The following is a 72,089-nucleotide window of genomic DNA, read 5'->3' on the forward strand; positions in this document are numbered from 1 at the left end:
ATTAGGGCTAGCTAAGCGCAAAATAGCAGATGCTTTGGGGAGATGGGTTATTATAGAATTGATATCGGGAGTTACCATCTACTCAGTCTATGGATCGAATCAAGATGATCCCCAAATATTTGAGGATCTTGAGATGGAGCTCACTTCCATTGCCAAAATCCATTATTTTTTGTGGCGACCTAAATATCTCCTTATACTCTGAACCCTGGAAACGAATGCAGGGTAAATACGCAGGTCGAAAACCAAGAGTTTATAGAGCACTAAGTCAACTTAGAAATAGTGATGATCTGTTAGATATTTGGAATTTAAAACATCAATTAAATCCTGGATATACTTATTTTTCATATTACATAATAAATATGTCAGAATTGACTATTTCTATGGGACAAGAGCTTTGGTGCGTCAGGTTGAAATAATGAAGCTCTCTAAATTAATCTCAGACCATAACCCACTAATTTTAGTAATAGATCTAGCCAATTTTACCAGACACCACACTAAATGGTCATTCGGCAAAAAGCTCCTTGTCAACGAAGATGATATAAAATGTACTATTGAGTGGACACAAAGATACTTTGATATGAATCGGTTTAGTGCGGCCAGGGGGGGTTTCTGGGATTGTTTTAAAGCCACTCTTAGAGAGGAAACTATCAGCTTTATGGCTAGAGCAAAAAAGCAGCAGGAAATTAAGAATCAGCAACTGCTATGCGAATTGGCCAGAGCTGAGGAAGAACATGTTTCAACGATAGTGCAGGGAAAAGATGGGGCCCATTTCTGCACCAAATACTGATTTTAAAAACAGAACTAAATAGCTGGCTTACCAAGAGATTGGCTGAGATATTTCAATCAATCAATCAATCAATCAAGGCATTTATATAGCGCACTACTCACCCGGAGGGTCTCAAGGCGCTGGGTGGGAGGGGGTCCGCTACTGCTCGAACAGCCAGGTCTTGAGCTGCTTCCTGAAGGCAAGGTGGTCCTGGGTCAGGCGGAGGTGGGTCGGGAGGGAGTTCCAAGTCTTGGCGGCCAGGTAGGAGAAGGACCTTCCTCCTGTGGTGGCTCTTCGGATGCGGGGGACGGTGGCGAGGGTGTGGCTGGTCGATCGAAGCTGGCGTTTGGGAGCGTAGAAGTTGAGGCAGCTGTTGAGGTATCCTGGGCCTTGGTTGTGTAGGGCTTTGTGTGCGTGGGTGAGGAGCCGGAAGGTGATTCTCTTGTTGACCGGGAGCCAGTGCAGGTCTCTCAGGTGTCCGGAGATGTGGCTGCGGCGGGGGATGTTCAGGATGAGTCGTGCTGAGGTGTTCTGGATCCGCTGGAGTCTCTTCTGGAGTTTGGCGGTGGTTCCGGCATAGAGGGAGTTGCCGTAGTCCAGACGGCTGGTGACGAGGGCCTGGGTGACCGTCTTCCTGGTCTCGGTGGGGATCCATCGGAAGATCTTACGTAGCATGCGCAGGATGTTGAAGCATGACGAGGAGACGGCGTTGACTTGTCTGGTCATGGAAAGGGAGGAGTCCAGGATGAAGCCCAGGTTGCGTGCGTGGTCTGTTGGTTTGGGTGCGCTGCCCAGGGCGGGGGGCCACCAGGAGTTGTCCCAGGCGGAGGGTGAGGATCCCAGGATGAGGACTTCCGTCTTGTCCGAGTTCAGTTTCAGGCGGCTGTTCGACATCCATTTGGCTACGTCTGTCATCCCTTAGTGCAGGTTGGCTCTGGCGGTGGCGGGGTCGTTGGTGAGGGAGAGGATCAGCTGGGTGTCGTCGGCGTAGGAGATGATGTTGAGGTTGTGCTGTCGTGCGATGGCTGCGAGGGGGCTCATGTAGACGTTGAAGAGTGTTGGGCTGAGCGAGGAGCCTTGAGGAACGCCGCAGATGACTTGGGTGGCCTCCGATCTGAACGGGGGAGGCGGACTCTCTGTGTCCTTCCGGCGAGGAAGGAGATGACCCACTCCAGTGCCTTCTCCTGGATTCCGACGTTGCTGAGGCGCTGTACAAGGGTACGGTGGCAGACCATGTCGAAGGCCGCGGAGAGGTCCAGGAGGATGAGGGCCGCTGTTTCTCCGTTGTCGAGCAGGGCTCGGATGTCATCGGTGGCTGCGATCAGGGCGGTCTCGGTGCTGTGGTTGGCCCGGAAGCCAGACTGTGAGAGGACGAGGGAACCGTTCGTCTCGAGGAAGGCGGCCAGTTGCTTGTTGACGGTCTTCTCGATGACTTTTGCTGGAAACGGGAGGAGCGAGATGGGGCGGTAGTTCTTGAGGTCGGTGGGGTCGGCTGATGGTTTCTTGAGTAGAGCGCTGAGTTCGGCGTGCTTCCAGCTTTCCGGGAAGGTGGCGATGTCGAAGGAGGTGTTGATGATGTCCCGCAGGTGGGGTGCGATGACAGCGTCGGCTTTGTTGAAGAAGTGGTGAGGGCAGGGGTCTGTTGGAGATCCGGAGTGGATGGAGTTCATCGTGCGGATGGTGTCTTCGGTGCTGATCGGGGTCCAGGCGCGGAGGGTGGTGGTGGGGGGCGGTGGTTCCGTTGTGGCGTGCGTCGGTTGGGTGCTGAAGCTGTTGTGTATGTCCGCGATCTTGTTGTGGAAGTAGGAGGCGAGGGAGTTGCAGAGGTCTTGCGAAGGGGTGATGTCGTTGTTTCCGGCGTTGGGGTTGGAGAGCTCTTTCACGATGTTGAAGAGTTCCTTGCTGTTGTGTGCGTTGTTGTCCAGTCGTTCCTTGAATGCGGTTTTCTTGGTGGCGTGGATCAGTTGGTGGTGTTTTCGGGTGGCGCGCTTGAGGGCGGTCATGTTGTCCGGTGTTGGGTCTCTGCGCCAGGTTTTCTTGAGTGCTCTGCAGTTCTTCTTGGAGCTCTTGAGTTCGTCATTAAACCATGGGGCTTTCTTGCTGCCGGGTCTGCTCGGTGGGGTCTTCAGAGGGGCCAGGTCGTCTGCGCAGTCGCTGATCCATTTCGTGAGGTTGGTGGCCGCTTGGCTGGGGTTCGTTGTGCTGGTGGGAGGGTTCTTGCTGAGGGAAATAGCGAGCTGGTCTGCCGTGACCTTGTTCCAGCTATTTCAGTCACATAGGAGCAGTTCCTATGAAAATGGAGAAAGGGTAAGCAAGCAATTAGCTCTACGCACTCGGCAGAAGATCTCCTATAATGCAATAGTGTCTATTAACATAGATGGTCAAGATTATACCAATCCAGACGATATCATTGAGGAATTCCAACGATACTATCAACAGCTATATCAAGACAATATTCAGGACGATATTGCTAAAGTTAGGGAAGCAGTAAAAAACTTGTAGCAGGCAGAAGTCTAGGTGACCCAATTAGAGAGGAACTCAAAAACAAAATCAGCATTGCAGAAGTGCATCTAGCTCTGTCTGATTTGGCCTCGGGGAAAGCCGCCGGTCCTGATAAAATCCCCTTAGAGATGTATAAAAAATTAGGAACCTTAATACTACCATTCTTATTGGATCTTTTCAACGGAGTGCAATCAAGCGGTATCACCCCTGAGTCTTGGAAAGAGATGGATATAATCATATTTCCTAAAAAAGGTAAACCCGTCGAGAATCCGTCATCATATCGACCAATCTCCCTGATTAATTCAGACTCTAAATTGTATGCAAAAATCTTGGCTAACCTGCTTGGGAGGGTCATTGAACATTTGGTCTCCCCCTGGCAACATGGTTTCATATTGGGCAAGGGTACAATAGACCACACCCGCAGAGCTATTTCGCTTTTTGATATCATGTCCAGGACGGGGGGCCATATGTCAATGATCCTCCTCAAGGCTGAAAAAGATTTTGATCGGGTATCTTGAGAGTTTTTATGGGGGTTCTTGAAATAAATGGATTTGGGCCCAAATTTAATAAATCAATTAGAGCTATGTATCAACAACTACGAGCCAGATTGCAACTAATGGACAAGGAATCACACACCATTAATATATCCAGGGGGACGAAACAGGTTTGCCCCTGCTCCCCGATTTTATTTGCCCTTTACATCAACCCCTTAATTATGAAATTGCTGCAGAGTCAGGAAATCAAACCAATTCTTACCAGGATCGATGAGACCACGCCAATGACGTGGTAATAGCAACAGCTAATCCAGCCGAGGCAATTGTAGAAATAGATATAATTGCTCGACAGTTTGGTCGATATTCAGGGTATGGACTTAATAAAGGGAAAACTGCTATCTTATGTACTGACAACATTGATTATATTGATCCAAGGAAAGTAGATAAGGCTACTTATTTGAAAGTCTGTTTAAGCTCAAACATAGAAGACATTAGTAAGCTTAATTATGAACCCTTGATTAAAAACATAGGGAAAGATCTAAAAAGAGTTAATAGCTTACATCTATCTATTACTGGCAGGGGAAACTTTTTAGAAATGAATGTGCTTCCAAAAATATTTTATTTGTTTCGGGCTATACCCCTGGTCATAAAAAGATAACATTTTTAAAACATTTGAATCACTATTCTCAAATTTTATTTGGCAATATGGTAAAATCTGGAAATCTTTGAAATATTTAGCCCTACCTCAAAACAGGGGTGGATTAGCAATTCCTAACATCATGCTGAACTATTGGGCGGCCCTTCTAAATCAAATGATCCCTTTGTTTAATACTAGGATTGTAAATGGAACCAGACCTGATTTAGAAATACCCAATATATACAAACTCTCTATTGGAAAGAAAGCCCAAGGGCTCCTACTGAAACAAACAGAGCTAAGTTATTATAAAAAGGTCAAATTCAAAGTAATCACCAGTGCATGGAAAATAAGGAAGAAGGTCGCTAGATTTATGTTAATTCCGAAATACAGTAGATACACACCTCTTTGGCATTCCTCACTATTGTCCCTTCAGGCTAATGACGCTATGGCTAAAATATGGGAAAGTATATGTCTGAGAACAATCGGGGATTTTTTCAGAGAAGATTCAGATCTCCAGTTTTCTGTGCTACAGGGACTTTTCGAAATCCCTATTAGTCAATATATTAAATTAATTCAGATTAAAAACATACTTAATGTAAAGACCCCCAAGATCCTTTTAGAAAGGATTCCACTTCTGGATATGTTAGCTAGGAATTCGACTAGAATTGGGAATTCGTATAGCCTGCTTCTCGATAACATACCCGATGATTTGGAACAAACAGAGTCATCTTGGGCTTCGAAGCTTGCTAATCCCAACATTAATATCGACATGAGTCTTTCTTTAACGTCAAAAAAACTTCTATCCCCAAGTATAAAAGCACAACTATATAAAACAATTTTTAACTTATATTTTACCCCCGCTAAATTGTTTACTTGGGGGAAACGATAGATGATTGTTGACCCAGATGTGGATTAGGGCCAGCTACCTTGACCCATATGTTTTATGATTGCAACAAATTGTTCACACTTAAAAGGGAGTCGTCAACGTTTTGGGAAGAAGTATTCGGGCACAATATAGCTGAAACATCTGCTCTGTTAATTCTTGGCTATGACAACACATTGGAGTTAAGTGCCGAGGAGGAATCTTGTCTATTGCTGGGGACAGCGGCTTATCGGATACTATTAGCAGCTCGATGGAAAGATGCTGATCCTCCATCTTTCCAGATGTGGCTTGCCAGATTTCTGGGTGTCTACAACCAGGAAAAAGCTATCTATTCCACTAGGGGTGGACATTTGAGAAGGCGCGGCCAGAAGATCTGGTCACCTATTGCCGCCTGGACCAGAAATGTGCCGGCCCATGAGAATATAAGTTCTATAAAATGTACTGATTGGTATTAAAGGGGATAACTTAACATTAATTGATTTGAATTGATGTGCTTGTAAATATGTTGTATGCGTACCGCCCCTTTTTTGTGATTAACTATGATCTTCTTGATTTTCCCATTTAGTGCAGAATATTTGTATTTTTGTATTTGGATTTGGATTTGTAGAGCGCCTTATCACCCCGTGGTCTCTAAGCGCTTATCAGAGGGTGCACACAGTTCCAAATGGAAGGCCGGTTAGACAGTACCCCATGCCTCCCGAAACAGCACAGTTTTCAGCTTTTTCCTAAAGGGTAGTAGGCGCGTTTCTTTGCGCAAGCTCTCTGGGAGACTGTTCCATGCATGTTTTGCTTCTTGTTAATAATCTTTAATGTATTTATTTAGTTACTGTTTTGCACTTTGTACTATATGAACTTCTGGTATTGCATAATAAAAAAATTAAAAATGTTACACATTTCCCAAAGTAATACAGAAGACAAAAATGCCCCCTGCTGAAATGAGACATTATTACAGGGATATAGCAGATACATACAACTACAGTTCTCATTTTAGTTTATTAGAAAAGACAATACCTACAGATCCTCTTTTAGCCTACAAAGTAAAAGTAAAAGAAAGAATACACCCCATTCTCTTCTTGTGAGCTCTCTCTTATGGGGCTAGTCACTTTTCTATATCATCCCCTTGGATATAACTAGGGACAACTCCTTTCCAGTAACCTTACATAGGAGCACCCCTTCCAACCCCTCCACTTACAATTCTGCTGCCACTATCTTCTTTGGGCGTCCAGGCCCAGTCTGGCCCTTCTCCTTTCCAGGGACAATCTTCTTTCAGCCAAGGATATTTCTCTTTCCTCTAGGTTCAGTGATGCTAGGCTTTCATGCAGGGACCTCTGGTTCGTGATAGAGCCTGCTCTAGAAGCCACCCTTGGTCTGATTAGGGAGCAGGCTTCTACCTGCTCCCAAAGACACTGTTGGCATCATCTTTCACATTATCCTCTTTCCCACTACTTTGGTGGAATTTAATCTCCAGGTATGGGGGTACTCTAAGGGCCTCTTCCCAAGCTTTGAGATCCTGATCAACTATGTTTCCTGGTCTTTTCCCCCATGTTGTTCTTCCTGTCCCTTTAAAAGTCTCTTAATACAACCCTCTTCTATGAGGACAGATCGGCCATATCGACCTACATGTTTCGTTACTGGTAGAAGTGGCTTCTAAACTTTGCTAAAGCGTTTTGAGAACTTTAAAAAAAAAATTCAACTCTTTAGAAACTTTTCCACAACATCCCAAACTTGTTCTACCTCCTTGTAGAAGTTTATGCAAGCCTTTACAACAGTCCTTTTTTAAGTCAAGTTTCACCCAACGCCTGCTTGAATGGCACAAGAACCTATCTGTGGGTGTCCTGTCTAGGTGGATTCTTACTGTCTCAACTTCAAAAACTGTACGGCACTATTAAACACAAGTTGTAGATTCCACCACTAGGCACCAATGTGAGTAAATGTAGTGTAATATATGGTGTGATTGTGTAATACACTTGCCAACCCCTTTAACACCCTTAGGGCCTGATTCCAATGTCATTAGGAAAGGCTCCTGATGGGATTCAGTTGTGCAGAATCCAATTCAGAACCCTTGCATCCACACTGGAGCGAGCAAACCCTTGCCGAGTTATCCAATCCGCTTCCGACAATATTATGGCTGGGCCTGGTGCAGGTGATGATGACAAGGATACTGTTGCTGCTGTCGGTAACAGCTTTGAGGGAAAGTGACTGCCTTCGGCCACAAAAGTGGACCTTGTCGCCGGATGGCCTGCTGCTTCAGTAGTACTTGTGGTGTTTCCTTCAATTTCCTGCCGCTCTTTTTCGAACCAAGTGGCTGACACAGCTAGCCAATGTTTGTACTTTGAAACATCTTCTCCATCAAAAGGAATGAATACTTTGCTGGTCAGTGCCTTTTTGTACCGTGGATCCAGAATAGTGGCACAAATGTAATGTGGTTCTGAATGTATTTTTTTAAGCCTTTCATTGACAAGTAGGCGGCTTAATAAGCTCTCCGCCAACCGATATGCGTCTTGTTTGTGAACATCAGCTCGGAACGTTGAAGACACCACCTTCAGTTGTTGCTCTACCATAAACAACAATGGGATAGCTTTGCCCAAACTACAGTCCTCCCTGCTGACTTCACGGGTGAAGACCTCAAAAGGACGAAGCATGTCTGTCAGGCTTTTAACTAGGTCCCATTCCTCCGGCACTAGCCTCAATTCTTTCACAGCAGCAGACCATATGTTAATGCTATTGACATACTCATTGATTACCAAGTACTGCTCAAACAGACATTCAAGCATGTAGAAGGTTGAGTTCCAACGTGTTGCACACCTCCTGGATGCGTCCTTTGACTGTAGTGTAGCTCCTATTTTCCCAATAGGCTCTGCGCATTGGAATAGTACCTACAGCAGTAAAGGCCTAGGCCAGACGTTAACTAGGTCTACTACTGTCGATACTAGACTTAATTTTTGGGTTTGCCAGCTAAGCTCAGAGTTCGCTAGAAACTTTCTCGAATGTTCAGGAAAGAATTACCTCCCCTGATTAGACAAGAAGGGATTTAGTTTCTGACAACCATAGAACATGACAACTTTGCTCTCCCCTAATCAAGAGTCAATCTCAAGAGTCGTGTGAGCACAAGGCAATTATTTTACTCAGTCAGTACGTGCATTCTTAGTCTCATCAGAATGTAGAGAAAAGGAAGAGACGGGCGTGTTCAATAAAAAGGTGTTATTTATTGATCAGTCTCTTTTCTCATACATGAGAAATGGATCGATATTATTGCAATACTTATAGTTAAGTAAAGTGCATACATTAAAAGCAATAGTATAAAATAATACTGTAAAAACATTGATATGGTTTCTGAGCCATATGATGTTTAAAATGATTAAAATATATTTACATACACATATACATTTGACTAAACGTACTCAACTGGTGTTTCTAAATACGCCTACCCCGTGTACCTGACCTAAGTCTAATGCGTGGGCGGGAATAGAAAGTTACAGTTTAAGTTAAGTTTGTTTTTGCCAAGTGAATAACTAAAGAATTCTCTGTGAGGGGTTATTCAGTTCTGTACCTGGAAGTTAGGATGAATGAGGAATGGTATCTCTTTCTCTGCTCTCGATATTCCAGGCTGCCTGCGAGGGCTGCCCAGAAGCGCCGGTGCTGGGTCTCTCGGCTTGAGATAGCAGCGCGTCTCTCAGCGCGTCAGGAAGGCGGGGCTGCTGCCAGCGGGGTCTGCTTCTGCTCTCGGCTTCGGCAAGTATGGCTGCTCCGTCTTGTCACCACGCGTGTGTTTGCATAGGGCAAGGTCGGCAATATTTATACCTTAAAGGTGCCGAGATTGACGTAAGGATGGACATAGATACGTCAATAAAGATGTCATACGACTTGCTCGTTAGCACATTCTTTACTAAAGTTCTCTGTGAAATCAAAACAATGGCCGCACGGATTGTCCAGGTTGTCATAGGTTTGATTTGTTATGAGAACGTCGTCTGCCTTATCAGGGGCTGGAGGAATGTCGCTTGTCTAATTAGATCTCAAGCGTTATGACCTAATCAGATAACACGTTCCTGTGCCGTAGTGTGACTGCGTCAGATAACGGTATCTGCATCATGGGGGTTTTCATGCCTCATGGGCTGACTGTTAGTTAACTTGATAGTTAGTTTAACCAGAATAGGGTCAGGAATAGGGGGACTGATTCAGAACCTATAGAAATACACGACACCCACTCCACGCTAACTATGGTCATAATTACTAATCTATGCATAGTATAACATAGTTCAACATACTATAGAGTATAGTGTATACCTTACCACCCCAAAATACATAAATGCATTTCGAAATTTTCAAATATACTGAAAAATTGCAGTCATATATATTGTATGCACTCAAGCTATGAATTAAATGCAAAAGTAAACACGCATTTTTATGCATTATTGCTTATTGGTATATGAGAAATACACATGAAATGGCTCTTAATATGGCTATACAGAAAGGAAGTTCGAGACCATTTCATCACATAATAAAATATATTTGTGAACATACCAGCGGGCAGCTAAAGTCTATAAAGTCTATAAAGTATCTAAAAATTGAAATTTTAGTTCTCTAGGAATAGTTTCTTACTTTAAGCAGAAGATCAGTGTCCCGGGAAAAAATATGTAGAAAAATATTTTAAGGGGCATGCTGAAAAAATTGCTGTCCGTGAACTGGATTGTAATTGTTCATGTGACTTTATTTTTAAAGTTGAAGGCCGAATTCAGGGAACGCCGTGTGCGAGTTTACTCAAAAGTCTCTATTTCTGTTCTGGAGAGAACATCATATCATTCAGGCTTTCGAAAAAACTGTCAACAGCTTCATGGGAAAGTTCCACTAAGTCGGAAATAGGTGTAACCATGCATTCGTGCGCATGATTGTCTCCATTGACATTCTGATTCGCATTGCTGACAGAAGGTCGTACCTGTTCGATGCTGCTTTCATCTTGAACTTCACTACCCTTCAATCGTAGTGGTGAAGATTCCAGGAATGCCGTCATCAGAATTGGCAGCCTTTGAGGGCAGCACAAAGCGTGAACCTTGGTAGGAACCAACAGTGTATCTGCATCCACTGGCGCATCCGATTGTAGCGTCAGACAGGTGTCTAACACGCATTCTTCTCCGCATAGCAGACACCTTAGTACAGGTAAAACACACCTTTGCCACATTGGTCGAAATGATAGAAACCAAGTCATGTTCAGATCTCTAAGCCGGGAGAGTCCCAGGATTTTTGATATCTGGTCCCGGTATCCAATGGCTAGGATCGTATCTTCCATTGTCGCGAGAGTTTGATCTGTGACATGGGTTGCCATAACGAAAAATAAGGACTAGGAATAGGATTCCTGCAATTAGTCCCAGGATCAAGGGAAGTCCGCCAAAAATCGAATGGACGAAATCTGGAAAAATACCCAGTATGGCTTTGAATGGTGTTAATGCCATCGAAAATACTGTCTTAAATACCCCTGAGATCCCATTGGTATCAGAAATATTTAAGATTTCGCTCAGGATTTCCGCGAAATGTACGGGGGAATTAGTTGATAATAATGTATGTATCTCTGCAGTCGTCCTTGCGACTTGTAGATCATACGTTTCTTTTGATGACGTGAGCCTTGTAGGCGTCTGAAGAAGCACTGTTTTCATTCTGCTTAAAGTGTCTATTCGAATAGAAGTAATTTTCAAACTGGGCCATGCCCTTGCCTCCCTGTCTGGAAAGGAGCTGGGGAACAAAGAACGTCCACAGCACTTGACCTTCGCTGTTGTAGTTACTAGATAAGGAGTCCCGGGCATAAGACTGCAACATCTGCGGTCTACAATAAGAATGTAACTCCCATTATAGAGTCTTTGAAAGAATGGTTCTATTTCAGTTGCAGGTGCGCCTTGCTGGTGACATGAAAGGTTGTATGAATTCCCTTCACAGGCTCCGTGCAAACTAATACCGTTACACAGAAGCGTGCCGCTTAGTGACATAGCACAATTGTTGCCACTAAGAAACACTTTCTGTCCTTTATTACTGACACATGCATGTGAATAGGGCAGGTTCCAAGTTGTTTTAAGGTACCCCTTTCCCAATTTCTCGTACATGCCAGCCTGTATATATTTTTGGCAGTATTGAAACCTGAAGGTTGAGATTGGAATATTTATGATTCCGTGGATTATCCATTCACTGACAGGTCGTTCTGACATTGTCAACGGTAATCTTTCTAGTTTTTCAATGCTCAAGATTGTATAATCAGCACCCTTTTGCGCCATACCGATTTGTCTATCAGTAAGGTTAAAGATTTGGAATAGTGACGTTGTGTTGATTAAACGCCAAGGCACATAGCCTGAACGCAGATTTTGTAACGTCCAGCCAAGCTGTACAATGGAACGCAATTGTGACTGACCATGTTGTAATAACAGTAAGTCTTGCGATAGTATATCGATTGCTGAAGACACAATGCTGTCCAATGAAAAAATTCTGGAGGACAGAGTCATTAACCCATTGTCCACTACAGAAAGTGATTTTTCCAAATTGATACGGTCAATTTCCCGTATTCTCTCTGCTGTTTCAATTTGAGTAACCTTCCAGGCCTCATTGTATGCTGCATATACAGAGGCTGCTATGAAACGCTTTTGACGCTGTTTGCGTGGTCCCATTATGAAATCACGCAAGTCAGCACCATCAGTAAGTAAAGTTAGGTGTTGCTTAATTTCAGGCAGTGTGGAAGTCTGTAGCCATTGAAGGCATAATTTGCCCACACTGTAGGTTGTTATTATCCCTGGGTGATGTCTTTGGGGATATCTAGGGTCTGGCCTGGTCATTTTGAAACCCTGTGTTTTATTCAGGAATCTATCTTGACAGTGATTTGTATCTGTGGGCCAGATCAACCATTGTTTCCAATCAGGATGTGTTCTGTTTTGGTTAAGTATATGGTTTGCGTCTATCTCTTCATCTGTATCAGGGCTATTGCTAAACATTGTTGGCTTTGGAATAGACGGGTTATTTAAATCTTTGATTTTGGCTAAGCCAAGACAGGTGGTTTGTTGAACAGTGTCATTTAAAAATATCATTTGTTCTGGGATCATGCAGGCTCTAAACAAAGCTTCTAAACCCTGTACTTGCCATTCTTTTGTACCCCAAACACTTTTCAAATCAACATTTTTGTCCTAATAATCAAATCCAAAAGTATTCATTTTTTCAAAGAATGAATCTGAATATATCAATTTTGTGTTGGTTATCATGGTTTTCATCCCTGTCTTGTTTGACAATTTAAAATAAAATGTTTCAGCATTACTTATGTTAAAACCTGAGAAATATGAATATTTGTCATAAACGGTTCTAGAGCTCCCTTTTGGAGGTGTAGCACAATGTTCCCATTGATTATAATTTAAAACATTTCTAGGTTGTGCAGATTTATGCAAGAAATGGTTACCATAATGGTTATAGCAATACATACTGTCATAATTTGTAGAACCTTGCAAATAATCATGTTTTGTAAATTTAGCAGACATTACTAAGTCAGACATCATGTTGTTAATACTTTCGAAGTCCCAATCATCAGCAAATGAGTTTGGTTTTGCAAAGTCACTCAAGGAGATCTTGATTTGGTGTGGATATTTCAGGATCTCGACCGGACCATAAATTTCATAGTCAGTGTTGTCCCAGGCTACCCCACCAGGTATCGGAATTGCTGTGAAGTTGGCTGAAGAAAGTTCTGAAGAAAGTTCTCTTTTCTCGACGTGTGAAGATGTGTGTGGTTTGAGGACCAAGTTGATGTTCTGACTTGCTGTGTCCATTTTAGCATATTTTCCCTCAATGAAGCGTCCCAAAGTAAATACCATGATGAGCCAAAGTATGAGGATAAATGCACCAAAACCCACCCAAAATTCAATCCATGGAGAAACCAGATATGTTTCTTTCATTTGTTTCAAAAGTTCCTTAGCTTTGTCTTTAAAGGATTTTGATGATGGCTGTGTCTTTGATTCACTGAAGCCTTCAGAGGAATCATCGAAGTTGATGAAGTACCCGGATGCAGTTCTGTCAATTGTTCCAATTGCTTCAGGATTTTTGTTTCTTGCATTGTCACTTGGTACTTCATTGTAGATTGGCGTGTCTCTGCTAAATGTTTTTATTTGGGTTTTCAGAGGTCTTAGTTCTATTGCATTGTTGCATAGTCCTTGTTGTTCTTCTGTAGGCGTTTCGAATGTGATGAGCCTCTTTGTTAGGACCTCTGTACTGGTAGCAAACCTTGGTGTTCTGCTACTTATTGGGAGTCCACTTGGCCTACTGTTTGTTATCGGCCACATGTTGTGGTTTTACCAGGTCGATGGATACAACTCGGTTCTCCTTTTTTCCAGCAAGTGGCGGTAGTACAACTGATCTTGTCCCGTTGACAGACAAGACAGGAACTGCTTTTCTGTAAGAAGGCCCAAATTCCTTCTTTACCGCGATCTTCTCCCTGACTAGATCCCCGACTTTTGGAATCCAGACAGGTCTTGCTGGGACAGGTGGTGATTCTTCAGTGGTTGTTGGCTGTTGTTTCAACTGTATGTTGCTCAGGTCTTTTCTTGTTTTGTTTAAGTCCTGCAAAATAGCCAAACGGTCTTTGACATCAAAGGTTTTTTCTATTACCACTGAAGTCTGACTATCAAGGTCAGAGATCAACATCCTAGTTCCGAATAATAATTCGTACGGACTGAATCCCTTCAGAGAATTTCTTGGCAAGTTATTTAGACTACGTTGGACACTTATTAGATGTTTGACCCACCCAGCTCCCGAACCTAATATCCTTTCTATTATAGATTGCCCTCTGCCTTGGTTTTTTCTTTACATCATCCCGTACCCTCAGGAAGGAAGTGAGAAGATTCCCGCTGGGCTGTGCTCATTTGGCCATGTTTCCCCCCCAGGCTGGTTTGCCTGAGTGAAAACAATGGTCGAACGTAGCATGCTCTTAGCGTATATGCCATTTAGACTCGCGAATCTTTGTATAACAGTCCGGACGTCAGCCGAGTGCTGTGGATCTACATTATAAGTGGAAACTAGCCTGTATATGTTAATCGCAAGCCATTTTTTTTACTGGTGATGTTATCTGCAGTCAGATTCCACCGTATTTTATTTTTTCTCTCCCCACTGCGATTTCTGTTGCAGTTTGGGCAGTTTTTTACAAACATGGTATGATGTAGGCTCATGCCTGGCCACCAGTACCGTGATTGTAAATCTTCCAGAGAATCTTTTAGTTTGAGGTGTCCAAGACCCTCACCCATATGTGCGTCTGCGATTAACAAGCTTCTCCTGTCCATGTTTGGAATCACTCTATCCCCCACTCCAGGGATTCGAGCAAAAGGGACGGAGTTTGCATCGATTATGTATGTGTAATTGAGTGGATAGTTGATCGGTAACGCTGAGCAGTCGCCTTTTGATGACGTTTTCACCGCCAGCAATGTTTCACCGTCAATGTATTTTAATGTACGCTTTTTTCGATCTACGGGAGCCGATTTAGTGGCTGCGGCTGTTTCAGCCAATGAATTCCCTACAACGTGAACGCCATCACGTTGATGACTCAGTGAGTGAGTCACGTGAGTCTTTGGTAGTTCTTTTTGTAAAAGAGCTATTTGTTCCCAGAGCAGTCTCTGCTTTATTGGTGCATCTGTGTCATCTTTGTAACCGTTCTGAATCCATGTCTGCAAATCGCTGTTATATGATTTGACGCAGTAATATGAATCTGACACTATAAGTGTCGGGAATTCGCGATCCGCATTATCTAGCGCCATTTTCAATGCGATTATTTCAGTTTGTTGTTCTGAATTAGTTTCTACTGAGTGTGATTTTGTTAATAGAGGTTTTAATATACCTCCGCGCCACACTTCTTTTGTAATCTCACATGTGGGGTTGTATGCTTGTTCTCCCCAAACGGAGGGTTGAGCATGTCCGTCTGTATAGATTACACAGGCGTAATGTCGTAGAGGCAGAATGTCGATTGGCAGAGGATACGTCTTTTCATATTTTAGATTTTTCAATTCTTCTAGTTCTGGATCAAAGTAGTAGTCTACTTTGTCCGTTGTGATTGAATTCACCCATTGTATCCATTCCGGATTCAATGTTGTTATTGGTAAATTACACGGTGTTGTTAGTGCCTCAAAGGCTGATTCTGCTGTTCTGACTGTGATATGTCTACCGTCAGCTATGTCTTTTTCTCTAGCTATTGCGGTTTGAACTGCACGAATGATTTTTTTCTGTATTACTGAATTTTTGTTCAGCTTCTGTATACAAGTGTGATTTGAATGCAATTGGTACCTTTTCTCCCTCATTAGAGGTTAGGTATGTGAATCCGCATCTCCCTGGGATGACTCGGATCACAAGGTTGCGTGTATTATCACGTGTTTCTAATTTTGTTTTAATTAGCATGTCTGTTTGTAAGGATCTCAAAATTTCTGTGTGTGTTTGAGTCCAACTGGATCTTTTAAAGTCTGGTTTAATTAGATCGTAAAGGGGTTTGACCCTTTCTGCGTAATTTGCAATGTATGTTCTTCCGAAATTTAGGAAGCCTAGAATTGACTGTAGGTTTTTTAGTGTTTTAGGAGCTTGGATTACGGCACATTTCTCTAGGAAATTGTCTGCCAGGCTTTTACCTTCACTTGATAACTCATATCCTAAGAATAGGACTGTCAGATGGGCAATTCTGGACTTTTTAAAGTTGAATTTGTAACCCTCTGCAGCGAACCCAAGTATTATGGTGTTCACTCTTTTCAAGTGAGTCTCCAAGTCATCATCTGTTAAGTAAATGTCATCAACATAAGATAATGCTTCATCATCATATAGTTGTAGTAATTCTGTTACTCTCGCTGAGAATACCCCCGGGCTGTTCTTGTACCCCTGGGCTAACCGACAGAATTGTTTTTGAGTGCCATTTACTGAGAATGCAGTTAAATATCTGCTTTCTGGTGCTATGTTTTGACAAAAGAATCCATTGGAGATGTCCAAGGTTGTTTTGTATTTTTTGCGCACTATGTTATTCATTAGTGCAGCACTGTGTGAGTTTTGCACTGCAAAAGTTTTATAACATGTGTTAAGGTGTCGGTAATCCAAAACTAGACGGTATGAATTGTCTGGTTTGGAGACCGGAAACAAAGGATTGTTCATTTGTGAGGTGCAAGTTTCAATCACCCCCTGGTATTCTAGCTGATCTAGTATTTCATTTACTTGTTTTTTAGCTTCTTGCTTAATTGGGTACTGCCTTTGTGCAGTTGGTTGTGTTTTTAATTGGATTTTGTGAGGAGGAGAATCCTCATCCCATCCTACGTGATTTTTATATAAAGCAGGTGCTAAGGCCACTGCCCACTTTCTAGCAAGTGTATATTTTTTATGAATCGGGATTTGATTCGAGAAGGCAGGCATAATTACTTCTTCGCCATGAGGGCACTCCCTGACAAACTCTGGTGGCCAGTCTTTTTCAGCTAGAAGGATGTCATAGCCTTTGGATAGATTATCCCAAAATAGTCCCCTTATTTTCCTAGTCTTATCTCCCTCTATACGTAATGTTATCTCGTATATCTTGTGGGGCTTGCTAACTCTGGTGTCTGCAGTTTCCACTTGAAGATATTCATTCGTGTCCACTGTCTCCAGATGATTCATAAGGACTTTGCGAGCTATGCTCACCTCTGCTGCGCTGTCTAGCATTGTCTGAGCCCACTCTCCGTTTTTCAGTTGTGTCCTCAGTATTCTCGGCATTGTTAACTACCTTGATACTGGCTACCTTCTTTTTTGGAAATTGTAATTTCTTTTTTAGTTGAGCAGGTTCCTTGTCTTTGGACTTGGCGTGCTCTTCTGATCGTCCTCTTCTTTCCGATTTCTGCGAGGAATTCTGAAAAGATTGAGAGGGACGTGTATCAATGTCTTGATATCTATCAGGTTTTTTAATATTATCCCTATTTCTAAGGTTATATCTATTCCCCGAGGGGTCACTCTGCGGTGACCTCTGTCTTTGGTTTGGAGATTTCTCTCTTCGCCTCGGAGACCTTCCTCGGGACTGGAATTTCTTTTCTTTAGGATTGGATTGTTTGTTTCCATCCCAGTTCTTTTTTGGTGAATTATTATTATTAAAAAATATTTTTTCCGGACTTGTAGTCAGTTGCGGTTTTACTGGTATTCCACCTAGACTATCTCTGCCTAGTTCTTCATAGGATTTTTCTATGATTCTGGCAATTTCAGCTGGTTGGTCTGCTATATCTGTCTCTTTTAACCTCTGGCGGATCGCCACGTTTGCTGCTTCACCTTTTATGTTGGCTAGTAATATAGCCGAGACCTGCTTGAAGTCTTTTAGTAATTTCATACCAAGAGTTAAAGCAGGTTCTGGACCGTATTCATCTTGAATTTGTTTTAGCACATCTGGTATCACCGAAATGGATGGGACACCGTGCGTTTTTGTATAGATGGAAGCAAAAACTGTACCCCAAGTGTCACAGTCCTCAATGTGTGGTGCGATTCCCATTGGGAGACATATAGTCAGAATCCTGTGTTTTTCCAGCGGGGTGGTGTCAGGAAACACCGCCTCTATTTGGGTGATTTTCTGTGCCAACCAGAATGGTATTTGTTCCCGTTTAGCTGGAACTTTACCTAGGCAGGATTGGATGTTCTGTGGTGTAATTTTATTTGTGTTCCCCTGGTGAGGGGTCAGCTGTGGAAGTTTAATCGCTGGCTGAATTGTTGAAGTCCGCATTACATACTGAACTAATTGTCTATGAATTTTTAGTAGTTGTTTTAGCTGTATTAACAGCTCTGCTGCAGGCATTCTATCGATGTCTGGATGTGGTGTGTATCCGGCTAAGACCGGCCACGTTGCTCCTGGTCTTCCTAAAGGACCGAGCCTGGTTATGTGATTATTATGTTTTAGGGCGCCATCAAATAAGAGCAAATGCTCTTGGAATTTGAGTGGTACTTCCACCTCCTCGAAAGGAGTGTATGTTTCAGGAGGTTCCTCTATTTTGTAATAGTGGAAGTACTTTGTTACAGCATTTGCTGCTGGAAAATGTATCCATGAATAGTATACCTCTGTCTGCCGATATTCGTGTGCCTCAATTACGAATATGACTGTGCCACCTCTAGGTGTCAGTCCATTTTCTATAAGTTTTAAGGTTATAGATCTCCTTTTAATGACCGGAATGAGTGTTATATTCGGGTCTGCATCTAGTGCAGCATTATCAGCTGCTGCTATTTCAGCTGCTAATCTAACTGCCTCTCTTTCATCCTCATTGTCTGACATTTTACAGACAGGATGGTATTATGTTTATTTGCAGATCAGGTTTCTTTATGGAACAAAGATTAGGTGCACAATATTTTGGAACTGTTTTTATCCTTCAACGTTGACTTGACCAAGAACCATACATAGGAGTTCCCTCCTGCGAGGTTTTGGAGGATATAACCTTTTACCCACTCCAGACGTCTTTGGAGTATTTGGGAAAAGGGGTCTGAGTGAGAAAGCACGACTGAGTTACTCTAAATGTCTTACGTTAGTTTTATCGCCCTTTCCAAACGCGTTGGGCGCCATGTAGTGTAGCTCCTATTTTCCCAATAGGCTCTGCGCATTGGAATAGTACCTACAGCAGTAAAGGCCTAGGCCAGACGTTAACTAGGTCTACTACTGTCGATACTAGACTTAATTTTTGGGTTTGCCAGCTAAGCTCAGAGTTCGCTAGAAACTTTCTCGAATGTTCAGGAAAGAATTACCTCCCCTGATTAGACAAGAAGGGATTTAGTTTCTGACAACCATAGAACATGACAACTTTGCTCTCCCCTAATCAAGAGTCAATCTCAAGAGTCGTGTGAGCACAAGGCAATTATTTTACTCAGTCAGTACGTGCATTCTTAGTCTCATCAGAATGTAGAGAAAAGGAAGAGACGGGCGTGTTCAATAAAAAGGTGTTATTTATTGATCAGTCTCTTTTCTCATACATGAGAAATGGATCGATATTATTGCAATACTTATAGTTAAGTAAAGTGCATACATTAAAAGCAATAGTATAAAATAATACTGTAAAAACATTGATATGGTTTCTGAGCCATATGATGTTTAAAATGATTAAAATATATTTACATACACATATACATTTGACTAAACGTACTCAACTGGTGTTTCTAAATACGCCTACCCCGTGTACCTGACCTAAGTCTAATGCGTGGGCGGGAATAGAAAGTTACAGTTTAAGTTAAGTTTGTTTTTGCCAAGTGAATAACTAAAGAATTCTCTGTGAGGGGTTATTCAGTTCTGTACCTGGAAGTTAGGATGAATGAGGAATGGTATCTCTTTCTCTGCTCTCGATATTCCAGGCTGCCTGCGAGGGCTGCCCAGAAGCGCCGGTGCTGGGTCTCTCGGCTTGAGATAGCAGCGCGTCTCTCAGCGCGTCAGGAAGGCGGGGCTGCTGCCAGCGGGGTCTGCTTCTGCTCTCGGCTTCGGCAAGTATGGCTGCTCCGTCTTGTCACCACGCGTGTGTTTGCATAGGGCAAGGTCGGCAATATTTATACCTTAAAGGTGCCGAGATTGACGTAAGGATGGACATAGATACGTCAATAAAGATGTCATACGACTTGCTCGTTAGCACATTCTTTACTAAAGTTCTCTGTGAAATCAAAACAATGGCCGCACGGATTGTCCAGGTTGTCATAGGTTTGATTTGTTATGAGAACGTCGTCTGCCTTATCAGGGGCTGGAGGAATGTCGCTTGTCTAATTAGATCTCAAGCGTTATGACCTAATCAGATAACACGTTCCTGTGCCGTAGTGTGACTGCGTCAGATAACGGTATCTGCATCATGGGGGTTTTCATGCCTCATGGGCTGACTGTTAGTTAACTTGATAGTTAGTTTAACCAGAATAGGGTCAGGAATAGGGGGACTGATTCAGAACCTATAGAAATACACGACATGACTGGCACTCCACGGCTACGTTGAATCATCCTCATCTCCTTCCAGGCCTTAAAAGAATGGCTGAAATGTGAGCAGATTCTTCGCCAGGTGGTCAGTAACTTGCTAACTGCGTTTTCTCTTTTCAAGAAACCTTGAACAATAATGTTAATGCAGTGCGCCAAACACGGCACTCTGAAATAGCCACCATCATGCATGGCCTTAACAAAATTACTGACATTATCTGTGGAAACATAACCAATCATGCGACTTCTTGGCACCAGCCATTTAGAGACCTTACTCTTAAACTCATCCAAAATGTTTAATGCAGTATGAGATCTCTCCATAGCAAACATGGCTACATGTTTCCGACTCGCTTAAAAAATGTTGGCATGGTCAACACCTGTAGACATCTTTTCTCTAACCCCTATAAAAGAGACCCAGTGTGCAGAGATGCACATGTAATCCACGGCTTGGCAACTGGTCCACATGTCTGTTGTCAGGTGGATAGTGTGAACAGCACTCTTCTGCAAAGCTGACCCAATCACTTCCAGCACATCTTCATGTAGTGCTGGAACCGCAACTCGGGCAAAATAGGACCGGCTAGGATCCTTCCATTTAGGGCAGACTGTTGCCACAAATTCTAGAAAACCCGCCCCTTCCACGAAAGAAAAAGGGAGAAGGTCCAGCGCTAGCATTTTAGCCAGCTTTGCGTTATACAGACGTGCCGTTGGGTGGTTGCGTTCAAATGGCACCTCCGACCAAAACACGCTTTTAATGGTGATCTGGACCATTTTCAGATGTGATGATGATGATCCAGACTTCTTCAACCCAGTTAGGCTCATTGATGTACTTTTTTGCATTGGTGTCTCTCCCAGGCTCTTAGTGTGCCTCATACATGTTGCTGGGGTAGAGGGTGTGGGCGCTACCTCTGCAGTGCTGCTGCCAGGGGTACTGGGTGTACCAGAAAAAATGTCTGTCGCATCTTCACTTCCCCCTGCACGATCAGCCCCTCGTCATCATCAGATGCAATATGAATGGATACATTTGGATTTGTTGTACTTGTGGATTCCCGGATCTTCCTCATGAGCGCCTCCCAATTGATAGTGTGGTGTTTTTGGAGATGACCTCTCTAGCCTCCGGTACCATAGTTGGTACCAAGCTTACCCTGACTAACTACAGCTTTACAAATCGAACAAACGACCATGTTTTCTGCCTTTTTGCTGACACTAAAAAAGTCCCAAACTGGGGACTGGAGATGTCTGCTGGTGGTGGAGGGGCTACTTTCAAAGCCAGATGAAGTGGAGGATGGATGTGGCTGAATTTGACTCTGTTGTGCACTTACAGCACCACTTCTTGAGGTTATGGAGGTCGAGCTGGATGGAGGTCCCTGCCGGCCCTTCTGACGAGAAAATATGGAAGCTGTAGGTCGTGTTGGTGTAGTAGTTAACTGCGTTGGTGGTGGTACCAGTGCCACGCCGCCCACATCGCGCTCAGCATCAATTCGTGATAGGGTCAAAATGTCTGTCTGCTGCATGCCTGCTGGGGCTGGAGTGCCGACTGTGATGACTGGGTCATCGTCAGACTTTTCATCAGCAGCAGAATACACCACTTCTTGTTCGTCGTCATCATCAGCCATAAGTGAAAGCCTCGCGGGAACCTTCCTTTTAGGCTTAGCTACCTTTGTCGGGTCATGGCGTGCCTCACTCTCAGACTGCATTGGTGGGTTCCAATCAACATCAAGATCATCAGAAGGAAGGGGGTTTGAAGAAGAACTTGTAGTAGTAGCCCTCCTTGACCTTTTTCTTGCTGGGGATCTGGAAGACAATGGATCATCATCAGGAGGAGTGGCTTCCTCAGATGATACCTCCGCTTGAATCTCGATTTCCTGATGTGCCCCTACATCTGGAGGAACAAGCATTGTGGGCAGTTGTGCCGCTCCATGCGCCTCTAATTGCGCCTCTCCATGCGCCTCTCCTTGCGCCTCTCCTTGTGCCTCTCGCGCCTCTCTTTGTGCCTCTCCTAGGGCCTCTCCTTGTGTATCTACTTGCGCTTGTACTAGTTGTACCTGTGGTTGTCGTTGCGGCTGTGGTTGTTGAACACTCGTCAGGTGAGTTACACCCTGCGTTGATTGGATGCTACTTTCTTGCGATGAGCCAACATCACTGGTTGATTGTGATTGAGCAATTAAAGTGGCTGCCTCTGCAGCACTCATGGTGGCCTTGGACATAACTTGGCGTGGTGGCACTGAGCCCAATGAAGCGGAGGTGCTGCTCCCAGCTTGGTCCCCGGCAGACACCGCTGCTGCTGCAGGCGTAGTTTTTTTCCCCAAAAAAAGTGTCTGTGGGCACACCAGTCTCCTTGGTAAGTGGCGCCACTTGCTGCTTCTGCTCCTTCTTACTGGCAGTGGCACTGGCAAATTTTTTGCTAAAGGAGCTACGGCCACCTTTCTTTGGGCCCATCTTCTTCAGATGTCAGAACAGCTGGCCGCAGTTGCACGAGTTGCAGAGTTGTCTGTGGCCACACGTGACGTCATGGGACGTTGTGCTCCACACACCGCTGCAGGACTTCTTCCTGGCACGGATGATGATGAACAATGACTGATGTGATTCTCTTGTGCACCTAAAAGGAAAGGAAGCCAGAGGAACATCAGTTAAATAAATGTTGCATATGTCGTGCTTCAATTAATATTTGCAACTAGGAATTGCATTTATTAAAATTAGAACAACACACCCAATAACAGAAAGACACAAGATAAAAATTGCAATTCTAATCCAAAATGGATGTTTAAATTAATAAAAGAGAAACGACACAGAAAGACTTGGTCCATGCACCACTCACTACCCCTGGGCATAATGGATGAAAGCAAGGCAAACTGGGTGCAGACCTGAGCACACTGCCTGGCTTCAAAATGGCCCCTTGAGCCTTGACCCCCACCACATGGCCAGGCCCTGCCTGTACCAGGCCTCAAAATGGCCCCCACCCGCATGGCCAGGCCCCAACAACACCCCAAAAAGTTGAAAAACACACAAAAATCACCCAATCCAATGCCATCCATGCCCTCAATGATGTTTAAATTCAAGAGACCCCACAGAAAGACATGGTCCATGCACCACTGAGTACCCCTGGGCATAATGGATGAAAGCAAGGAAAATTGGGTGCAGGCCTGAGCACACTGCCTGGCTTCAAAATTGCCCTTTGAGCCTTAACCCCCACCACATGGCCAGGCCCTGCCTGGACCAGGCCTCAAAATGGCCCTCACCCACATGGCCAGGCCCCAACAACATCCCAAAAAGTCGAAAAACACACAAAAATCGCCCCAATCCAATGCTATCCATGCCCTCAATGATGTTCAAATTCAAGACACCCCACAGTAAGACTTGGTCCATGCACCACTCACTACCCCTGAGCCTACTGGCTAGTTAGGCTTTACAGGCACCAAAAAATTCCACATATAACAGTGAGCTAAAATTTCATGACATAAATGAGATTTAAGTTCAACCAAACTTACAGAAACAGTTGTGTCATGAACCCATGACTAACCCTGGGCCTACTGGATACTGTGGCTACCCACAATATTTTTTTTTTTAAGTTGTGAAAAAGTTTTAAAATTGTAGTTGCAACAACTGCAATGCCCCACACAAACAACACCAACTTACTTGTAAAATCTCAAATCCAAGAGTGATCCAAACTCCAAAGTCCAAAAAGTCCTCAAATACAAATATCCAGCAGCAGCCGCAAAAAGTAATCCTTCCAGCTCCAGATCCAAATGAAAAGTGACTGGGACATGGACAAAGCACTGGGAGGAGCCTGCTGGACAGGAACATGAAGTTGGAGACTCTGGGGCACTTCCTTCCTCCGACCCCCCCCCAAAAATGGACTCCTTGCACAAAAAAAGTGCAGCCAAATGTCAATCTGAGGAGTTATTCTGATCAAAATCATCATTTTCAGAAGGTTTATGCTGCCTGCGATGGATTTCTTGTGCAGAATTTTTCGGGAAAACGAGCTGTTCAAATCTCATGCCGGAAGTCTGCTGCGCGCCCTATCTACATGTTCGCAATTGTTTACTCCCGCGATATGTGATTCGCGGGCCCTTATGACGTACTCGCGTTGTCAAACTCTCGCTGTGCAAGATGGCGGGCCGTGATGACGTACTCGCGGTCGAGAAACTCTTGCGTGATCATGCAGCAAGATCTAAAATGGCGCAGCACACGCAAACCGGGAGGAAAAACAACTCGGGGAACGGTAAGTCAACGGCGCGATATTGTATTTTTGAAGCGCGACCAAGCAAAAAAATCCGCCAGCTTGCGAATTGTGGATTTTTGGGCAAATTCGCATTCGAAATTGCCAAAAATCTGCAAATTCCGCGAACTGAATGGATTTTACGCCCATACTTAATTTTGGGCCCTAGCTCGGCTGGCACATAGGGAAACCTAGCAAACCTGTAAATATTTTTAAACTAGATACCCAGGGGAATCCAGGATGGGGTGACTTGTTGGGCTCTCACCAGGTTCTGTTACCCAGAATCCCTTGCAAACCACAAACGTTGTCCTAAAAAAAACATATTTTCCTCACATTTATGTGGTGGATAGTTCTGGAATCGGCATGAATCCACAAAATTCTATCCACCCCGCATTCCCCAAAGTCTTCTGTGAAAAATGTCACCTCACTTGTGTGGGTAGGCCTAGTGCCCGTGACAGGAAACGGCCCACAACGCAACGTGGACACCACATTTTCAGAGTAAAAACTGACCCTTTTTTTTGCAGAGCGCCTAGCTGTAGATTTTGAGATCTAACTCTACCGGCACTTAGGGAAACCTCGCAAACCTATACATTTTTTAAAACTAGACACCCAGTGGAATCCAGGACTGGGTGACTTCTATGGCTCTCACCAGGTTCTGTTACTCAGAATCCAATGCAAACCTAAACATTTGTCGAAACAAACACATTTTCCTCATATTTCTGTGGTGGAAACGTCTGGAATTGGAGTGGATCCACAAAATTCCACCCACCCCACATTCCACAAGGTCTCCCGATAAAAATGATACCTCACTTGTGATTTTGGGTCAAGTACCCGCACAGGCAAGCGCCCAAAACCTGTTGAGGCGACATCAAAATTACCTATCACAAAAACAACCTGGTTTTGCAAGGGGGGTGCTAACACCAAGAGGGGTAGAGAGGAGAATATCAAGTGATTCACATGCAGTGGAACACATTGTGTTATTGAAAACTGCCCTTACTTACACACAAATGTGTGTGGCATGCTTCATCATCTGCTCTACTTAGAAAACACCCTGGCGTAGCCACGCACAGGATGGAGCATAGGGAAGGGGGAAGACAAACTACATAAAAATAAATCAAAATGGTGTATATATGTGCTATAACAAGTGACTGGGGACAGTGATAGAACAAGTGCAGTGAAGAAAGTGGTTAAAACTGGCTTGTGGGTAACCTATCAAACACCTTTATTCCAGGGTCGCATGGCCAGATTAGAGAAGGAATGTGATTTTTGCTCATTCAAATTTTCCAAATCATGAATTACCGCCTGTTCAAAAGTCCCCACCTCAAGAGGCAGTAAATAAAGTTGGGGAGTGAAGGTAGATTTAGGAAGTAATGCAGTATCCCCTCTCAAGGGATCAGTGATCTCTTTATCTTGAAAAAAGATTTTCAATCTGATGTTCCGTTTCTTTTCATTCAAATATGCCTCAGAAACCACAGCACCAAGACCACTCTACTCGCCACCACTAATGACATCCGCACCCTCCTCGACCTAGGATACACCACAACCCTGATCCTACTCAACCTGTCTGCAGTGTTTGACACCATCTCCCTCACTCACCACTGGACTCCATGATGCCGGCATAGAGGAAACCGCCCTCGAATGGATCTGCTCCTTCCACACCGGTAGAACCTAAAGAATCAGACTGCCTCCCTTCCTCTCTGAACCCACCCACACCAACTGCGGAGGACCCCAAGGATCGCTACTCAGCACCACGCTCTTCAACATCTACATTGCCCCCCTCGCCGACTCAGTATAGTATCTTATGCTGCTGACACCCAGATCATCCTCTCCCTCACCAAGGACCCATCACCACCAGACTCAACTTCCATGAAGGAATGAAGGACATTGCATCTTGGATGAGGAACAGCTGCCTGACTCTAAATTCAGAAAAGACAGAGGTCCTCACCCTTGGACCCTCCCCTTCTGCATGGGACAACACCTGCTGGCCCACCGCCCTTGGTAGTCCCTCCACACCCATGGACCATGCCCAAAACCTCGGTATCGTACTCGACTCTGCCCTCTCCATGACACGACAGGTCAACGCCATTGCCTCCAGCTGCTTCAACACCCTCCGCATCTTCCGATAGACTTTCAAATGGATCCCCCCAAATCATGTAGACTGTCACCCACACACTCATTACCAGCAGACTGAACTACGGAAACGTCCTTTACGCTGGGATCAACAAGTCTCTGCTCCACAAACTCCAGACCATACAGAACACAGCAGCCAGACTCATCCGTGGCATCCCTTGTCACTAACACACCACCCAACACCTGCAGAACCTCCACTGGCTCCCCGCTGAGAAGGGAGTAACCTTCAATATACTCACCTATGCCTTCAAATGCCTCTACAACACCGGACCTGGTTACCTCAATGAGAAAATCTTCTTCCACGTACCCAAGAGAAATCTCTGATCCACCGATCTCGTTGAAAGCCTGCGCATCCACAGAGCCAGAACAGGTGGAGGAGCCTTCTCCTACATCGCGGCCAAGACCTGGAACGAGTTCCCTATCAACATTAGATACGCCCACTCTCTGAGCATCTTCAGGAAGACACTCAAGACCTGGTTCTTCGACTAAACTGAGATGTTTCCCCCCCAGCACCTCAAGACACTTACAGGTAAGTAGTGTGCTTTACAAACGACTGATTGATTGATTGATTGAAAGGCTGTTATCTGGAGTACAAGGAGGTGCCGTAGGGAGTCCCTGAGTACATGGGATAATACTTCCAACACTGGAATCGGTGTTGGGGTATGATTCCAACATGTTTGATACCAATCATGACCTGGTTAAGTGCAACCATTATATAGTTAGACATCTTGTAATGACTGTTGTCCATTATATGTTATAAAATGGCTGACTGCACCTATAAAGTCTGGAGAATATACTCTAGTGTTTGTATGGGGTGTCCTGCAGGGTCACCCTCACACTTATAACTGTGCACCCTACCCTCAGAACTGAAGAGCATGCCATAATGGTAACTTATAGGTGTTAAGTGCAGTGACCTCAGATATAAGGACACGTATATCTGTCATGAGAGCTGCAAGCACCAACTCACACAGGCTGGAATGGTAGGCCTGTTATCCCAGTTAAATGGACTCCCATAAGTGGCACAATACATGCCGCAACCCATTGTAGACCTCTGGTGTACCTATGCCCTGGGTACCTTGGTACCGTATACTAGGGACTTATAAGGGTACTCCAGTAGCCAATTGTGGAAGTACCAAAGTACTTCCCATGTCAATTTAGGGTAAACTAAGTCAAAAACACACTGACACAAGGCAAAAAGTGGGGGTACCATGCCTGAAGGATCGTGCATTCGAACAATGTGCTACTTTGCTCTTAGAGGGTGTTCCATGGGAAGGAAGCTGGCTCTTTATATAGCCAACCAAAAAAAGGAACTCTGTGTAAAGAGTCCATGCAAATCTGAAGGTGATTACAGAGGCACAAATGACATCCCAAATGCTCCTTCTGCGGTAGTGTGGGTGAGCAGTTAGGTGTAGAAGAGCGTAGTGCTAGGCATTTATTGCACACACAAAGGCAGTAAATGAGACACACTCAATAAAGAAATACAATATGAATATTTTTAAATAACATGTCCTTTTATATGAATTTAGATGCCAAGATCATCGGGATCAGGTAAGTACTTTCCGAGTTATTAATTTTTAGAGTTTTAAAAAGCTGACAGGCAACTTTTGGGAGTGGTAATGTTATCATATGGGGCAAAAACATATAGTGCATTTGGGCACTTAACAGCGACTTACAGGACTGTACTTCAAGACTTAAGATCAGCATTGGGCAAGGTCCAATGCCACACCAACAGGTCACCGTGGGAGGCTCTGGGGCATACGGGTGCAGAGGTGTGTTTCAGATCATTCTGGTCAGAAATAGTCTGCAAGCTGAGATGGGGGGCCGGTCCAGTGGAATCCAAAAGGGGATAGACCCTTGAGATCCTCACACATGTGGAGACACCATTGGTCCACTTCTCCTCAGGCTGTGGGGCTCAGGTGCAGTGGTGTCTTTTGCCATCAGGTTTCTTTGCTGAAGTCACTTGCGGTTGGAAGGCGGGGTGCTGCCCTATGACAAAGGGCAAAGGCAGGAATACACCATATTTATGCAATATGATGCATTCCTGTCCTTTCTCCAACAGAAGCAATCCTAAGAGGTGTATTCCTCTTTCTATGTGAGCTGCAGCATGCATTTCACATATAGAAAGAGTAAATAACAAAGAGAAATAAATAAATTTCTCCTCTTTATGCCTCGGGAGGTCTAAGGATTTGGCGCTTCCCAGGTTTACATGCTAGTGTAAGTCTGGAGCAGCATAAAAATCCATGGTTTTGTGTGGTAAAACCCTCTGCAATGCCCATGGAATGCCTGCCGAGCACAGAGTAAGGCAACACAGTGATTTGTGCTGCCTTGCCTTAACTCATATTTATGATGCCTTTCAAAGCATTGTATAGTGGTTTTACATGGGGCCATAGTAATGATTTTGTAATCTGCACTACCGGGGAAAATGTGAGCTGTGATAGGGCGTACAGGCTTGTAAAGAAGAATTTTGCGGCACACACAGAAAGAGGAAAACGCATCTCTACACAAAAAAATCTTGCCTGCAATGGGGGCACCCTTGCACCATGGTGCAAGGGTACCTACAATGGCGCTATGCAGCAAATTCTGTACCAGAACAGGGAGAAAGGACAGGAATGCACCAAATAAATATGGTGCATTCCTGTCCTTTCCCATTGGTGCAGGGCAGTGCAGCAGGAGACTTGCAACACTGACCTACGTCAATTCCTCATAAATGAAAGCCCTAAAAATCTATTATTTTTTCAAAATAAGCAATAGCTGCACTTCCCCCTCACTTCACAGGAAGGAGTTTGCATCCTGCCCTCATGACTAAGTCGCTCCTTGTGAAGTATGAGTAGCTTATCCTGCAATAATTTTGTGGCATGTTGAGACTAACCATTTTATACCGAAGATAAGCAACACCACAGTAACTATAATATTAGAATGCAAAGAAGAAACAAACTTGAAGAAAATATACTTTCCTTGGTTATAGGTTATGGTCTACAGACATTGCATGCTGACTCATAGCAGAGTTATTACAACATAAATGGTTTCTGTCTCATAAGTGCAAGACCTTAAAGTATTATTCCATTAACAATTGGAGCAGAGCGTCCTCTGGGGTTGTGGAAAGGGAAGTGACAGAAGCGGTCAGGGGTGCATGTTTTGGAGATGAAACTTTCTGTTTTCGGGGGGCGGAGCTTGCGGGTGACCAAGATGGCCGAATAAGCCCGGAGCTCCGTCCGGTGGTTTCATATAATCCTTAAATTATCCTGCGTCAGCGCAAGCTACAGCACCAAAAGCCTCGTCCCCAGGCATCATACCGGCACCGGGACCCTGTCGAATGCGAGCGTGGTGGAGTGGAGACATGGAAGGCCACAAAGCCGTGCCCTCGAGTGAGAAATCAGCCCACGCGACATCATAGTGCGTGCGGGCAGAGCGCGACGCTCGCCGGGGAGAGATACGGGCCAGATCGAGCAGACCCGAGCAGGTACGAGCCCTCAGCCGGAAACCGCCTGCGGTACAGCTCCCCACTGCTTCCTCCCCACCGCAACCCCCCGAGCCTTGGGGTAACGATCCGACCCATGAAACGTTTCTGAGGCAGAGTAGCAGTCGCCTCACGAGGAGGCTGCCCCTATTGAAGACACCAGGGAGCTCCGATGTGCGAGGTGGGCTTTTAGGGGCCGAACATCTGAGTGTGAGTGCCGGACTTATCGTGTGGTATTGCCCTAAGAGATGCATGTCAGCGGGCGCATTGCTGCGACATTGGTGACCAGCTAAGGCGAGATACGCTCGCACGCTGAATCGCCTGCCGGCGTTGGAGGGCCATTTGTCTTTCTTTTACTGAAGGGAGGAGGTGGTGTAACGCTCCCACTGGAACAGCGCAGGGAGTCCAAGCTAGTGCGCTTTGGCGCACATCTGAGAGAGTGCGTCTGGCAAGAAGCGCCATTGCGAGGGCCTACACACGACAAAGCCTGTGGGGAACGCACGCCGTGCAGAGCAAACAGGGTCACACAAGTCCTTTTTGTGGGCCAGTAAGGACAAACTTACTCCACTCCCCACGCAACCACTTGCACGGCTGGAGTGCTACTCCACAGTGAGAGTGCGATCCACGATACCCTCTGGAGCAGCGGCCAAATCTGGGCCACGCAGGACGTCTGGCTGACGCGATTACTGGAGACACAGGGAGCTCTGCAGAGCAGTGAGCCACCCCGGAGTAATTATGACAAGTTAAGCACCACTGTGCTTATACAGGAGTACTGCCCAACTAGTACTCGGCGACACAAGGAGATCTACATGGCTTGGGGATTGCTGGAACACAGTGTGCACTGCGCGCCGCGGGGTTGTGAGTTCCCGCCACCGCCTCACAATATAGGCCGAGGTGACAAGACTCAAACCAAACTCTCATTCGAGCAGAGGCGCTCCAAGTCGCAGGAAGCCTCGAACTCGGACAAGCGCGCCATGCAAGAAGCCGACGGCGCCACAGAAGACGCCGATATAAAAAACATGCTCCTAGCGATGGATAAGGGTCTTCAGAACAGCATAACGGCCTTGGGCTCGAAAATAGACGCCCCCACCTACAGAATGGACAGGATGGCAGAACGGATCGATAAGCACGCAGAAAGATTGAACATGACTGAGAGAAGGTTGACGGAGGTGGAGGAGGCGCAAACGGAACTTGACTCAGATCACAAAAAAAATGAGAAATTAATGCAGGCCCTGCAGGACAAGACTGAGGACTTGGAGTTGCGGTCTCGTCGCTGTAACCTGAGGATTACGGGCCTCCCGGAAACGACTCAGAAGGGCAACATGGAGAGATTCATTGAAAAATTACTGGTCTCTCTACTGTGTGAATAAACTTTCTACCCGATGTTTGTGGTGGAGCAGGTTCACTGCTCCCTGGGTCCGCGCCCATGGCCAGGTGCTCCCCCGTGCCTGATCATAGCCAAAGTGCTCAACTACCGAGAAAGAGACGCAGCACTACGCCAAGCCAGAGACAAGAAATCGCTGCAGTATGAGGATTTGGAGATCTCTCTATACCCTGATTTCACTGCCAGAGTGCAGGAGGCTCGAAAGCACTTCGCCCCATTCAAGAGACAGCTTTGAGTTCTAGGCTTAGACTACGCAATGCTGTACCAGGCAAAATTGAGAGTAAACCGACAGGGACAATCCCACCTGTTTACGGACCCTCGAGCATTACAACAAGCCCTGAAGGGCTGGGAGAGGGACCATTGCAGAAATGCAAGTGGGCCAACAGACGAAGCAGGTGGGAGCAGCCAGCTCGACGAACAGGAGTAACTGAATTTACGACGCTGTCTTCAGGTGGCAGTGAGGTGCACGGGCTGAGATACTTAGGGAGTCTTATTCAGATGGACAGTTATGGGGTGGACTCCCTGGTGGGACGGGATGTCCCCCCTGAACACTAGAGATAATGATGATATATGAGGGCTTGCCTAGGGGGCCGCGCGCGACTAATGGTCTGAAGGTTATTCCAGTTTCACTGGCGCTGAGCTATAGCCATGGGGACTAGATCACAGTATGGTGCTGTAGAATTGTTATGATAATTCACATGAAAGGAGGATATTTAGATTTGCCCACTGTTCTATGCAACGATTAGCTTGTAGCAGGGGTGATTATCACCTCCAGGCTCGCTGATGCACGCTATAAACCACAACGGGTGGTGCGTAAAGGCACTGATTGCTGACTGCATGGCAACCTCGGCCCCCGCGCGCAATGCACCCGTTTGACTCTTTGGAGTTTATAAAGTTGAGGGAGGGTAAGAGAGGGAGGAGGGCGGGATTGGGATCGGCGAGGCCAGGTTGGGGGAGGTCTGCTGTGGGAGGGGGTGGGAACTGTTTTGTTGTTGTTATCGAAAGGCAGAGGGGGGGTTGTTGACTCACTATGTGCACACACTGCCCGCCCTGGGCTTGCGAGATACTCTAGCACCCAAGCTACACACATTTTGCAAAGATGGCGAGCACAGCTGACTCAGAAGGTGGATTTAGCCCTCATACAGGAGACCCATCTCCCACTCACAAGTAAGATGCTGCATAGTAGGGGTCTGGAAGGCAACAATACAGCGGCAGGCTAAACGACACACTCCAGGGGTGTGTTGACATGGGTTAACCCTAAGTCGAAACTAACTTTGACACTTTTGCAGGCAGACCCTGGTGGCCGTTTTGTGATATAAAATTGCAAAGGTTTGGGGCTGGAACTGATAGTCATTAATGTTTACGGTCCGAATTATGACTCCCCAGAATTCTATCACAATCCGGCAAATGTAGCAAGAACTTACCCCACTTCGCAACTACTATGGGGGGATTTCAATTTGGTCTTGCATCCGACTCTGGATAGATCAACAGGCCCACCGCAAAAACCCTCAGCAGCCCACAAGCACTACTTACGGAGCTCACTGGTTTAGATATGGAGGATGTGTGGAGATACAGACACACTGCACAGGGAGGTTACACACACTATTTGGCATACCATGATATTCACACCAGAATTGATTATCCATGATGGGTCGCATTAAGGCCTGCACAGTCCAGACACGCACTCTGTCAGACCAATCTCCTCTTCTAATGGTACTTGAGGCACTGGTAAAATCGATTCCTCCGTTTACATGGCACTTTCCCCCATATTCACTGCTCGACCCGCTGTTTCGGGGAGAATTGGCGGAAGAGATTGATGTCTTTTTTGAAGCCAACATAGGCTCGGTAGATAGCTTTCAGGTGGTGTGGGAGACATTTAAAGTTTACATACGGGGCATAGCTATGTCCAAACACTCGAGTGTTCTAAAAGCCATTCGGCAGAGGCTGTTGCTGTTAGAGGGGCAGCTGGCGACACTTGAGAGGCGGCAACAGAGCACCCCTGATCCAACCGTAGCGGAAGAAATAAAATCCCTGATCACTGAATATAATGAGGAGGCGGACAGGGAAGTCCAGCATATGGGGAAATACGCGACTGCGAGAACATATGGAGAGGGGGAACGAACTAGCTCACTCCTTGTTAGAATACGTAAGGGTAATAGGGGGAAGACACAAATTACTGAATTGAAGACTCCGGATGGCCAAGTGCTCTCTGACGAGATTGAGATAGCAAAGAGGTTTAGGAACTATTACTCTCACCTTTACTCTTCCAAAAGCGGAGACCTCTCTGCAGAGACTGCGGAATACGTGGAACATACAGAACTGCCCATGCTTACTAACACGCACCGTGAGTTCCTTATGCTACCCATAGAGAAAGATGAAATTATAGAAGCGCTGGCGAGCATGAGCTCTGGAAGCGCTCCAGGTGCTGACGGACTCACGGTGGGATTCTATAAAGCTTTCCAGGACAAGCTGATTCCCCACCTGTCCATGCTATTTGACGACATCTGTGAGGAGGGCAGCATGCCGCGTTCCATGCGGGAAGCATTATTAGTCACCATACTCAAGCCATGTAAGGCACATGACGAGTGCAGCTCATACAGGCCTCTATCTCTATTAAATGTTGACGCTAAGCTTTATGGGAAGGTGTTGGCTACCCAACTGGCTCTCCCTGCCCCCAAACTGGTCGCCCCGGAGCAGGCGGGATTCATCACCGGTAGAAATCTGACCTATAATATCCGCACAGTTCTCGGCGCTATGCAGCATGTTAAGCAGGATGCGAAGGCCATCGCAGTTTTCCTGGATATGGAGAAGGCCTTTGATTCCGTTGAGTGGCCATTCATGAGGCAGGTGTTACAGCGGCTGGGATTGGGCATACCGTTTCTTCAAATGGTAAGAGCCTTATATCATGCGCCGACGGACAGACTCCGCATCGGCGATCGCGTGAAAGACCCATTTCCTATTAGCAGAGGCACTAGGCAGGGCTGTCTGCTCGCCCCTGTACTGTATGCGCTAGTTGCTGAGCCGCTTGCTTGCGCGTTGCGAGAATATCACAGCAATGAGGTTGTAGGTTTCCCATCATATCGAATCGTGATATCGACGTACGCAGTTGACATCCTGCTGTATGTGCGGGACCCCGAAAATAACTTATCATCTATGCTTAGAGAAGTGGTTCGTTGTGGAGCTCTTTCTGGATTGAAGGTCAACTGGGCTAAGTCGCTAGCTTTTCCCCTTACCGCAGCTACCAGAAGGTTTGAAATGGAATTCCCGCTGCAATGGTCAATAGACCAGATTAGATATTTAGGAGTCCGCTTACACACGGACTCAGAGACACTGCTCAGAGAAAACTACGGGGTAGACTTCAGCAAACTGGAGGACAATGTGGAGGCCTGGTGTAAACTCCCGCTCTCCCTCATGGGATGCCTTGCCATTATGAAAATGGTGGTATTACCTAGATTTCTATTCTTGTTCTGCGCCATTCCGATGGTGCTGTCGAGGGCCTTCTTCCGGACCTTGACACAACTTATGGTTAAGCTTGCATGGGCTGGCAAGCAACCCAGAGTGAAGTGGACCCTCCTTACACTGCCGTACGAAATGGGCGGTCTAGGCGCTCCTGATTTTGAGCTCTACTATAGGGTTGCACAGGCCTCCCACCTGCACATGTGGATTCATGGAGACAAGCACATTCCACATGTGTGCATGGAACGGGTATTGACTGATCCACTATCTTTCCTGGCCACGATTTTCAGATCGGTAGTTCGCAGAACGGGTATATTAGACTCTATACCTGCTACAAATCATGCCTGGCATTCCCTTTTGCAGGCTCAGGGTGGCTCGTTGCTATATTCGCCTAGCATGCCTCTGGACTGGGCATTGTGGCTATCGCCTGTTGGAGAGAAAGGCATAGGTCAGGCATTATACAAACTGGGCGTCTGCACGGTGGGAGACTTATTCCTGGAAGGTACAGTGAAAACCTGGGAGAAGGTGGTGGAGGGTCGCGGAGTTGTCTCCCTGTTGAGCCGGTTTCAATTCCACAGAGTACACAGCGCCCTTTTGGACCAACTGGGTCCAGACTTGGCGGAACCGCCGGAAGTCCCGGAACTCACATATGTCATAAAAACGGAGACTCCACGCAAGCTGCTGACAAACCTGTACAAGACGGCTATGTCAAACAGGGGACAACAGCTTATGAAAGCCAGAGTGGCCTGGCAGAGAGATTTACAGGTCACTATCGATGATGACATTTGGCGATACTGCTTTGTAAATATTAAGAAATTATCCCTGAATAGTAGGCATAGGCTAGTCCATTTCAAGTTTCTCCAGAGAGTGTATTATACCCCAGGGAGACTCATAGATATGGTCTTCAACAGTCGTCAGAATGCGAGGGATGCCACGAGCCGGTCGCTGATTTTATTCATCTCGCGTGGGCATGTCCAGGGATTAAAACATTCTGGGACAACATCTTCACTGCGATGAGCACGATCCTGGAGCTTGAGCTGACTCTGGATCCGGCGCTAGCACTTCTTGGCTACTCAAGGGGCATACCAAAGGCGGTTAGACGACTCACAGACATGGGACTACTTGTCGCCAGGCACGTGGTGGCGCTATGTTGGTTGAGGGGACCACTCCCGACGAAGAAGCGCTGGGCACACAATATGCTTTATAGCTGCATGCAATCCGAGCATTATAGCGAGTTGTTCCCCCCCACAAGCCGCCCGAAGAACTTCTGGGATTTGTATCAAACACATTTAAGAGATAGAGAATCAGAGCCTGCAGTGGCGGAGGGAACGGATACAGAGAGACAGACGTCAGATGTAAAGGCCACAGCAGAGAATGACTCACAAACGAGCCAAGTGGACCCGCAGAGTGGGGATGATATGGAGGTATAGCTGCTCCACGGGAGGGAAAGAGGGCACTAGAAGGACGACAGGTTAGACAGATGAGAGCATATGGCTGTCCCCCAGGGATCTAGCTGATCACCATGGGCCGAGTCACAGGTCCTTTACAATCCCTTATGGGGAGCATAGTGCACGTCTGGTTTGCAGGTAGCTGTAGGAATGACTGGCTTCGAGTGTTTGGGGGTATTCGATTTCGGGCTATGAATGTGGGTGATCTGTGTGTACGATTATGGGTGAGGGAGGAGGGTAGTTGGAGATTAGGTCGGGCTTGTTTTTAGGCAAATTATCGTAACTGAAGGATTGCTAGATCACACAGCGTAGGAACGCAGACATCAATGTACCCTAGATAATTGGGACAGGAATAGTATGTTACCTTTACAATTGCGTACCAACTGACTGTCCTAAACACTTATGTATATACTTTGCCGCCGGACCCCTGGGTTGCAGACATGTGATTGTTTTCTCTTTATTCTTTGCCTCCCTCACTAGCCGGCCCCAGGGTTGTAGGCTTTCGGCAGTGTGATCCTTTTGCAACAAACAATAAAGGTTTAAAAAGAAACCAAAAAAAAACCTTTCTGTTTTCTTTTCCTGGAGAGCGAGATTCTACACGAAATAGAACCAAAAGTGGAGTTAGTTTAATTTAAATGTGTACATAGTGAGCCCTATGCCTCACTAGACAGAGTGTATACATCATTTAGACTGATGTTGACCAAGAAGAGGACATATAAAGGTCACAATGGGTCATTAACCCTGTTTTATATGTTAACTGCAATCCCTAACCCAGTTGAAATCCATAATTGTTTAGAAGAAGTGAACATATCATGGCTGATCCCTGTCAATATTTCAAGCAGAGAACATGGAGGAGGAGATGTGTTTAATTATGTTTCATGGAGAAACAGAGACTATCGGAAAAGGAGAGGCCTTGCGGTGGATAACTAGCTTTCTTTGTGACCGTTCCCAGACAGTCAACCTAGGACCTTATAGGTCTAAGTCTAAGAACCAGGGGAGCTCTGCAGGGATCTTGCCGGAGCCCTACATTATTTAATATCTATGTCGCTCCCTTAGCCAATCTTATGAGGACATATGGATGTGTACCAATACCCTATGCGGATGACTTCCAGCTTACCTTCTCTTTTGCCCAGACCACCTTCTCTGCTGGCATGCTAGCAATATGTAATTGGATGTGTAACAACTTTCTCCAATTAAATGCTGGGAAAACAGAGATGATGATCTTTGGTGAGGCTGCACTGTTGTGAACACCAGAGTGGTGGCCAGGTGAGATGGATGTCCCCCCCGCCTCTAAGGCATCTGTAAAGAATCTAGTGGTGCGCATTGAGCAGAGTCTGAGCATGAAGGAGCAGGTGACTCTTACAGTAAGCTCATGCTTTCATGTATTGAGTCTGCTGAGACGAGTATTTCCATTTCTCCCAGACCATACACGGAAGACTCTTATTCAGACGCTAGTACTGGGTAATTTTGACTACTGCAATGCTCTATTGATTTCGGCCAATGAGGCCTTGTTAGATCGCCTGCAGGTAGTTCAAAAAGTGGCAGCACGACTGGTACTGAATGTTCCCTATAGAACCCCTTTGAGTCCCCTGCTGCGGCAGCTCCACTGGCTTTAGGTGCGCAAATGAATACAATTCAAGGTCTGCTGCATCGTTCATAAGGCAGTGTATGGCAATGGGCCAACATATCTTGCGGAGAAGCTTAGCCAATACACTCCCTTTAAAGACCTTAGATCCAGCTCCAAATCCATTCCAAAAGTTCCTCGTATTAACAAGGCTAGGACTGGGGGGAAGGCCTTTCCCTCCCTTGCCCCACAGAACTGGAATTCGCTCCCTATCACACGGAACACCTTTACTTTAGAAAGTCCCTGAAAACATTTCTGTTGTAGATGCCTCCCTTAGTATCAGGAATTTCTCACATATCCCAGAGCGCAGAGATACCCCTGCGGGGGCGATTCAGGCACTATATAAATAAAGAAATAAAAAAATACATTGTCTTGGCGAGGATGAATGCCGATTTTGGAGGATCGGCACTTGGCGGCTGAGACACACACAGCAGCACTGCAAAAACACTCACTTCTGAGCTGAGGGCCAACAGAGGCAGTAGAGCAAGCCCATTGTTTCCAGGTTTCCATAAATGGAGCCAGAATTAGCTATCATTGTTGAATTTGCCTGTTGGACAGCAGTGCTAGGCAGCATCACATTTTGTAGTAGGTTTCCTGCTCTCACTTGCTTTGTCACTGCTTTGCCTCCCTCACTTTTGTCATTTGGGTTTACTTGCTCAGTTTATCGTTCCTTCTGCTTCACCTTTTGCAGAGTTTCCACAGACTTTTGTATTTGTTTCCTTGACTCAAAGATTTCTTCTTCAGAACTGCATCCTGTGATCTAAAGGGCATCTTCAGTGCTGGTTCCTTTATGGTCCTAGGTGTATGTTGTAGCACTATCTGTATCCAAAAGATCATCACAAGAATCACTATCAGTATCAGATTTGTGTGCAGTATCAGCATTTTCATTTGCCTGTTTCCAATTTTTTATAGGCTTTTCTGTTGCTAATGCAGGGTACATTCTAGCTCCCTTAACTACACATTTACTCCATCTGTGCTGTCCTTCATCCCATTTAGCATCAGCATAACCATGCCATGCTCTCTTAGCTCTTTTCTTATAATTTTCTCCTCTTTTGCATGTTTTGCACGATCCAAACATTTAGAACTTTATATTGTGCAGGTCTAAGAGGCGGTTTGTTGTCATATAATATTCCCCTCAAATTCTCAATAACCTTCCGATCAAATGTGCCATATTGTGGAAATCTTCAGTGTTTGTGTGCCATTGAAGAAACCACAAACACGTATGATGCCCTAGGCTTGTCGCCATATAATGACCTATCGTACCTCCTTACCTTCAATGACAAGGGCCCACACATCTCCCCTTCTCAAAGCTCTAAAGGCTCTGAAACATTTCATGATTACAGCAGTTCAACAAATGAAATGAGCAGATTCAATTCAAAATCATTTCAATGTTTTGTTCTAATCACATTTCTATACGAATTGATATTCAAGCCAAGTCTCAGCACAGTCCTTTCTTTTATAGACTCATCACAAGTCTGCACCTGATGACTCACAAACCAATCCTAGCACAATTCTTCACACCCATTAAGCTATCTCAGTATGGTACTCTCTGACTCAACTCTCACTCCTCACTGCAGTTCACCCAAATTTACAATTTTCTTATACAAAAACAACTTTAGCAAGCATAATAAATAAATAGCCTCTATCTGCTCCAATGAGTAATTCAAAGTAATCAATCACACAAGAATGTGCACCTTTTAACCTTCACAAACACACACACACAGATGGAATCTCAACCAGAAGAAATCACCCTGATTGACGTAGCTTTCTCTTTGCACAATAGGATCTACTAGCATCAATCACTATTAGCACAGTCACAACAGTCTGTTATGCTCCCTATCTCAATTGTGCGGTTGATGGTACCTCATGAGCCCACACTACAAAACCTTAGCAGACAAGTAAAATCATATCTCTTATGTATCCCGGGACCTTGGACTGCAATGAGCCCAATAACAACTTAAACTGCTCAGCATCAAATGAATATATGCATTTACACAAGTAAACCCAAAACTTTACTAGAACACAATACATACAAATTCAACACAGTACCACAAGCTCAACATAGACAATTTTACTCATACTTCCACCACTACAAAAGGCTTCAGAACTGCCAAACTCCCACAATCTTCAAGGTTGGGCCATGGACTGTAGGAACATTGGCATCGCTAAACTAGGACAATTTTAAGCTCCTCTTCTCCTGTGATATTAACCGTCACTCTTCTACCACTTGATGAGGCAATGATTTTTTTGATCTCAAGCATCAGCTGTAGTCATCAAATAACCCCAGCCATTAGTTTGTATCGAACTTTGTTTGTCGACTAGGAGAGGGAATAAGAGCTATCATTACATCAGTTGTAATGAACAGTGAAGTCCAATTGGGGCTTTACATAAATCAACAAAGAGATTTTTGAGTGAGTTTAGGAGGATTTATTAAGAAAATGAATTCATATAAAATCATTAGTGACCATTTCTACATAGTCAAATAATCCAAAAGTTGAGATTTTTAAATAAGAAGAAATAGCACTTTAGTAAGAATTAAAACGGGAATGCAAAATATGCAGCAAGTGTGTTCCATTAAGGAAAATATCTGAACTAAATTAATCAGGGTTGGGCATAAATTGCATTTATTTTAAGCAAGCAAGGTAAGTTGTCAATTTCAGAAACCCAAATGAAGGCTTTTGATGACAGAATAAGAATGCACAGGCATGAATCCTTACTACTCAAGCTGTGGAGATTAGCCAAGGCTGTAAGGAGCTCAAAGTCAGCAAGCATCACTAAGATCTGTCTCCTACGTTCTGCTGCAAGGTCTCCTCCCTGGACACATGTTAATATAATTCAACAAAACATTTTTTGCAAGATGTTTTACATTCCTCATTCCTGCAAACCAATCAGTCTTCAGCAAACATTGGGAGCAGGTAAAATCCCTGATTTCTCACAATGAATCCTACACAACCATGTTGGTTTATTACTTTGACTAGATTGTGTGATTCAGACAGTTATTCCCAGAAGTCGTAGTTCCTGCCATCTCCTCTCCCTACCAGTTGCCTAATACATAACAAATGCCTATTCCCCAGCTAACAAAAGGCTTCTGGAAAATTACATCCTCTGCAATGGGAAGAAAGAGAAGAAACTCTCATGCAAGAAAACAGTTTAAATGCGAAAATAGGCCTCTTAGCCGTAATTTGTAAAATTGACATATAAAAATACATCAACAGTTAAGCAAACGTAATTCCCTACAAAAGGTTAATTCAAGTGTTTGCTTTTAAATTTTATATGTGCTTACCTACTACCAATGTTACTTAAATGTGTGTATGTTATTTAGACATTGGGGTTAGCCATTTAAAGTTAAATTCATTTAATTTGCAAAATGAGGATTTTTGCTCTGTCACTCACCAGCCAGGGTTTATCACCTACTGCACTACCATACGTACACCGTACCATATGGATCACATAAAGTATTCCCTTGATATGATAAGGAGATTATGCAATGGCCTCCCTGGGTCTTAAGAAGGCTTTGACAATGCGTGACAGGAGTTAATGTTTCAGGTCCTTGAAAGGTTTCATTTTGCCGTATGTGTCTTGGGATGGGTCAATCTTCTCTCTGCAAGACCTCTGAACCACGTTCGAACTGGAGGAAAAATCTTGAAAGAGTGGACTCTGGAGAAGGGTACTTGCTAGAGCTTCCCTCAGTTAATGCTGGTATTTGCTGTGGTGATAGAGCCCATAGACAACTTGTTGAGACTATTTGTGGAAACATTGGGGATTAAGGCTGATGCAGAGTCCAACACAGTGTCTTTGAATGCAAATGATTCTTTGACATACAAAAAGGATCCTGCTCTCGCTGTAACCAATGTCTTACATACAGTGGGTAGGTATGTAGATTTTTCCGGGCTCCGCGTAAACTAGTCTAAAACCTGGATTCCATCCCGGGGATGGGGCCTTTTTCTCAGATGGGAGCTAACAATGGTAAACCAGTGATCTAAAATACACATTTGAATGTCATAATGGTGTATTATTGAGATGTGTACATTCAATTTACCATAGGGCGAGTGCCTGATCACTTATGTACAACGGTGGCTTTCTGTACAAAGTTACAGCTTTCCGTAATCTATATTTTTATGTATGTTGATAACTTTATTTCGGTCAGATGACCATAAAAAGTGCACATAGAATACATCAGCACAATCAATAAAACAATAAATAGTCGTAAAATATTAAAACAAGATTAAACTACGAGTTATCAGGGTACAAAGATAAAAGCAATAGGTAGAACAATTAGGTTAAAAAAGTTTGTCTTCTACGCCACATGCTGAAAAGATAACGGGAAACCGCAAACACAATGGGAGGATGGGTGTCGTAGGTCAATATCCTGCAGGCCTGTGTAAGGTGCATGAATCCCAAATTCTTACAAATATGGATCAACCAACATTTTCTAATTACAGAGTAGGCAGGACAGAAAAACAAAACATGTGTTACATTCTCATTTTTATAATTACATGCAGGGCAGACTCGTTATTAGGTTTTAAACATTTAGATGTAAAAGACCTAATTGGTAGGGTGCCATGCCTTAGCTGGAGATATAACTTACGAGCAAACGGGGGTTCAATTTTGTCCATGAATTCTTCAATCTTGGGTTCAGATTTAACTAAGAGAAATTCAGTTGTCAACCTACCCAGTGATAAAGAGCTCGATAATAACTGGGCATTCAGCATGCGTATGTGAGAAAGAAGTTCCTTCTTTGAAATCCCTAGGCAATAAGTCTCAGGGTTTTCCCACAGTCCCAACAGGCCTAACCGGGTACAAACAGCACGAATGTGCTGAAGCCAAGGGATCTTTTTGGATATAAGAAGAGATAAAATCTCAGAAAACTTCCGCTCTATAAGCGGCCAGTTCAGGGACTGACCACAACCTCTTCCAATACATAATTGGCCTTGCACTGATAATCTCTTCTATTGGGGCCATGCCAAGGTCCAATCTAAGAGGGATCAAAGGCGTGCTAGGCGGTAACCCAACTAGATTTCTCACAAAGGACTGCTCTACCTTATTGAGGTTCATTATCTGCTTATGTCCCCAAAGTTCAGCCCCATAGATTGCTGCCGTTCTAGCCTGGCGGCAGTACATTTCCAGGGCTGGAGACACCGGCCTATAGGTTGACTCCCTAAAAACTTTGCTTATACCTCCCGCAAGCTGGGATAGCTTAAGAGTGGACTTAGCAGTCTGCGCATTCCAATCAAAATTCTCAGTTGAAGTAACACCCAAATAAACAAATGTTTTAACCCTTTCAAGGGGAGTGCCATGTAAAACCGGATTTGGGCGTACCCGCTTGGGGGGGTTAAAAATCATGAACTTAGTTTTTCCCAGATTGATTTCCAATCCCCGAAGCTCGCAAAACTCCACAAATCCACCCTGTGTTTTTTGAATGCCCGATGATGTTCTAGACAACAACGAAGTGTCGTCTGCGAACATCAGAGCGGGCACTCTCCCCGTAGCCAATTTAAGGGCATCATTGTTAACCACACCATTCAGATGTTCCACAAGGCCATTAATGTAAAGGCTGAATGGAGTGGGTGCCAACACGCACCCTTGGCGAACTCCTTTTTGAACTGAGACTTGATCTGTGAGTTCACCATGCCTTTCACACCTGACATGGGCATAGTTGTTTACATGAAGCCTAGATAGTACATTTAATAAGTATGGCGGGAGTCCCAGGTCTGCCAGCACCTTCCATAATTTATCACGCGGGACCAGATCAAATGCCGCCCGCAAGTCCACAAAGACAAGATAGAGGCTGCCTCCCTCTACCTTTGCTGTTTTCCAATACAGAACCTGCAGGCGAAATATCTGGTCTAGAGTAGATGTACCGGCCCTAATCCCTGCCTGGAGTATAGAGAGAATCCCTTTCTCTTCAATCCATTCAAGAATCCTGTCAAGGATGACCCTCCCCATCAGCTTTTGTGATGTATCAATTAAGCTGATGGGTCTATAGTTGGAGGGGGTTAACGGACAGCCCTTTTTTAGAATGGGGACAATTTCTACCCCTAGTCAAGTAGGGGGCAGGTCATCTCCCTGCAAAATACGATTAAATAAAACGACCAAATAAGGGGCCCAAATTTTAGGTTGTGCCCTAAACAGATCCCCTGGCAGTTTATCCAATCCTGGGGCCTTGTTAGGGAGCAATTTACCTATAGCCGACTCAACCTCAATCAAGGTAAAGGGTTCGATTGGGGCGAGTATAATAGGGGCTTTGATCAACCATCCGCGCCCCTCAGCCCCATCGGCACCCTGCAATTGCTGGGGTTCAAGGGTACTAGTAGGCAAGGCATCAGACTCAGGAATACCATATAAAGCAGCAAAGTGATTTTCCCAAATTGATGGAGCAATATTGGGAGCAGGCGCCTGCATATGCCCGCTAAGTCCAGTTGCGACAATGGACCAGAATAATTTGGAATCTTTACACCTAAGTGCAGATCCCAACTCCTCCCACAATGTGGCTTCCCACTCCGTTTTAGCCTCACAGATTACCTTTTTATATGCTGTGCGATGCACCTTGATGGCCTCACTATCGTTGGTTTTCAATACTGTGAGCAAGGCCTTTTTGGCCTTCCGACAGGAGGTGGTAAACCATCGAGAAGTCATAGTCGGGGAATGGTTTGCCCTTCTAACCAATTGGTTATGTATCTCGGTTGCCCTGCCCAAATGACCGGATTTCCCCATCTCTTCGATGAGCGGGATAATAGTCTCATATAGTTCAGCAAGTTTAGTAATCGACGCTTGTAAATCAGGCCATTTAACCCTACGCCTACAATTTGTTATTATTAATGGCACAGTGACACAGTGCTCAACCGGAGTCGAAACTTTGAGACCAAAACTACCTGATTTAAGGGACAAGACTAGGGCATTATGGTTGCTGTCAAACCTTTCAATGACCCTAAATTCGTATAGCCTATCCCAATGCCTAGCCTCAATAAAAATATAATCGATTATTGAGGTCTGATTCAACCGATTAAACGTGGCTCTCCCTGGTCTGTCAGATTCCACCCTCCCATTGCATGCTCTTAATGATGTAGCTAGAGCAAATGACTGCAATTGTAGAACAAGAGGGGTCCATGCCTTGACCTGGGGAATCAATGGCTCTGGAATTGCCTAAAGCAAATCCACATCAGCCGGATCACCAAGGTTCGGGTTCATGAGGGGTTCAAAGTGACAGTTAAAATCTCCACCCAAAATTAAAATGGTGGAGGAATCAATTGAATGCATAAGGGTTAACAACTTTTCAATAGATTTTGACTCAAGACCCTGCCTGACTGGCCTTGAGTATACATTAATCAAGGCAATGTTTGGCCCATTAGGCAAGGTCAACAAGACACACTGAACATCCAGTGAGTTAGTTGGGATTGGTGTTGCCATCACTCCCAGGTGCGTACCAACCCATATAGACAGCCCGCCCGAGGGCCTACCCCTGGCACCCATTCTTGCCAAGATATCGTAAGTTGCAAAACCCTGGGCTACACTTTCTTTTAGCGCCCAAGTTTCTTGCAACATACAAATGTCGTGCGAAGCCATAAAGGAGCCCCACTCTGGAACGGGGAGTTTACTCTTAAGTCCCGCCACATTCCAGGATAAAATTTTGACTTGAGCATCAACCGGATCATGCTTGGTGTGTTCAAAATCCAAGGGGCCAGGGAGATCGCTGGAAGAAGAGGAACTAACTTCTACACCTTGTTCAGGTTCGCAATTCACTCGGTGTCGGTCATCAGGGAAAGAGACAATTGCAGGCTGAGTGATATGTTCTGTTACCAAGTTTTTTCCAAAGGGGCTTGATTTAGCATTAACAACTAAGTTATCAGAGGTGGGTAGCATGTTAATAGGAGGCCCCGTCTGTCAATCGCAATCATCAAAGCCAGAAAGGGCATCGAATCTATTTGCAACTTCCAGCGGGGTAAATGGCAACGGATGGTCCATCATCCTATTGCCATTTCTATAACTCCTAAATGGTACAGTGTCCCACCCAGGTAAGTAGTCATACTTCACAGGGTTGAATGCATGCATCCTTTGCCGTTTATAAAAAGGCTTAATGGGATTAGTCCACAAGCAAGATGGAGCCCCAGCGTATATTATAGGGGTCACTAAAGATCTTGGATAGAAATAGGTCAGTTCGCAAGGAACAATTGGGTTTTCGGCATTCCCTGGGGACCAATTTAGAATATATCTATCGGCTCCAGGATCCCTGAAGTTGATTACAATTAGGTCCCCTTTTATATCTTTTGGTCTGCTTCCCAACCATTGGAGTCGCCGGACATGCAGGATTTCACCATTAATGTTATAAGGGAGTGGTCGATTTTGGCTAAGCCAGTGCATAGTTTTATTTTTTAACTGAGAAAACCCTTCCCTCTTTCCATCCACTAATGTGGGGAATCCCGTAAGGACAACCACAAAAGGTACCGCTTCTGGGGTAGTTCGACTTGACGGCCCCTGTAATATCCTGCCCTAGTGGGGCTAATGCTTCCCCTCTCGTCTCGATTTTCACCTTTGTTAAATTTTTTAATGCCTGCCTTCTGTACTTCACCAACATCACCCAATGCAGTTTTTGGACTGCTTTGGGTGGTATTGCCCCATGCTCTTTAAAGTTTGTAGGCTTGTTGGGTTTAGTTACACCTTTGTGAGCAACAGAAGTGGGAGTTAACACTGTTGCTACCGCGGGTTGTGCCGACTTTGCTAGGTCCTTCGTAACCCCTGCTATGTTACTAATAGCCAACTCTAAATTCCCCAACCGGTGCTCAACCCTCATCAACCTCTCTATTATAGGTAATATAAATGACCTAATTAGGTGTTCCAAAGTTTCCAATGGAGCAGCAATCAGTGGTTCCCTTGACGGGCAATGTAGAGGGATGGTTAAGCCTGGTGACGTTGGTTCAGTTATTATAGGGACATTTGGGGTTGGTACAGTTGCTATAGGGGCCGTTGAAATTGGCACAGTTGTTTCAATAGCCTTTTTGGTTTTACCAAAATCAGAGTGGCTAATCTTTGTTTGTGGCGGGTCACCACCCCTCTTTCGTCTTTTACTTGGTGGTGGGCCAAGAGCTTTAGTCATTACTGGTTTCTTATTCCTCTTCTTAGCAGTCCCAACTGCTGGGAAAAGTGGCTCGACTGCCACATCTGGTCCTATAGTAGAATTACTACTAGGGAGAGATATGACATTTGTGTACAAATCATTAGACACATCAAGTGAAGAAGATGTCTCACAGGAGCATAGGAACGCTGTCTATCGAAAGAGGATCATCAGTTTCAATATGGGAGCTTCCATCAAGTGGGGTAATTTGTTTCACAAGGTTCGAGGGAGGTCTATTTTTTATACCCTCAACAGAGCGTCGCCGCTGCGGCGAGTTGAAGACTCCCAGTGGCACAAAGAAATTACACAGGATCAGCGCCCAGGTAGGCTCCGTAGTCCGCTCCACTCCACTCTCCCGAGAAGCAACAGGTGATGGGGGGATTTCAAAAGATTTTCCGGCAGGAGGCGGGGCTCGCAGGGTGCGCAGGCCAGGTCACGCAGGCCGAGCAGGGACTCCTGGTCAACTGAGTCCCTGCAACGCTCCACCCCGGCCGCCGCTGATTGCCTCCACTCACCCCCAAGGTCCACAATGGATGTAAATGCCGTGTCGCGGCACCGGCAGAGCGGGAGCGGCGAGTCACTGCGGCGAGTTGAAGACTCCCAGTGGTACAAAGAAAGAACACAGGATCAGCGCCCAGGTAGGCTCCATAGGCCGCTCCATTCCACTCTCCCCAATATTTTTATTCTTCTGTTTCTTTTTGCTACACAGCAATAATTGTTGAAATACAAAATTGGCGCGCAGAATGCATTCAAATCTCTTCTTCTCCTTCCTTGCATATCACTACAACCGATAACTACACACAAGATCCTCACAAACCTTCTTAAAGCAAGTTTTTTTAAATTTTGAGGTGAAATCCTCAAAACATGGGTCATTCTCTATAAAATCACACTACACCTGTAGGTATGGATTTAACTTTGTTAAAATTAATATTTAATGATTCTACCGCCTCCTAATTTGTAGTTGGTGTTTGTGGTACATTTTGCCAAAGTCATTTGTGTTGTCAGCCACAAGTCATTGAAGTGTTTGAAAAGTGTCTGGCAATCAACATTTTCCTTATTTGGTTTTTCACTCCTTCGGTTTATGGTATCAGATTTTGCGATTGTTGTTCTGAACTATCCCATCTGCAATAAAAAGTAGCAAAGGATTTCCCAAAGTTCGCCATATCCTGATTTTGTCTCATGCATACATGCACACAGGGTGTGCTCCGGTGTGCAACTGTACTTTGAATGTCAGGGGCATTGCAGCTCCCTTTGAGGCCTGAACAAACAGGTAAGAAATCACTGAAGGGAAAGTGCTACTCCCAAGAAGACTGGTAGGAGTCCACGTTTCAACCGTGAAAAGTCTAAAAGGAAGCCCAAGGTTTTGAAGACCTTGGATCTGGCATGTCTGAAAGAAATTAGTGGCATAGACATACACCAACCAGGATGTCCATTGGGATGGCACTTTACATCGCTAAAATGGACACAATACACACCACAATGCAGGAAGTCATTTATGATGTCAGGGAGGATGACAGATGTGATGCCAACCAGGATGCTAGAGACAAAGGGGCTTATTTACAAGTCTATTGCGTTGCTGGTACGTAACTTTAATTGACGCACTGGCAGCGCAATGGGGTTCCCCATATTTACAAGGCAATGTAAAATCACTCTGCGTGACTTTTTTTGGCCTTGTAAGTATGTTTCCCTTTCACGCATAACTTTGCGTCAAATGGGCGTTCCATGGGTGTTTCTGTGGGTCTTCCCACGCAATATCCATGGAAGTTAACACGTTCTCAGATTTACAACATTTTGTAAACCTGGCAATGACTCAGAATCCTACGCTTCAGGGAAGGTGTGAGGAGGCACAAGAAGGAGAAATACTAGTATTTATTTCAGCGAGGAGAAATACATTTTTCCTCGTTTTTTCCTCCTTCTACGTGTGCTGCATTCTGCAGCACACATAGAAAGATAAATATGCCTTCAATGATTGTTTTAGTGCAGGAAGGTATCTCACAAAAACAATCATCCCCTCAACGCAGGCACCCCTCAATAGGATGCAAGGGTGTCAACGCTGGCTCATGGCTGCTATTTGAGTGCTGGTGCAAGGGAGAAGGACTGGAATGCACTGTATCTTGTAGATACAGCTCATTCTGCCCTTTTATTTTGATGCAGAGCACCAGAGAAGGAAGGCTTGCTGCGATGCAATGCGTTAATAAATTGTAATTGAGGTCCAGCCAGGTTGAATATTAGAAAGGACATCATACTAAGTGCCATACAGCAGATGCCAACCAGGATGCTCAAAACTTAGCATGCCAGTCAGGATGTTATAAAGGATGTCATACTAAATGCCATAGAGTGGATGCCAACGAGGATGATGAACAGCATGCCAGTCACGATGTTAAAAAGTATGGCACAGCGAGTGTAATACAGCGGATGCTTACCTTGAAGCAAGCCTTTGGCCTTGTAAAATGGGTGGAGCAGGAAATAACCTTAAGCTCAGTAAGTTCTTTCACACCCAATAAATTGACCTGTAGTGCTTTTGGCTTGTTGGATATCTTTGTTTTATTGCAGCTCTTTCATGTAACAGGCCCTGTAATACATAAGGGAAAGAATATGGAAGGCAATGGTACTATAATAGGGATCAATCACATGCCAGGAGTATCTACTGATAGCAGCAGCTTGATTGTACGACATGCAGTGGTTACAATAAAAAACAACATGGCTTTCCATGTGGACACTCCGTTATTGGTACATGAATTAATGAAGATTGTAATAAATATTGTTTGCTTCGCAGCATCAAGTGAGAAATGGGTCTCCTCCAATGCCTAGAGCCAGAAATAGTGTCTAGCAAGAGCCTCAGTTGGAACTCTTTAGACATCAAGAGTACAATGCAAATTATTTGTATTTCATGCAACAAGTGCGGTAAACAAAGTTGCTGCACTGCATGAAAGGGAGAGAGCAGGACAAAGATACAGCACTGCTGCTCTCGTCCTTGGCATCGGCACACAAACAGACAGCTTAGTGCCAGACACACGTTTAGGATATTTAGATTAAGCCTTTTATGCTGTCAGCAGGACAATGGTATGGCGCTGCTGCTCTCTTCCCAGCCATAAGGTGGGTGCACAAGTCCAGCATAGGGTTTGTACTGGAAGGCTAACCTTCCAGTGCAAAATACCATGCTAAAACTAACTTTAAAACGTACCTACATTGTATGAGTACTGTACAGTGTAGTACACATGCAAAGTTTGAAAAGTTTGGAAAAATAAAAATATCTCTTTAACTTTGCTCCTTCCTCAATGTATGGTAACTTTTTAGTGCAAAACCTGCCCACCATTGTTAGCAGATAGGTCTTCACATCAAAACCTTGGGTGATAGCCTTGTAATGCCCATGTGCCACCCATGTTTGACCCCCCTTGATGCAAAGTCAGGGAAAGGCATGCACAGTGTAAAACAAAAGTACATTTCAAATCAGCACATTATGTTTGTTTGCATCACTTCTTGTGACAACACACGCACAGTGTTTATTAATCTGGCCCCCCCTGCACTGATGGTGTTACTGCAGTGGAACAACAAACAACACTGAAACATTGTGCCATTTCACCTGCCAAGCATCAACACAGGCACCCTTGCATTATGGTGCAAAGGTGCCTGTGTTGCCGGCAGATTATTTTTGTGCAAGAATGGACACCTTTCTGCACGGAAGCAATCCTAAAAGGTGTATTCCTCTTTCTATGTGAGCTGCAGAATGCATTTCACATATAGAAAGAGTAAATAACAAAGAGAAATAAATACATTTCTCCTCTTTATGCCTCGGGAGGTCTAAGGATTTGGCGCTTCCCAGGTTTAGATGCTAGTGTAAGTCTGGAGCAGCATAAAAATCCATGCTTTTGTGTGGTAAAACCCTCTGCAATGCCCATGGAATGCCTGCCGAGCACAGAGTAAGGCAACACAGTGATTTGTGCTGCCTTGCCTTAACTCATATTTATGATGCCTTTCAAAGCCTTGCATAGTGGTTTTACATGGGGCCATAGATGTGATTTTGTAATCTGCACTACCGGGGAAAATGTGAGCTGTGACAGGGCGCACAGGCTTGTAAAGAAGAATTTTGCGGCACACACAGAGAGAGGAATACGCATCTCTACACAAAATAAATCTTGCCTGCAATGGGGGCACCCTTGCACCATGGTGCAAGGGTACCTACAATGGCGCTATGCAGCAAATTCTGTACCAGAACAGGGAGAAAGGACAGGAATGCACCAAATAAATATGGTGCATTCCTGTCCTTTCCCATTGGTGCAGGGGAGTGCAGCAGGAGAATGGCAACACTGACCTACATCAATTCCTCATAAATGAAGGCCCTAAGAATCTATTTTTGTTCAAAATAAGCAATAGCTGCACTTCCCCCTCACTTCACAGGAAGGAGTTTGCATCCTGCCCTCATGCTTAAGTCGCCCCTTGTGAAGTATGAGTAGCTTATCCTGCAATAATTTTGTGGCATGTTGAGACTAACCATTTTATACCTAAGACTAGCAGCCCTCCCCGGCTTTGCCCGGGGCAGAAAGGGGCTGGGGGCAGCATCTCAGCAGGGGAGGCGCAGCAGAGCGGCCGTTTTATTGGTCCTGGCCGCTTCTGCCCACGCTTTGTTTCCCCGACGTCCCTTCACTCACTGTTCATGGCCCCCGCCCGTCCCTTGCTGCGCACCCGCGGCTGCTTGACTTACCTCATCTGCCGCTCCTCCCCACGCTGTTGTGTTTACCGCTCCACTGCTCCTCCGCTTCTCGCCGCTCCTGACCGATTGTCCGCTACCTCATCCGCCGCTCCTCCCTTTGCTGCCACTGCTCCTCTGCTTCTCGCCGCTCCTTTCCGCTTATCCTCCGCAGCTCCTCCCCCCGCTCATGTCCTCCGCTCTTCCTGTTGCTCCTGAACGCTGCTCCTCCCCGTGCTCCCGATGTCATCACGCAGACGTCGCGGCCGGCGCTACTTTCTAGGGACTACTCTTTTTTCGTAAAAGTTTTAAATAATGTATATTTTTTATTTTTATATCGCCTATGTCCTTCTGCTTGCCCTGAGGTTTTAATAGACGTCTTGGGTGTTTAGATTGGTGGTGTACTTTTCGAGTTTACCTGGCTCAAAGGAGAGACTTCTCTCTTTATAATAGTAGTATAGATAAGCAACACCACAGTAACTATAATATTAGAATGCAAAGAAGAAACAAACTTGAAGAAATTATACTTTCCTTGGTTATAGGTTATGGTCTACAGACATTGCATGATGACTCATAGCAGAGTTATTACAACAGAAATGGTTTCTGTCTCATAAGTGCAAGACCTTAAAGGATTATTCCATTAACAATTGGAGCAGAGCGTTCTCTGGAGTTGTGGAAAGGGAAGTGACAGAAGCGGTTAGGGGTGCATGTTTTGGTGATGAAACTTTTTGTTTTCGGGGGGCGGAGCTTGCCGGCAACCTAGATGGCCGAATAAGCCCGGAGCTCCGTCCGGTGGTTTCATATAATCCTTAAATTATCCAGCGTCAGCGCAAGCTACAGCACCAAAAGCCTGGTCCCTAGGCATTATACCGGCACCGGGACCCTGTCGAATGCGAGCGTGGTGGAGTGGAGACATGGAAGGCCAGAAAGCCGTGCCCTCGAGTGAGGAATTGGCCCGCGTGACATCATAGTGGGTGCGGCCTGAGCGCGACGCTCGCTGGGGAGAGATACGGGCCAGATCGAGCAGACCCGAGCAGGTACGAGCCCTCAGCCGGAAACCGCCTGTGGTACAGCTCCCCACTGCTTCCTCTCCACCGCAACCCCCCGAGCCTGGGGTAACGATCCGACCCATGAAACGTTTCTGAGGCAGAGTAACGGTCGCCTCACGAGGAGGCTGCCCCTATTGAAGACACGAGGGAGCTCCGATGTGCGAGGTGGGCCTTTAGGGGCCGAACATCTGAGTGTGAGTGCCGGACTTATCGTGTGGTGTTGCCATAAGAGATGCATGTCAGCGGGCGCAGAGCTGCGACATTGGTGACCAGCTAAGGCGAGATACGCTCGCAACCTGTATTGCCTGCCGGCGTTGGAGGGCCATTTGTCTTTCATTTACTGAAGGGAGGAGGTGGTGTAACGCTCCCACTGGAACAGCGCAGCAGAGAACCACGAGGGAGTCCAAGCTAGCGCGCTTTGGCGCACATCTGAGAGAGTGCGTCTGGCAAGAGGCGCCATTGCGAGGGCCTACACACGACAAAGCCTGTGGGGAACGCACGCCGTGCAGAGCAAACAGAGTCACACAAGTCCTTGTTGTGGGCCAGTAAGGACAAACTTACTCCACTGTTCACGCAACCACTTGCACGGCTGGAGTGCTACTCCACATTGAGATTGCGATCCACAATACCCTCTGTAGCAGCGGCCAAATCTGGGCAACACACGACGTCTGGCTGACGCGATTACTGGAGACACAGGGAGCTCTGCAGAGGAGTGAGCAACCCCGGAGTAATTGGGACAAATTAAGCACCACTCTGCTTATACAGAAGTACTGCCCAACTAGTACTCTGCAATACAAGGAGATCTACATGGCTTGGGGATTGCTGGAACACAGTGTGCACTGCGCACCGCGGGGTTGTGAGTTCCCGCCACCGCCTCACAAGATGGGCTGAGTCGACAAGACTCAAACCAAACTCTCATTCGAGCAGAGGTGCTCAAAGTCGCAAGAAGCCTCCAACTCGGACAAGCGCGCCATGCAAAAAGCCGACGGCGCCACAGAAGACGCTGATATAAATACCATGCTCCTAGCGATGGATAAGGGTCTTCAGAACAGCATAACGGCCTTGGGCTCGAAAATAGACGCCCCCACCTACAGAATGGACAGAATGGCAGAACGGATCGATAAGCACGCAGAAAGATTGAACATGTCTGAGAGGAGGTTGACGGAGGTGGAGGAGGCGCAAACGGAACTTGACTCAGATCACAAAAAAATAGAGAAAATAATGCAGGCCCTGCAGGACAAGACTGAGGACTTAGAGTCGTGGTCTTGTCGCTGTAACCTGAGGATTACGGGCCTCCTGGAAACGACTCAGACAGGCAACATGGAGAGATTCATTGAAAAATTAATGGTCTCTCTACTGTGTGAAGAAACTTTCTACCCGATGTTTGTGGTGGAGCGGGCTCACTGCTCCCTGGGTCCGTGCCCATGGCCGGGTGCTCCCCCGTGCCCGATCATAGCCAAAGTGCTCAACTACCGAGACAGAGAAGTAGCACTACGCCAAGCCAGAGACAAGAAATCGCTGCAGTATGAGGATTCGGAGATCTCTCTATACCCTGATTTCACTGCCAGAGTGCAGGAGGCTCACAAGCACTTCGCCCCATTCAAGAGACAGCTTAGAGTTCTAGGCTTAGACTACGCGATGCTGTACCCGGTAAAATTGAGAGTAAACCGACAGGAACAATCCCACCTGTTTACGGACCCTCGAGCATTACCACAAGCCCTGATGGGCTGGGAGAGGGACCATCGCAGAAATGCAAGTGGGCCAACAGACGAAGCAGGTGGGAGCAGCCAGCTTGACGAACAGGAGTAACTGAATTTACGACGCTGTCTTCAGGTGGCAGTGAGGTGCACGGGCTGAGATACTTAGGGAGTCTTATTCAGATGGACAGTTATGGGGTGGACTCCCTGGTGGGACTGGATGTCCCCCCTGAACAGTAGAGATAATGATGATATATGAGGGCTTGCCTAGGGGGCCGCGCGCGACTAATGGTCTGAAGGTTATTCCAGTTTCACTGGCGCTGAGCTATAGCCATGGGAACTAAATCACAGTATGGTGCTATAGAATTGTTATGATAATTCACATGAAAGGAGGATATTTAGATTTGCCCACTGTTCTATGCAACGATTAGCTTGTAGCAGGGGTGATTATCACCTCCAGGCTCGCTGATGCACGCTATAAACCACAACGGGTGGTGCTGCTCCGACATAGTGCGTTAAGGCACTGATTGCTGACGGCATGGCAACCTCGGCCCCCCGCGCGCAATGCACACGTTTGACTCTTTGGAGTTCATAAAGTTGAGGGAGGGTAAGAGAGGGAGGGGGGCGGGATTGGGATCGGCAAGGCCAGGTTGGGGGAGATCAGCTGTGGGAGGGGGTGGGAACTGTTTTGTTATTGTTATCGAAAGGCAGATGGGGGGTTGTTGACTCACTATGTGCACACACTGCCCGTCCTGGGCTTGCGAGATACTCTAGCACCCAAGCTACACACATTTTGCAAAGATGGCGAGTACAGCTGACTCTAACACACATGATAAATCAGTTCAGATTCGCGCCCTCACGTGGAATGTACGGGGCCTCAACGACCACCACAAACTTAGGAAGGTGCTGAATTACCTGCAACGACAGAAGGTGGATTTAGCCCTCATACAGGAGACCCCTCTTCCACTCACAAGTAAGATGCTGCATAGTAGGGGTCTGGAAGGCAACATTACAGCGGCAGGCTAAACGACACACTCCAGGGTGTGTTGACTTGGGTTAACCCTAAGTCGAAACTAACTTTGACACTTTTGCAAGCAGACCCTGGTGGCCGTTTTGTGATATAAAATTGCAAAGGTTTGGGGCTGGAACTGATAGTCATTAATGTTTACGGTCCGAATTATGACTCCCCAGAATTCTATCACAACCTGGCGAATGTAGCTAGAACTTACCCCACTTCGCAACTACTATGGGGGGGGATTTCAATTTGGTCTTGAATCCGACTCTGGATAGATCAACAGGCCCACCGCGAAAACCCTCAGCAGCCGCACAAGCACTACTTACGGAGCTCACTGGTTTAGATATGGAGGATGTGTGGAGATACAGACACACTGCACAGGGAGGTTACACACACTATTCGGCATACCATGATATTCACACCAGAATTGATTATTGGCTAGCGTCCTCGTCCATGAAGGGTCTCATTAAGGCCTGCACAGTCCAGACACGCACTCTGTCAGACCATTCTCCTCTTCTAATGCTACTTGAGGCTCTGGTCAAATCGATTCCTCCGTTTACATGGCGCTTTCCCTCATATTCACTGCTCGATCCGCTGTTTCGGGGAGAATTGGCGGAAGAGATTGATGTCTTTTTAGAAGCCAACATAGGCTCGGTAGATAGCTTTCAGGTAGTGTGGGAGACCTTTAAAGTTTACATACGGGGCATAGCTATGTCCAAACACTCGAGTGTTCTAAAAGCCATTCGGCAGAGGCTGTTGCTGTTAGAGGGGCAGCTGGCGACACTTGAGAGGCGGCAACAGAGCACCCCAGATCCAACCGTAGCGGAAGAAATAAAATCCCTGATCACTGAATATAATGAGGAGGCGGACAGGGAAGTCCAGCATATGGGGAAATACGCGACTGCGAGAACATATGGAGAGGGGGAATGACCTAGCTCACTCCTTGCTAGAATACTTAAGGGTAATAGGGGGAAGACACAAATTACTGAATTGAAGACTCCGGATGGCCAAGTGCTCTCTGACGAGATTGAGATAGCAAAGAGGTTTAGGAACCATTACTCTCACCTTTACTCCTCCAAAAGCGGAGACCTCTCTGCAGAGACTGCAGAATAAGTGGAACATACAGAACTGCCCATGCTTACTAACACGCACCGTGAGTTCCTTATGCTACCCATAGAGAAAGATGAAACTATAGAAGCGCTGGCGAGCACGCGCTGTGGAAGCGCTCCAGGTGCTGACGGACTCACGGTGGGATTCTATAAAGCTTTCCAGGACAAGCTGATTCCCGACCTGTCCATGCTATTTGACGACATCTGTGAGGAGGGCAGCATGCCGCGTTCCATGCGGGAAGCATTATTAGTCACCATACTCAAGCCTGGTAAGGCACATGACGAGTGCAGCTCATACAGGCCTCTATCTCTATTAAATGTTGACACTAAGCTTAATGGGAAGAGGTTGGCTACCCAACTGGCTCTCCTTGCCCCCAAACTGGTCGCCCCGGAACAGGCGTGATTCATCACCGGTAGAAATCTGACCTTTGATATCCGCACAGTTCTCGGCGCTATGCAGCATGTTAAGCAGGATGCGAAGGCCATCGCAGTTTTCCTGGATATGGAGAAGGCCTTTGATTCCGTTGAGTGGCCATTCATGAGGCAGGTGTTACAGCGGCTGGGATTGGGCCTACCATTTCTTCAAATGGTAGGCGCCTTATATCATTCGCCGACGGCCAGACTCCGCATCGGCGATTGTGTGACAGACCCATTTCCTATTAGCAGAGGCACTAGGCAGGGCTGTCCGCTCGCCCCTGTACTGTATGCGCTAGTTGCTGAGCCGCTTGCTTGCGAGAATATCACGGCAATGAGGGTGTAGGTTTCCCATCATATCGAATCGTGATATCGACGTACGCAGTTGGCATCCTGCTGTATGTGCGGGACCCCGAAAATAACTTGTCATCTATGCTTAGAGAAGTGGTTCGATTTGGAGCTCTTTCTGGATTGAAGGTCAACTGGGCAAAGTCGCTAGCTTTTCCCTTACCCCAGCTACCAGGAGGTTTGAAATGGAATTCCCGCTGCAATGGTCAATAGACCAGATTAGATATTTAGGAGTCCGCTTACACACGGACTCAGAGACACTGCTCAGAGAAAACTATGGGGTAGACTTCAGCAAACTGGAGGACAATGTGGAGGCCTGGTGTAAACTCCTGCTCTCTCTCATGGGACGCATTGCCATTATGAAAATGGTGGTACCTAGATTTCTCTTCTTGTTCTGCGCCATTCCGATGGTGCTGTCGAGGGCCTTCTTCCGGACCTTGACACAACATATGGTTAAGCTTGCATGGGCTGGCAAGCAACCCACAGTGAAGTGGACCCTCCTTACACTGCCGTACGAAATGGGCGGTCTAGGCGCTCCTGATTTTGGGCTCTACTATAGGGTTGCACAGGCCTCCACCTGCACACGTGGATTCATGGAGACGAGCACATTCAGCATGTGCGCATGGAACGGGTATTCGCTGATCCACTATCTCTCCTGGCGACGATCTTCAGACCGGTAGATCGCAGAACGGGTATATTAGACTCTATAACTGCTACGAATCATGCCTGTCATTCCCTTTTGCAGGCTCAGGGCGGCGCGTTGCTATATCCGCCTAGCATGCCTCTGGACTGGGCTTTGTGGCTATCGCCTGTTGGAGAGAAAGGCATAGGTCAGGCATTATACAAATTGGGCGTCTGCACGGCGGGAGACTAATTCCTGGAAGGTACAGTGAAAACCTGGGAGAAGGTGGTGGAGGGTCGCGGAGTTGTCTCCCTGTTGAGCCGGTTTCAATTCCACAGAGTACGCAGCGCCCTTCTGGACCAACTGGGTCCAGACTTGGCGGAACCGCCGGAAGTCCCGGAACTCACATATGTCATAAAAACGCAGACTCCACGCAAGCTGCTGACAAACCTGTACAAGACAGCTTTGTCAAACAGGGGACAACAGCTTATGAAAGCCAGAGTGGCCTGGCAGAGAGATTTACAGGTCACTATCGATGATGACATTTGGCGATACTGCTTTGTAAATACTAAGAAACTATCCCTGAATAGTAGGCATAGTCTAGTCCATTTCAAGTTTCTCCACAGAGTGTATTATACCCCAGAGAGACTTCATAGATATGGTCTTCAACAGTCGTCAGAATGCGAGAAATGCCACAAGCCGGTCGCTGATTTTATTCATCTCGCGTGGGCATGTCCAGGGATTAAAACATCCTGGGACAACATCTTCACTGAGATGAGCACGATCCTGGAGCTTGAGCTGACTCCGGATCCGGCGCTCGCACTTCTTGGCTACTCCAGAGGCTCACCAAAGGCGGTTAGACGACTCACAGACATGGGACTACTTGTCGCCAGGCACGTGGTGGCGCTATGTTGGTTGAGGGGACCAATCCCGACGAAGAAGCGCTGGGCACACAATATGCTTTATTGCTGCATGCAATCCGTGCATTACAGCGAGTTGTTCCCCCCCACAAGCCGCCCGAAGAACTTCTGGGATTTGTATCAAACACATTTAAGAGATGGAGAATCAGAGGCTGCAGTGGCGGAGGGAACGGATACAGAGAGACAGACGTCAGATGTAAGGCCACAGCAGAGAATGACTCACAAACGAACCAAGTGGACCAGCACAGTGGGGATGATATGGAGGTATAGCTGCTCCACGGGAGGGCAAGAGGGCACTAGGAGGACGACAGGTTAGACAGATGAGAGCATTTGGCTGTCCCCCAGGGATCTAGCTGATCACCATGGGCCGAGTCACAGGTCCTTTACAATCCCTTATGGGGAGCATAGTGCACGTCTGGTTTGCAGGTAGCTGTAGGAATGACTGGCTTCGAGTGTTTGGGGGTATTAGATTTCGGGCTATGAATGGGGGTGATCTGTGTGTGCGATTTTGGGTAAGTTAGGAGGGTAGTTGGAGATTGGGTCGGGCTTGTTTTTATGCAAATTATCGTAACTAAAGGATTGCTAGATCACACAGCGTAGGGACGCAGACATCAATGTACCCTAGTTAATTGGGACAGGAATAGTATGTTACCTTTACAATTGCGTACCAACTGACTGTCTTAAACAGTTATGTAAATACTTTGCCGCCGGACCCCTGGATTGTCGGCTGAGGGGCTGTGTTATCCTTGCAGACATGTGATTGTTTTCTCTTTATTCTTTGCCTCCTTCGCTAGCTGGCCCCAGGGTTGTAGGCTTTTGGCAGTGTGATCCTTTTGCAACAAACAATAAAGGTTTAAAAAAAAAAACAAAAAAAATCTTTCTTTTTTTCTTTTCCTGGAGAGCTAGATTCTACACGAAAAAGAACCAAAAGTGGAGTTAGTTGAATGTAAATGTGTACATAGTGAGCCCTATGCCTCACTAGACAGAGTGTATACATCATTTAGACTGGTGTTGACCAAGAAGAGGACATATAAAGGTCACAATGGGCCATTAACCCTGTTTTAAATGTTAACTGCAATCCCTAACCCAGTTGAAATCCATAATTGTTTAGAAGAAGTGAACATATCATGGCTGATCCCTGTCAATATTTCAAGCAGAGAACATGGAGGAGGAGATGTGTTTAATTAGGTTTGATGGAGAAACAGAGACTATCGGACAAGGAGAGGCCTTGCGGTGGATGACTAGCCTTCTTTGTGACCGTTTCCAGACAGTCAAGCTAGGACCTTATAGGTCTTAGTCTAAGAACCAGGGGAGCTCTGCAGGGATCCTGCCGGAGCCCTTCATTATTTAATATCTATGTCGCTCCCTTAGCCAATCTTATGAGGACATATGGATGTGTACCAATACCCTATGCGGATGACTTCCAGCTTACCTTCTCTTTTGCCCAGACCACCTTCTCTGCTGGCATGCTAGCAATATGTCAGTGAATGTGTAACAACTTTCTCCAATTAAATGCTGGGAAAACAGAGATTATGATCTTTGGAGAGGCTGCACTGTTGTGAACACCAGAGTGGTGGCCAGGTGAGCTGGATGTCCCCCCGCCTCTAAGGCATCTGTAAAGAATCTAGGGGTGCGCATTGAGCAGAGTCTGAGCATGAAGGAGCAGGTGACTCTTACAGTAAGCTCATGCTTACATGTATTGAGTCTTCTGAGACGAGTATTTCCATTTCTCCCAGACCATACACGGAAGACTCTTATTCAGACGCTAGTACTGGGTAATTTTGACTACTGCAATGCTCTATTGATTTCGGCAAATGAGGCCTTGTTATATCGCCTGTAGGTAGTTCAAAAAGTGGCCGCACGACTGGTACTGAATGCTCCCTATAGAACCCCTTTGAGTCCCCTGCTGCGGCAGCTCCACTGGCTTCCGGTGCGCAAATTAATAAAATTCAAGGTCTGCTGCATCGTTCATAAGGCGGTGTATGGCAATGGGCCAACATATCTTGCGGAGAAGCTTAGCCAATACAGTCCCTTTAGAGACCTTAGATCCAGCTCCAAATCCGTTCCTAAAGTTCCTCGTATTAACAAGGCTAGGACTGGGGGGAAGGCCCTTCCCTCCCTTGCCCCACAGAACTGGAATTTGCTCCCTATCACGCTGAGGCGGTGCATGGAACACCTTTACTTTAGAAAGTCCCTGAAAACATTTCTGTTCTAGATGCCTCCCTTAGTTTCCTTAGGAATTTCTCACATGTCCCAGAGCGCAGAGATACCCCAGCGGGGGCGATTCAGGCACTATATAAATAAATAAATAAATAAATAAATACATTGTCTTGGCGAGGATGACTGCAGATTTTGGAGGATCGGCACTTGGCGGCTGAGACTCACACAGCAGGACTGCAAAAACACTCACTTCTGAGCTGAGGGCCAACAGAGGCAGTAGAGCAAGCCCATTGTTTCCAGGTTTCCATAAATGGAGCCAGAATTAGCTATCATTGTTGAATTTGCCTGTTGGACAGCAGTGCTAGGCAGCATCACATTTTGTAGTAGGTTTCCTGCTCTCACTTGCTTTGACACTGCTTTGCTTCCATCACTTTTGTTATTTGGGTTTACTTGCTCAGTTTATCGTTCCTTCTGCTTCACCTTTTGCAGAGTTTCCACAGACGTTTGTATTTGTTTCCTTGACTCTAGATTTCTACTTCAGAACTGCATCCTGTGGTCTAAAGGGCATCTTCAGTGCTGGTTCCTTTATGGTCCTAGGTGTATGTTGTAGCAATATCTGTATCCAAAAGATCATCACAAGAATCACTATCAGTACCAGATTTGTGTGCAGTATCAGCATTTTCATTTGCCTGTTTCCAATTTTTTATAGGCTTTTCTGTTGCTAATGCAGGGTACATTCTAGCTCCCTTAACTACACATTTCCTCCATCTATGCTGTTCTTTATCCCATTTAGCATCAGCATAATCATGCCATGCTCTCTTAGCTCTTTTCTTATAATGTTCTCCTCTTTTGCATGTGCTGCACGATCCCAAACATTTAGAACTTCATATTGTGCAGGTCTAAGAGGCGGTTTCTTGTCATATAATATTCCCCTCAAATTCTCAATACCCTTCCGATCAAATGTGCCATATTGTGGAAATCTTCAGTGTTCGTGTGCCATTGAAGATACCACAAACACGTATGATGCCCTAGGCTTGTCGCCATATAATGACCTATCGTACCTCCTTACCTTCAATGACAGGGACCCACACATCTCCCCTTCTCAAAGCTCTAAAGGCTCTGAAACATTTCATGATTACAGCAGTTCAACAAATGAAATGAGCAGATTCAATTTAAAATCATTTCAATGTTTTGTTCTAATCACATTTCTATACAAATTGATATTCAAACCAAATCTCGCACAGTCCTTTCGTTTATAGACTCATCACAAGTCTGCACCTGATGACTCACCAACCAATCCTAGCACAATTCTTCACACCCATTAAGCTATCTCAGTATGGTACTCTCTGACTCAACTCTCCCTCCTCACTGCAGTTCACCCAAATTTACAATTTTCTTATACAAAAAACAACTTTAGCAAGCATAATAAATAAATACCCTCTATCTGCTCCAATGAGTAATTCAAAGTAATCAATCACACAAGAATGTGCACCTTTTAACCTTCACAAACACACACACACAGATGGAATCTCAACCAGAAGAAATCACCCTGATTGACGTAGCTTTCCCTTTGCACAATAGGATCTACTAGCATCAATCACTATTAGTACAGTCACAACAGTCTGTTATGCTCCCTATCTCAATTGTGCGGTTGATGGTACCTCATGAACCCACACTACAAAACCTTAGCATCCCGGGACCTTGGACTGCGATGAGCCCAATTACAACTTAAACTGCTCAGCATCAAATGCATATATGCATTTACACAAGTAAACCCAAAACTTTACTAGAACACAATACATACAAATTCAACACAGTACCACAAGCTCAACATAGACAATTTTACTCATACTTCCACCACTACAAAAGGCTTCAGAACTGACAAACTCCCACAATCTTCAAGGTTGGGCTATGGACTGTAGGAACATTGGCATCGCTAAACTAGGACAATTTTAAGCTCCTCTTCTCCTGTGATATTAACCGTCACTCTTCTACCACTTGATGAGGCAATGTTTTTTTTTTTATCTCAAGCATCAGCTGTAGTCATCAAATAACCCCAGCCATTAGTTTGTATCGAACTTTGTTTGTTGACTAAAAGAGGGAATAAGAGCTATCATTACATCACTTGTAATGAACAGTGAAGTCAAATTGGGGCTTTACATAAATCAACAAAGGGATTTTTGAGTGAGTTTAAGAGGATTTATTAAGAAAATGAATTCATAAAAAATCATTAGTCACCATTTCTACATAGTCAAATAATCCAAAATTTGAGATTTTCAAATAAGAAGAAATAGCACTTTAGTAAGAATAAAACGGGAATGCAAAATATGCAGCAAGTGTGTTACATAAAGGAAAATATCTGAACTAAATTAATCAGGGTTGGGCATGAATTGCATTTATTTTAAGCAAGCAAGGTAAGTTGTCAATTTCAGAAACCCAAAAGAAGGGTTCTGATGACAGAATAAGAATGCACAGGCATGAAGCCTTACTACTCAAGCTGTGGAGATTAGCCAAGGCTGTAAGGAGCTCAAAGTCAGCAAGCATCACTAAGATCTGTCTCCAACGTTCTGCAGCAATGTCTCCTCCCTGGACACATGTTAATATAATTCAACAAAACATTATTTGCAAGATGTTTTAAATTCCTCATTCCTGCAAACCAATCAGTCTTCAGCAAACATTGGGAGCAGGTAAAATCCCTGATTTCTCACAATGAATCCTACACAACCATGTTGGTTTATTACTTTGACTAGATTGTGTGATTCAGACAGTTCTTCCCAGAAGTCGTAGTTCCTGCCATCTCCTCTCCCTACCAGTTGCCTAATACATAACAAATGCCTATTCCCTAGCAAACAAAAGGCTTCTGGAAAATTACATCCTCTGCAATGGGAAGAAAGAGAAGAAACTCTCATGCAAGACAACAGTTTAAATGCAAAAACAGGCCTCTTAGCCCTAATTTGTAAAATTGACATATAAAAATACATCAGCAGTTAAGCAAACGTAATTCCCTACAAAAGGTTAATTCAAGTGTTTGCTTTTAAATTTTATATGTGCTTACCTACTACCAATGTTACTTAAATGTGTGTATGTTATTTCGACATTGGGGTTAGCCATTTAAAGTTAAATTAATTTAATTTGCAAAATGATCATTTTTGCTCTGTCACTCAACACCCTGGGTTAATCACCTACTGCACTACCATACGTACCCCGTACCTTATGGCTCACATAAAGTATTCCCTTGATACGATAAGGAGATTATGCAATGGCCTCCCTGGGTATTAAGAAGGCTTTGACAATGTGTGACAGGAGTTAATGTTTCAGGCCCTTGAAAGGTTTCATTTTGCCATATGTGTCTTGGGATGGGTCTATCTTCTCTCTGCAAGACCTCTGAACCACGTTCGAACTGAAGGAAAAAACTTGAAAGAGTGGACTCTGGAGAAGGGTACTTGCTAGAGCTTCCCTCAGTTAATGCTGGTATTTGCTGTGGTGATAGAGCCCATAGACACGTTGTTGAGACTATTTGTGGAAACATTGGGGATTAAGGCAACACAGTGTCTTTGAATACAAATGATTCTTTGACATACAAAAAGGATCCTGCTCTCGCTGTAACCAATGTCTTACATACAGTGGGTAGGTATGTAGATATTTCCGGTCTCCGCGTAAAACTAGTCTAAAACCTGGATTCCATCCCAGGGATGGGGCCTTTCTCTCAGATGGGAGCTGAACCCATCTGAGAGAAACCAGTGATCTAAAATACACATTTGAATGTCATAATGGTGCATTATTGAGATGAGTACATTCAATTGACCATAGGGCGAGTGCTTGATCACATATGTACAACGGTGGCTTTCTGTACAAAGTTACAGCTTTCCGTAATCTATATTTTTATTCTGCTGTTTCTTTTTGCTACAAAGCAATAATTGTTGAAAAACAAAATTGGTGCGCAGAATGCATTCAAATCTGTTCTCCTCCTTCCTTGCATATCACTACAACAGATAACTACACACAAGATCCTCACAAACCTTCTTAAAGCAAGTTTTTTTTAATTTTGAGGTGAAATCCTCAAAACATGGGTCATTCTCTATAAAATCACACTACACCTGTAGGTATGCATTTAACTTTTTTTAAATAAATATTTAATGATTCTACCGCCTCCTAATTTGTAGTTGGTGTTTGTGGTACATTTTGTCAAAGTCATTTGTGTTGTCAGCCACGAGTCATTGAAGTGTTTGAAAAGTGTCTGGCAATCAACATTTTCTTTATTTGGTTTTTCACTCCTTCGGTTTATGGAATCAGATTTTGCGATTGTTGTTCTGAACTATCCCATCTCCAATAAAAAGTAGCAAAGGATTTCCCAAAGTTCTCCATATCCTGATTTTGTCTCATGCATACATGCTCACAGGGTGTGCTCCGGTGTGCAACGGTCCTTCAGAGATCTGGTAACTCCTGGTGCAACAGCACCCAGAGTGCACTGTACTTTGAATGTCAGGAGCATTGCAGCTCCCTTTGAGGCCTGAACAAACAGGTAAGAAATCCCAGAAGGGAAAGTGCTACTCCCATGAAGACTGGTAGGAGTCCACGTTTCAACCGTGAAAAGTCTAAAAGGAAGCCCAAGGTTTTGAAGACCTTGGATCTGGCATGTCTGAAAGAAATTAGTGGCATAGACATACACCAACCAGGATGTTCATTGGGATGGCACTTTACATCGCTAAAATGGACACAATACACACCACAATGCAGGAAGTTATTTATAATGTCAGGGAGGATGACAGATGAGATGCCAACCAGGATGCTAGAGACAAAGGGGCTTCTTTACAAGTCTATTGCGTCGCTGGTACGTAACTTTAATTGATGCACTGGCAGCGCAATGGGGTTCCCCATATTTACAAGGCAATGTAAAATCACTCTGCGTGACTTTTCATTGCCTTGTAAGTATGTTTCCCTTTCACGCATAACTTTGCGTCAAATGGGCGTTCCATGGGTGTTTCTGTGGGTCTTCCCACGCAATATCCATGAAACTTGACACTTTCTCAGATTTAGAACATTTTGTAAACCTGGCAATGAGTCAGAATCCTACGCTTCAGGGAAGGTGTGAGGAGGCACAAGAAGGAGAAATACTAGTATTTATTTCAGCGAGGAGAAATACATTTTTCCTCGTTTTTTCCTCCTTCTACGTGTGCTGCATTCTGCAGCACACATAGAAAGAGAAACATGCCTTCAATGATTGTTTTTGTGCAGGAAGGTATCCCTTCCTGCACAAAAACAATCATCCCCTCAGCGCAGGCACCCCTCAATAGGATGCAAGGGTGTCAACGCTGGCTCATGGCTGCTATTTGACTTCTGGTGCAGGGGAGAAGGACAGGAATGCACTGTATCTTGTAGATACAGCTAATTCTGCCCTTTTATTTTGATGCACAGCACCAGAGAAGGAAGGCTTGCTGCGATGCAATGCGTTAATAAATTGTAATTGAGGTCCAGCCAGGTTGAATATTAGAAAGGACATCATACTAAGTGCCATACAGCAGATGCCAACCAGGATGCTCAAAACTTAGCATGCCAGTCAGGATGTTATAAAGAATATCATACTAAATGCCATAGAGTGGATGCCAACCAGGATGATGAACAGCATGCCAGTCACGATGTTAAAAAGTATGGCACAGCGAGTGCTAAACAGCGGATGCTTACCTTGAAGCAAGCATTTGGCCTTGTAAAATGGGTGGACCAGGAAATAACCTTAAGCTCAGTAAGTTCTTTCACACCCATTAAATTGACCTGTAGTGCTTTTGGCTTGTTGGACATCTTTGTTTTATTGTAGCTCTTTCATGTAACAGGCCCTGTAATACATAAGGGAAAGAATATGGAAGGCAGTGGTACTATAATAGGGATCAATCACATGCCAGGAGTATCTACTGATAGGAACAGCTTGATTGTACGACATGCAGTGGTTACAATAAAAAAAACATGGCTTTCCATGTGGACACTCCGTTATTGGTACATGAATTAATGAAGATTGTAATAAATATTGTTTGCTTCGCAGCATCAAGTGAGAAATGGGTCTCCTCCAATGCCTAGAGCCAGAAATAGTGTCTAGCAAGAGCATCAGTTGGAACTCTTTAGACATCAAGAGTACAATGCAAATTATTTGTATTTCATGCAACAAGTGTGGTAAACAAAGTTGCTGCACTGCATGAAAGGGAGAGAGCAGGACAAAGATACAGCACTGCTGCTCTCGTCCTTGGCATCGGCAGACACACAGACAGCTTAGTGCCAAACACACGTTTAGGATATTTAGATTAAGCCTTTTATGCTGTCAGCAGGACAATGGTATGGCGCCGCTGCTCTCTTCCCAGCCATAAGGTGGGTGCACAAGTCCAGCATAGGGTTTGTACTGGAAGGCTAACCTTCCAGTGCAAAATACCATGCTAAAACTAACTTTAAAATGTACCTACATTGTATGAGTACTGTACAGTGTAGTACACATGCAAAGTCTGAAAAGTTTGGAAAAATAAAAATATCTCTTTAACTTTGCACCTACCTCAATGTATGGTAACTTTTTAGTGCAAAACCTGCCCACCATTGTTAGTAGATAGGTCTTCACATCAAAACTTTGGGTGATAGCCTGGTAATGCCCATGTGCCACCCATGTATGACCCCCCTTGATGCAAAGTCAGGGAAAGGAAAGCACAGTGTAAAACAAAAGCACATTTCAAATCAGCACATTATGCTTGTTTGCATCACTTCTTGTGACAACACAGGCACAGTGTTGATTAATCTGGCCCCACTGCACTGATGGTGTTACTGCAGTGGAACAACAAACAACACTGAAACATTGTCCATATAAATCAGTTCCCCGAGGGGCGTATCTTTAGCGGAGTGTGGAGAACCGGGCCTTATGGGCCAAGCGGCGCAGGGCCGCCTAATATCTCCGGGTTCACTATCCTTGTCGAACAGAGACACGAGACACTCTGTTGGGCGTAGAAAATCAGATTTATTAGCTGCAGCTAAGCACAGTGGTCCTAGAAGTACACCAGTGGTAAGTTCTCAGGAGACTGCCACTTAATTCCGTGGCGCACAATCTAATATAGTACACACATTTACAATGCCCACTCCCCAAACATACAAAACTAATGAATAGGAATAGTTCGAAAACAAACTATCGAATGTCCAAAACACATCCTTCCTTCAGACCCCGTGTGCTCTCCTCCCCTCAAGTTAATCAACACTAGTGCCCGTAAATCAATTTTGCAGGTGGTGGAACATGTTTGAATGCTTCAAAGGATAGTTTATGTAACAAGAGAATACACGAAGAGAATAGCGAAGGCCAGTCAAATAAGATAAAGAGAGGAAGAATAGTGAGAGCCAAACAGTCAGTCGAGACAGGGATCAATCAGCCTAGACATGGATTAGTGGACTCGGCCAGACCCTGACATCGGTTTCGTAAACAAGAGCGGGGGGTTAACTTGGCATGAGAGACACATAGCAGCTAAAAATACAAAAACACCGTGTTCGCTGTGCTGCCTGAGTGAGGCAACACAAAATGGCGGCTAAGCACAAAATGGCGGCTAGATACGAAGCGGGGTCAAAAACTACGTAACCTCAGATCCTCCTTTTGCCATACTCAGGCAAAGCACAAAGGACTCATGTCAGTCTGAGTCGATGTCAATGGTCATGAGGTCATTGAGTTGTTGCTGTAACATCATTCTAATATTCTCTGTTTTCTGTGACACTGGTTTTGGAACGCATACAGTGGCAAAAGGCCACAGATGGCTGTGCCACACTGTAAACAGAGGCAACAAGAAAAGATGATCGCTAGAATCGCTCCAAGGAAAGTTAATACTTTCCATCCCCATGTGGACAGTAGTCCCCAAAACCATCCCATCACAGACCAATCTCCAGTATCCTGATGAATGGACTTGGAAATTACATGTAGCTTAGAAATGGCTTGGTATACTGTATGGGCATTATCAGGAACGTAAACGCAGCAACAAGACCCAATTAACTTACAGACTCCTCCTCTATCTGCAAGGATAATATCTAAACTTGTAAAAAACAAGGGTTCCCTGAAGGAATGGATAAGAACACAACCCCTAGGTCAGGGAATAACACAGTGAAAGTATCAACCTAGGCCGTAGAAAGAAACTTGCCCACGTAATAGTGGTAGGACATGAACAACTCACTTCCAGTTAAAGGCAATTTTTATTAAACATAAGGCAACAAAACATAATTACAGTTATAGAGTTAAATAGCATGTAACCATGCAAAGGGGGCAGAAATTAAGACAATTGTGAAACAAATTACTTTATGAAATAAAATACATAAAACAACAATAATTCATAAAAGACACATATAGACTCTCTATAAACAACATATAATGAGTATTTTGTCGAGTATTTTGTCGACGCGCGTTTCGGCGACCAGCGCCTTCTTCAAGACAGTAACTCAAAATACTTCCAAGCTACAAAGTTCTGTAAATGTCACTCTCATTGGATGTCTGAGTTGTAACACTGTTATATCACTTCAGGTAAGTCTACTTTTGAGATAAAAAGGGTGAGCTTCTTGATAAAATTATTTGATGAAAGAAGCTTGTATAAAAGGGCGTGTCCGCGGACCTTAATAGCGATCGAAGGAAATAACGCTCAAAACTAAATTCGATAAAAACAATCAGGGCAGCAATTCGTCCTGAATTAGTACTTGATAGTATCTACGCCTCCACCTGACAACTGGACAAAATAGTCTGCAATTCAGCTTGTGGTAAAAGTAGTGCTAATAATAGCGCGATTATTTCTTTAAGCTGGGTTCTGTGCCAGACGAGTGTTCTAAGTTCACAATATCGGGATTTGGATAATTACTTGTAATGATTAATTGAGTCATGCAGACACGGTCTGGCCAAATTCGACTGGAAAAATAAATGGATTTGCAAACCAGTCCTGAGGCACGCAGCGTCCTAGCGAGTGGAGGCGGGTCGGCAGAATGCTCTCGATTATGCGGAATGCACCAAAACCATCAGGTGGAGGCGTAGATACTATCAAGTACTAATTCAGGACGAATTGCTGCCCTGATTGTTTTTATCGAATTTAGTTTTGAGCGTGATTTCCTTCGATCGCTATCAAGGTCCGCGGACACCCAATGAGAGTGACATTTACAGAACTTTGTAGCTTGGAAGTATTTTGAGTTACTGTCTTGAAGAAGGCGCTGGTCGCCGAAACGCGCGTCGACAAAATACTCACTATATGTTGTTTATAGAGAGTCTATATGTGTCTTTTATGAATTATTGTTGTTTTATGTATTTTATTTCATAAAGTAATTTGTTTCACAATTGTCTTAATTTCTGCCCCCTTTGCATGGTTACATGCTATTTAACTCTATAACTGTAATTATGTTTTGTTGGCTTATGTTTAATAAAAATTGCCTTTAACTGGAAGTGAGTTGTTCATGTCCTACCACTATTACGTGGGCAAGTTTCTTTCTACTGCCTAGGTTGATACTTTCACTAGGATAATATCTAAAACCATTCGGTTTTGTAAAGTCATAAGACGATCCGCCTGAAGTTCAGCAGTCAAATTATTCAATGCTCCAGAAGTTACGTTTATGGTAGCATCGACCACACGGACTAGACGTCTGATGTTTCTACTATTAACTATTGGACCCCAAAAGGGAAGAAACCCTTTCAAAAAATCTCCTCCCTCTTGTCCAGCTGTGTCTTCAGCATCAATAACCCCTCTACCATATCTCTTTCTGTGGTGATCTGCAGGAGCAGTATATGTCGGAGGAAGAAGAAAAGCTATATAACATGTTCCCGAGAAATATGTGGGAAGCCCTGTATAGGCTCTATCGTGGCAGATAAAATATGTACCTTGAGATGGTACCAACGGTGAAGAAACCAAGGGTGTGTAAACATATGTATGGGAACAATTACTCTTTTCCTGTTTGATTTTAGTGTTCTGGCCATTTATTTGCAAACACAAATTACCTTTATGAGGTATAGTGCAAATCGGTGAAGATATTTTCTGCTTAAACTTGTCAGTGAGGCTAGTGACATAACGAGTCACATTCCACCCATCATATGCTCGCTTCTCATCCGTAGGAATTTTACGAATATCAGCAATTTTCCCCATTGTTACTATTCCCTTTATCAAAGGACTGTGGCTAAAATCTACTCCACCATTATAGGACTCACCAGGAGGATATTGAAGTTGATTCTGGTCTGCATTAGAAAACATAGCCAGATAAGCCCAAACAGAACCTTCATATGAAAATGGGAGAACTAAATACGGCATCCCTCTCTCTGTATTATGGGGCATGAGCCCACAAACCCAACAGTCAGTAGTATTGATTACCAATTGATGTTGATGTAACAATTGGATAAATGAATTGTTGAGATATTCCATTCTCCTCATTTGCTCATGGTCTGGGAGTGCATAGAATTTGTGCGGAGAAATAGTAGTAGAGGAAATTAAAGAGACAGAAGTAGGAGCAGGTGCTGGCTGCATAATGTGTACAATCCATCCTACACATGCTAATAAACTACATAAACAGACTAAAATGCATAATGCTACGCCACAACGACTAAAGAGCAACTTCTTATAATGGTTTCTTTTCATCATTTTAATATTACCCCCTTCGATTTCGTTATCCATTACTCTAAAGGCGTTGCTCACAATAATCGTCCTTAATCACTTGGCTGTGATTGTTAGCTGTCCTATGACACTGCAAGTCCTGTTGACCTAGTCACTATTCAGGTCACAGCCTAAGACTCCTACCGTGACCCTGCAATTTGATGGATAAATGGAAAAGGAATGTTCTTTAATAAAAGCAGAATTATAAAACACAAAGTTCAATTGTCCTTAGACAACCTTGGTCGTAGGTTGTACCGTGTCTTGCCAGGTATCGTTTGGTCCCGAAACAACATTTCTGGATCTGATGTATTCAGTCGTAAGTGCGAAGGTACAGCTCCCTGCAAAACGTCGTCGTCTTCTTTTTCAGAACTTGTCCAGTCCAGGCGTGCATTACTGAATGGTACAAATCTGGGTACTTTCTCACATTCACTATCACTAACA

This window comes from Lissotriton helveticus, chromosome 8, assembly GCF_964261635.1.
Source record: "Lissotriton helveticus chromosome 8, aLisHel1.1, whole genome shotgun sequence".
In the NCBI taxonomy this organism is placed as follows: domain Eukaryota; kingdom Metazoa; phylum Chordata; class Amphibia; order Caudata; family Salamandridae; genus Lissotriton; species Lissotriton helveticus.